The sequence below is a fragment of a genome, unplaced genomic scaffold (assembly GCF_019419815.1).
Source record: "Pyrus x bretschneideri cultivar Hongxiangsu unplaced genomic scaffold, Pyrus_bretschneideri_v1 Contig3, whole genome shotgun sequence".
Classification (NCBI taxonomy): Eukaryota; Viridiplantae; Streptophyta; class Magnoliopsida; order Rosales; family Rosaceae; genus Pyrus; species Pyrus x bretschneideri.
Genome location: NW_025999612.1, coordinates 12,763,521 through 12,815,397, shown reverse-complemented (window position 1 = coordinate 12,815,397; position 51,877 = coordinate 12,763,521). Strand labels below are relative to the sequence as shown.

General features: G+C 38.5%; 10 protein-coding genes and 1 pseudogene across 20 annotated transcripts; 8 read left to right on the top strand and 3 right to left on the bottom strand.

Annotated features, from left to right (window-relative positions):
* Positions 1 to 4,400: 4,400 nt before the first annotated feature.
* On the top strand, positions 4,401 to 6,103 carry LOC103939372 (loganic acid O-methyltransferase-like). The gene is made up of 3 exons (XM_009349457.3): positions 4,401 to 4,780; positions 4,898 to 5,569; positions 5,694 to 6,103. Exons 1-3 carry the CDS (start codon positions 4,649 to 4,651, stop codon positions 6,024 to 6,026), a joined length of 1,137 nt encoding a protein of 378 aa, XP_009347732.2. The 5' UTR covers positions 4,401 to 4,648; the 3' UTR covers positions 6,027 to 6,103.
* A 693-nt stretch (positions 6,104 to 6,796) lies between these two features.
* LOC103939383 (loganic acid O-methyltransferase-like) lies at positions 6,797 to 8,279 on the top strand. The gene is made up of 3 exons (XM_009349465.3): positions 6,797 to 6,913; positions 7,144 to 7,800; positions 7,938 to 8,279. Exons 1-3 carry the CDS (start codon positions 6,809 to 6,811, stop codon positions 8,277 to 8,279), a joined length of 1,104 nt encoding a protein of 367 aa, XP_009347740.2. The 5' UTR covers positions 6,797 to 6,808.
* A 4-nt stretch (positions 8,280 to 8,283) lies between these two features.
* LOC103939984 lies at positions 8,284 to 9,318 on the top strand (annotated as a pseudogene).
* Positions 9,319 to 13,379: 4,061 nt separating this feature from the next.
* LOC103939362 (loganic acid O-methyltransferase-like) lies at positions 13,380 to 14,868 on the top strand. The gene is made up of 3 exons (XM_009349451.3): positions 13,380 to 13,502; positions 13,588 to 14,244; positions 14,353 to 14,868. Exons 1-3 carry the CDS (start codon positions 13,410 to 13,412, stop codon positions 14,686 to 14,688), a joined length of 1,086 nt encoding a protein of 361 aa, XP_009347726.2. The 5' UTR covers positions 13,380 to 13,409; the 3' UTR covers positions 14,689 to 14,868.
* LOC103939327 (loganic acid O-methyltransferase) lies at positions 13,380 to 26,272 on the top strand. Of its 2 annotated transcripts, XM_048589622.1 has the most exons (4): positions 13,380 to 13,409; positions 23,906 to 23,982; positions 24,732 to 25,388; positions 25,749 to 26,272. In XM_048589622.1, exons 2-4 carry the CDS (start codon positions 23,908 to 23,910, stop codon positions 26,079 to 26,081), a joined length of 1,065 nt encoding a protein of 354 aa, XP_048445579.1. In that variant the 5' UTR covers positions 13,380 to 13,409; positions 23,906 to 23,907; the 3' UTR covers positions 26,082 to 26,272. The 2 variants fall into 2 exon arrangements, with proteins under 2 accessions (XP_048445579.1, XP_009347685.2); XM_009349410.3 differs by lacking the exon at positions 13,380 to 13,409 and having other exon boundaries at positions 23,836 to 23,982.
* Positions 17,399 to 20,330, top strand: LOC103939352 (loganic acid O-methyltransferase-like). The gene is made up of 3 exons (XM_048589621.1): positions 17,399 to 18,150; positions 19,010 to 19,657; positions 19,781 to 20,330. The coding sequence occupies exons 1-3, from the start codon at positions 18,055 to 18,057 to the stop codon at positions 20,111 to 20,113; spliced, it is 1,077 nt and encodes a 358-aa protein (XP_048445578.1). The 5' UTR covers positions 17,399 to 18,054; the 3' UTR covers positions 20,114 to 20,330.
* Positions 26,168 to 29,668, bottom strand: LOC103961763 (ATP synthase subunit beta, mitochondrial). 2 transcript variants are annotated; one of them, XR_007260247.1, is made up of 10 exons: positions 29,007 to 29,668; positions 28,757 to 28,832; positions 28,551 to 28,639; positions 28,153 to 28,270; positions 27,962 to 28,065; positions 27,718 to 27,876; positions 27,397 to 27,621; positions 26,982 to 27,293; positions 26,520 to 26,847; positions 26,168 to 26,428 (listed from the first exon to the last, which is right to left on the bottom strand). XR_007260247.1 is itself a non-coding variant. In XM_048589620.1 (9 exons), the coding sequence occupies exons 1-9, from the start codon at positions 29,460 to 29,462 to the stop codon at positions 26,734 to 26,736; spliced, it is 1,653 nt and encodes a 550-aa protein (XP_048445577.1). In that variant the 5' UTR covers positions 29,463 to 29,668; the 3' UTR covers positions 26,460 to 26,733. The 2 variants fall into 2 exon arrangements, 1 of the variants encoding a protein (XP_048445577.1); XM_048589620.1 differs by lacking the exon at positions 26,168 to 26,428 and having other exon boundaries at positions 26,460 to 26,847.
* A 700-nt stretch (positions 29,669 to 30,368) lies between these two features.
* Positions 30,369 to 33,142, top strand: LOC103939972. Of its 6 annotated transcripts, none has more exons than XR_007260145.1 (5): positions 30,369 to 30,863; positions 31,060 to 31,234; positions 31,327 to 31,383; positions 32,310 to 32,363; positions 33,007 to 33,142. XR_007260145.1 is itself a non-coding variant. In XM_048589208.1 (3 exons), the coding sequence occupies exons 1-2, from the start codon at positions 30,627 to 30,629 to the stop codon at positions 31,231 to 31,233; spliced, it is 411 nt and encodes a 136-aa protein (XP_048445165.1). In that variant the 5' UTR covers positions 30,369 to 30,626; the 3' UTR covers position 31,234; positions 31,324 to 31,383. The 6 variants fall into 6 exon arrangements, 1 of the variants encoding a protein (XP_048445165.1); XR_007260143.1 differs by having other exon boundaries at positions 31,602 to 32,363; XR_007260144.1 differs by having other exon boundaries at positions 31,324 to 31,383; positions 32,230 to 32,363.
* On the bottom strand, positions 32,901 to 34,103 carry LOC103939320 (probable glutathione S-transferase). The gene is made up of 2 exons (XM_009349397.3): positions 33,656 to 34,103; positions 32,901 to 33,439 (listed from the first exon to the last, which is right to left on the bottom strand). The coding sequence occupies exons 1-2, from the start codon at positions 33,962 to 33,964 to the stop codon at positions 33,074 to 33,076; spliced, it is 675 nt and encodes a 224-aa protein (XP_009347672.2). The 5' UTR covers positions 33,965 to 34,103; the 3' UTR covers positions 32,901 to 33,073.
* A 922-nt stretch (positions 34,104 to 35,025) lies between these two features.
* Positions 35,026 to 39,044, top strand: LOC103939311 (cyclin-dependent kinase D-3). 4 transcript variants are annotated; one of them, XR_007260126.1, is made up of 8 exons: positions 35,026 to 35,348; positions 35,920 to 36,218; positions 36,306 to 36,414; positions 36,938 to 37,063; positions 37,566 to 37,801; positions 37,889 to 38,194; positions 38,474 to 38,607; positions 38,697 to 38,962. XR_007260126.1 is itself a non-coding variant. In XM_048589131.1 (7 exons), the coding sequence occupies exons 1-7, from the start codon at positions 35,244 to 35,246 to the stop codon at positions 39,027 to 39,029; spliced, it is 1,212 nt and encodes a 403-aa protein (XP_048445088.1). In that variant the 5' UTR covers positions 35,026 to 35,243; the 3' UTR covers positions 39,030 to 39,044. The 4 variants fall into 4 exon arrangements, 2 of the variants coding, with proteins under 2 accessions (XP_048445088.1, XP_048445087.1); XR_007260127.1 differs by having other exon boundaries at positions 38,690 to 38,962; XM_048589131.1 differs by lacking the exons at positions 38,474 to 38,607; positions 38,697 to 38,962 and adding an exon at positions 38,999 to 39,044.
* A 5,399-nt stretch (positions 39,045 to 44,443) lies between these two features.
* Positions 44,444 to 48,707, bottom strand: LOC103939304 (protein DETOXIFICATION 16-like). Its single transcript, XM_018645438.2, has 7 exons — positions 48,411 to 48,707; positions 47,467 to 48,011; positions 45,693 to 45,779; positions 45,530 to 45,586; positions 45,043 to 45,400; positions 44,857 to 44,943; positions 44,444 to 44,744 (listed from the first exon to the last, which is right to left on the bottom strand). The coding sequence occupies exons 1-7, from the start codon at positions 48,705 to 48,707 to the stop codon at positions 44,685 to 44,687; spliced, it is 1,491 nt and encodes a 496-aa protein (XP_018500954.2). The 3' UTR covers positions 44,444 to 44,684.
* Positions 48,708 to 51,877: the final 3,170 nt, after the last annotated feature.

Genomic DNA, 51,877 nt, shown 5'->3' with positions numbered 1-51,877 from the left:
TAGGAACTAATTTTTATTTTTTTATTTTTTTATTTTTAGTTTTACATATATTAAAATAAACGGTTAAATGGGTCCCCGTTTATAACCGCGGATAATACCCATAACCGTCCATTTAAATTTCACGGGTAAACGGTTATACCCATAACCATTTATTTATCTAAACGGTTACCCATAACCCTAATCGTCAAATTTAAATGGGCGGATAACCGCGATTACCCATAACCAATGGGTATTTGCCCATCCCTAGTGAGAATCTTCTTGACCAAGCTCATCGGGCCGTTGAAATTTTATCCAATGGCTACAATTATTATAACTTTTAGAGGACCCCCTGTTTGTAGCTGTTGGATAAAATTTCAACGACTCGATAGGCTTGGTCAGGAGGATCCTCACCCTTTGCTTAGGAGAGGATCTTGATCCGTATGTTTTGATATGGGTCTAATGTATTGCACAGTCTAATAAGTAGAGCAATTAAAGTGTCCATAATTTGAAAACAAAATTGCATCAATTGTCGTTCAAAGTTTTATCATGACTCTTCCATAATTAACATGGAACTTTAAATTACAAATCAAATCTCATCATTTCATAAAAAAACTCTCATCCTTTTTAGTGTAAAATATATCGTTGTATTAAAAAAAAAGTTACTCATCAAATCTCGTCATTTCATCAAAAACTCTATCCGACTCCTGTTTTGAATTTTCCTCGCAATTCCTGCAGATTAGTATCCAAATTTGAATTCGCATGAAACTATGAGAACTACAAGTAATTTTACATGTTTTCGTTGAGTTGTTTTCGTTTTTGCTAGTATTTGTTACATCATTCTAGTCTACATGATTCGCGAGCATTATACATTGATTGTCTTATGTAAGTAATTGCTCAAGAGGCTTTTGACATTGATAGTGTTAGCTTCAGGGGCTTTTAACATTACCAAGATGAAGGACTACATCTTACTGTTAGAATCATGTAAAATTACTCATTCCACCATGATAGGTAGTTACAATACGATAAGTAGTTTAGCATGTACAAGTACTTATATAACAGGTAGTTCAGACTGTAAAAGTACTTATATAATAGGTAGTTTAGATTATAAAAGATCAGTTGAAATATAAGTTTATGCCGACTAATATTATAATATGATAGGTAGTTTAGCTTGTACAAGTAATTATATGACAAGTTGTTTAGACTGTAAAAGTACTTATATGATAGGTAGTTTAGATTGTAAAAAATCAGCTGAAATCTGGGTTTATGCCAACTAATAGGGTACCTGAGTTTAAAAAAAAATAGAAAAAAAATATAACTAATAGCAAGCCCCCCCCCCCCCCCCCCCCCCAAAAAAAAAAGATTTATAGGTGTCCGAAATTTTGGAAATGTCCTAAATTAATTTTAGGAAATATGTGATGTGAATAAAATGACTCTAACTTTGGCTTATAGTACACAGTTTTTTGTGAAAAAAAAAATTTTGAAATTTTTAGCTTTAAGAAATATTTTGCGCTGGAGTTAAGGAAAATATTGCAAAACCTTTGGATGTGATTCTACCGATTATTAGGTCTTGAAACTATTTTTTATTGATTCTTAAAGTGAGAAAATAGAAAAATATCTTTAAATTTAGGTTTTAAATCATTGATTACAAGTGTTTAAAAATGAATTATAATATATTTTGCACGGAAAAAATATATTTTGAAAAACACGAATATGATAGTTTGTTGTTATGGTAAGAGAAATAAAAGAAACATTAACAAAATAAATAATAAAAAAAATAAAAAAAACTGAAAAGGGAGGGATCGGTATGAAGATAGCGACATTTAAGGCTATTAGTCGCTAACTTTTAAGCGATTATTTTCAAAGAGAATTGCTAGCAAAGTACCGATCGTATGATTTTCTTTTTTTTTTTCTTTTTTTTTTCTTTTTCCATTGAATAGCTATAGTAGAGTAAAATAGTAATCACAATACAAAGTATCAACCTAACAGCAAAAAGTGTTGATACATGGAGTCCTATTCATGGACCTAATTAAAAAAATAACTAAAAATTGGACTAATCTAATTGTTAGGCCATAAAATTGGGAGAGGGATCATTTCCGGATGCCTTCCACCAAATCTACCCAATCAACTAATTCGGACCTTTGAAATTTAGTCCAACGGCTAAAGTTATTATAACTTTTAAAGGGACTCCCTGTTTGTAGCCGTTGGATCAAATTTCAAGGGCATGGATTGATTGATTGGGTGGATTTGGTGGAAGGGATTCGAAGAGGATCTTTTTCCATAAAATTGGATCTATTTCAAGTTAGTTTATTTACACATAACAGATTTGTAAGGAAGAAGTTAATTTAAAACACATATTAATGAAACTATTTTTTGTCAACTATAAGAGGGTGAAAAAAATATTTTTGTCTTCTATCACAAAATAAAATTATGGACAATAAAGTAATTTGCACAAACTAAATTTTACAGTTGTTTTTAAAAGTATCATCTACATGTAATCCTAATAAATCACCTACAAGAACTCCGGATTTTTACGGGTGTATTGTTTTATGAAACTTCGAATTTCTATGGCACTTATTTTCAAAATTTCAAGTTCGAGTTTAAGAACGAACTCTAGGTTCATGATACTTGCAAACAAACACAATATACATATGTAGTGAACGAGAAGAGCTTCGGGACCTATATGTGAAAAGAATGAGTGACGACCCAAAATATGGGGCTGTCGTGGCTTGCAGGGTCAAGATAGTGGTTGTTGGGTTGCTAGGCAACAAAGGAGAAGTAAATGGGTTAACAGATTATATACCCAATTATTGGGCTAAGAAGGAAAAGTGAAAAACAAGGCCTAACCCATGGGCTTGTTATATTGTGTTGAATACATAAATTGCAAAATAGAATGACATATAGATTAAAAGTATTAGAACATATTGAAAACATGGGGGAACAAGCATATAATGAGTGCTTATTCAAGTATTGAACAAATCTTGTACAATTTATTGAAAAATAAAGTACAAAATGAAAGTATTTTATTTCCTGTCTAAGTAAGAGTTGTGACCTAGGTGGGTTCCTAGGCGGACTAAGCAGCGCCTAAGCAAGTATGGATGTCATTTCTTATTTTCAAACAATTAGGGATTAATCGGAACGGTGACCGGCCGCCTAATCCAAGATAGGGTTTTTAGAACAGTGGCAATTATTCATCAACTAAATATTAATAAAAATAAAACTCAAGGGGTGGACCCTTGAGCAAAGAAAAAAATGAAGAGAGAGAAGGTTTTTTAGAAAATGAGTAGGTTGAGTTTGAATTGTTAATATAAATATTCAAAGTTTGTAAAAATAGAGAGTGATGTTGGTGATGAAAAGTTAAACATAGTTGCTAAAATAGTGCTTTTTTTTTTTTTTTTTACATTATTCACTTGCTAGTTTAACAAAAATTTTGTTAAGTTTTTTTAACACTGTTCACTTGCTAGCTTAATAAAAATTTAGAATTTCTCATGAAGATGGTGACGCAACACGAAGTGATAAAAGGGTTACCGTGTAATCCCTTATAGAACAAAGTTTGCAGTCCACCAGAAAGTTGAGAAAATTCCAAAGGATAATTTGATAAATGATTGAAAGATGAAAGATGCTTACAAATGAGAAGCCAGATTGTTTAAATAAACAAATTACAACCCCTTGGGGCATCTCAAAAGACTTAGGTAATTAAGACGAAAACTAGAAGATAGATAATAAAGCCATTGGAACCCCAAAAGACAAATAATAAAAAGCTTTATTTATTAGTAAATTGCTATTGTTGACAAGTTTATGCAAAAGATGGCTCAAGCCACTTTTGTAGGAGAATTGAACACCACTTCTATGACCGCGTCACGGTCCCAATTTTGACACCATAATATTTGTTGTTGCCTTTTATGTCGCCATATTGAATGAATCCAACATTTTCCAACTTTAATTCTTCTTTTTCAAAATTTGAAACATTTTATTTTATTTTTCTTTCTTTGTTGGAAGTGACCTATATCTGTCGTACATGAGATGGTTACTCATTGTCATATAGCAACTTTCAGTTTGGTTTTTAACTCCTAATGTTTTTCAAATTTATCATTTTTTTGTCTCATAGCTAGTATTCTCAACTTGAATGGACGAAGATAACCTAATTTCACAGAAAAATTACAATAGAGGCAAATTTTAATGTTTTAAAAGATTTGACTAGTCTCTTTCACCACGTTCCCCAAACTTCTCAAGCGCAAATATTGCTTAGAATGCGCATCGGGCAGCTGTCTGTCTCGAACTTCCCTCCGGCATGGGCAAGGCGTCGAAGTTGTGGTCGGAATCATATAACTACCATGGGTAAATTACGTAGTTTATGTTGTCTGCCTCTCCCTTGATGTTGCCCATAAGTTAAAATTCCACCTGGTAAAGTCAGACAGCACAGAATATGAAACAAAATGGATGAATTCCAATTGTGCAATGCTGGCAGTATAAAATGTAAAAATTGGTAAAAATTCTTCCTCTTTAATTCAACGAATCGAATGGATTTCTGTCCTTGTCTTTAAAAAGAAACAGCTAACTGGAAAACGACGAAAAAATTTGTCATAAACGACGATAATTAGTCTTAATTAATTTAATATCAAGCAGCTGTACTAGATATAATTATTATTTATAACAACCCCGAGGGGACAATATGTGCCATTACTCCAACCGCACGAAAACGGAGAGTAATAGAGAGATGGCTGCATCAAAGGAGCTAATTGAAGCATTTCCAATGAAAAGTGGAGATGGTCCCAACAGCTATGCCAAGAACTCCACTTACCAGGTTCTTCTGTTGTTAATTTTGTGGACTGATGAATTTTCGATGTCTTTCAATACAAATTATGGTTCCAAAACGAAGTAACTGCTATATAATCATGTCTCACAATCTCTGGTTTTGCAGAGACAACTAGTGGATGCTGGCAAAGAAATTCTAAGCAAGACAATTGCCGAAAAGCTTGACGTAGAAATCTTGTTATCTTCCAGTAGTACCTTTCGCGTTGCGGATCTTGGTTGCTCTGTCGGTCCTAATACATTTTCCGCGGTTGAAAACATACTTGAAGCTGTAGAGTTCAAGTATCAAAGCCGAGGGCTGAGCTCTCAAATCCCTGCCGGATTTCAAGTCTTCTTCAATGATCACACCTCGAATGATTTTAACATGCTATTCCGCTCCCTCCCACCAAACAGGCGGTACTGTGCAGCGGGCGTACCTGGTTCTTTCCATGGTCGCCTATTTCCTAACGCTTCGATTCACTTTTTCCACTCTTCTTTTACCATTCATTGGATGTCTAGAGTGCCGAAAGAGGTTGCAGACAAGAACTCCCCTGCTTGGAATAAAGGACGAATCCATTACCTAAATTCCACGGACGAAGTAGTAAGGGCTTACGAAGCTCAACATGCCGAGGACATGGAGTGCTTCCTCCATGCCAGGGCACAAGAGATTGTGCATGGAGGACTGATGGCACTTACCATTCCAGGCCTCCCTAGCCTCCCTCACGAAACCTCTCATCCTCGTGCAGCGCGAAACGGGACCCATCAACTAGTAGAATCTTGTCTTACGGAGATGGTTCGAAAGGTAATGAAAATAAGTTGCGACTTCAAACATTATTATCCCATATTTAATATGTGACAGATGAAAAATTGTAAGATGACATATCTTTAATTGAACTTTACTAACATTCTAGTTTTCCCTACTGCAGGGCATGGTTAGTGAAGAGAAAGTAGATTCGTTTAACGTACCGATATATTATATGTCACTGGAAGAATTGGAAGCTGCTGTAGAACGCAACGGATGCTTCAGCGTGGAGAGAATTGAAAATCTGCCATTTCCACAAGGCAGTGGCTCTATTAGCAAACTAATCATATCTCACATCAGAGCTGCCATAGAAGGGCTCATCAAGCAGCACTTTGGCCATGAGATTTTAGACGAGCTCTTCGACTTGTGTTGCAAGAAATTCGAAGAGCAACGCCTCGAGTATGAGTCAGGGAGGCTGATTATCTATCTTGCTGTGCTTAAACGCAAGGCAAATTGAGCGTTACGGTGTTCTGGTGTTTGTGAAGTTGCTACATTTAAATTTTCTTGAGTTTCTTTGTTATGCTTAGTGTTTTGTTCACGACTGAATAATTGACATGTAAAATTGTAGTTATGTATTTGTTAAAGAAATTAAATTGTCTTTTTGGCAAAATAAAAACAAAAAAATTAAAGAAATAAGACGTTGTCATGGGTGCTCTCTCTCATCCTTTTGTGTTCTTCCTTTTAATATCCCACCTCCAAGAGGAGAACCTCAAAAATCTAGGTATAAAAGTCAGACGAAAAAAACTAACGGTAGCAAAAACAAAGTGTAAATTTCTCGATACTTAGCTCAAGTGGCTTGGAAGGACGAGATGGAAATGTCGGATTCCCCTTGTATAACCGAAAATTCGCTGTAGTAGAGAGATACTCTCTAGCCTGAAAAATATATTAAATATGTAGCAAAAACAAAGTGTGAATTTCACGATACTTAGCTCCAATGGCTTGGAAGGACGAGATGGAAATGTCAGATTCCCCTTGTAACCGAAAATTCGCTGCAGGAGCGAGATACTCTCTAGCCTGCAAAATATATTAAATCTGTTTGAAAACCTTTGGATTCACATGTAATTGCATTGTATTTTATTAAGCTAGCCGTCCAATTTGTCTTACACTGCTTCATTACCATTAACTATTAAATTTGCTTTTAATTGATTTTTTTCTGTGTTTTGATTATCTCTATATATGCCCCTCAAGATACAATATTGACATAAAACCCCTCTCTCCCAGAGAAAGAAACCGAGAGAGATGGCTGCAGCTGAGGAGGAAACCAGTAACTTCTCTGAACCCGAAGCACATCCGATGAGCGGTGGAGATGGTCCCAACAGCTACGCCAACAACTCAACTTTGCAGGTAATGTGGATTCACTTTCTTGTTTAAACATCCAGTTGCGAAAACCGTTCTTTGGTAAAGCTCATTCTGTTACTTAAGATTTTGATGATCTCTTGCGAAGCAGCAATTAACAACTCCGATAACGATTTCATCTCAATGTTTACTAAGATTGACGCATTTTATGTATGGTTATATTAACATGTAGCAAATAGATTAATAAATATGTTGACGGGGTTTTTGCACTTTTGCAGAAAGGAGCCGTGGATTCTGCAAAAGAACTTATAAGTAAGGCAGTTGCCGAAAAGCTTGACACAGACGTGTTGTTATCTTCTAACACCTTTCGCGTTGCCGATTTGGGTTGCTCGGTCGGGCCAAATACTTTTTTGTCTGTTGAAAACATACTCGAAGCTGTTGAACTAAAGTATCAGAGCCAAGGGCTGAACTCACAAATCCCTGAATTTCAAGTCTTCTTTAATGATCATACTCTCAATGATTTTAACAAGCTCTTCTACTCCCTCCCGCAGAACAGGCGATACTATGTTACAGGCGTGCCTGGTTCTTTCTACGGCCGCCTATTTCCTAATGGTTCTATTAACTTTTTTCACTCATCTTATGCCCTTCAGTGGCTTTCTAGAGTACCAAAAGAGGTAGTGGACAAAAATAGTCCGGCATGGAACAAAGGACGAATCCATTACTCAGATTCCACTGATGAAGTCTTAAAGGCTTACGAAACTCAACACGCTGAGGACATGGAGTGCTTTCTAAATGCCAGGGCACAAGAGATTGCAGAAGGAGGATTGATGGTACTCATCATTCCAGGCAACCCCAATACTCTCCTTCATTCGAATTCAATGGGACATGTGACCTTTCAACTTATAGGGTCTTGCCTCATGGACATGGCTAGAAAGGTAAGCAATGATATGTGTTGTCATATGAAATAACTTCTATATAACTTAACCAGCAACAACAACAAAAAATGATACTTCAATTCTTGCGCTGCCTACAATTGTGAATGACATTTCCTTTATCGCTGCTATGTGTGCAGGGAGTAGTGAGTGAAGAGGAAGTAGATGCATATAACGTACCTCTGTACGCCATGACTCCCCAAGAACTGGAAGCTGCTGTAGAAAGAAATGAACTTTTTAATCTAGAGAAGTTGGAAACATTACCTCAAGTGCCGATTCCTCGCACTGTCCCTTTAACCCAACTCGCATCACACGTGAGAGCTGCCTTTGAGGGAGTTATCAAGCAGCATTTCGGAGAGGAAATCTTAGATGAGCTCTTTGACTTGTACCTTAAGAAACTTGAAGAACAACCCTCTATCCTTACATCGGGAACTTCAACTGCAATTAACTTTCTGGCCGTTCTTAAGCGGAAGGCAAATTGATGCGATGAAGTTTGGTATTTGTCAAGCTATAGTTAAAACTTCCTTTGCCTTAAAAATTTGTTGGATTCGCCTTGTGAACGAAGAAATCGATGCTCTTGTTTAAATGATGTTTGTAAACCTTTGCCTCCAAATACAATTGATGGTATTCTATTAATTTTCTTTAATGGTCACACTCCAAATGATTTTAACATGCTCTTCCAATCCCTCCCTCCGAGCCGGCAATACTATGCTGCAGGCGTACCCGATCTTTCTAGGTTCATATATTTCCCAATGCTTCCATTCACTTTGTTCACTCTTCTTATGCCCTTCACTGGCTTTCTAGAGTGCCGAATGAGTTAGTGGACAGAAACAGCCATGTGTGGAACAAAGGACAAGTCTTTTATTCAAATTCCACTGATGAAGTCGTAAGGGCTTATGAAGCTCAACATGCTGAGGACATGGAATGCTTCCTGCATGCCAGGGCACAAGAGATTGTGCATGGAGGATTGATGGTGCTTATTATTCCATGCTGCCCGAATGATGCCCCTCATACACTTTCTTCGTGAAACCAGGCTCATCAACTTCTCCGGTTTTGCCCCATGGACTTCGCTAGGAAGGTTAGAAAATGACCCCCTGCTCTAAGATTGATTATATAACACCATAATGTATCCGACGGAATGACTTCTATGTGTTTTTCCTTTATGCAGAGAGTAGTTAGGGAAGAAAAAGTAGATCCCCTTCTTTTAATCTACCTTTGTATTACATGTCTCCCCAAGAACTCAAAGCTGCTGTGGAGAGAAATGGTTGTTTTAGTAGAGACTCAAAGAGAATGGAAAACTTACGTCGTGTCCCATCACTTGACAATGTTACTAAAAGTAGCCAGTTACTTGCATTTCATGTTAGAGCTGCCACCAAGGGACTCGTGAAGCAACAATTTGGAGACAAAATCTTAGACGAGCTCTTTAATTTGTATCGCAAGAGAATCGAAGAGCAACCATCCATCTTTGAGTCTGGGAAGGCAATTAACCTTCCTGTTGTTCTTAAGCACACGAAAAATTGATTTGAACACGCTTTTCTGGTATTCGTCAAGCTGTTAAAATACTTTCCGATTAAAATGAATCATCTATCACATCCGCAACGCATTGATAAGCCAATCAAAAGTTATGCTTCAGTTAATGCTAGACATTGATCTCCTCTAGAACTTTCGAATTCTAACGTCCCTGTGCATTCTATGCATGAAGTTCATGTGTCACTGTTTGGGCCCAAAATAATATTGTTGGGCCGAGCAGCAGGATGTGCTCGGCCCAAGGTTATTTCATACTATGGGCCGAATGATAAATCCTGGGCCTGTTGGCAGGATCGGTCACATCCTATCCTAAGTAATCCGGATAAATAGAAAAGATCAAAGGAGTCCTGGTGCGATCAGGATTCCCGACCGACAAAGAATAAAGCCTCGAAAGGAAGAAAAATTCAGAATCCCAGTGGGAGTAGGTTTGTTCGAGTTAGAGTTGAAACGGGACAAGGACTCCCAATCTAGATCAGAATGCAAATCGGTCACAAGGAATGGGGTGCTATAAATACAAGAAATCATGCAACAGAAAAGCCCCCTTCAATCCAGCATACAATTGCCCTGCGCAAAACCTCTTAAACACCTTGAGATTTTTCCTTTTCTTTTCTATCGACATACCCTCAGTTTGGATAAACAGCACTGTGGAGGCACTCGGCGAGCACCTTCAGTTTGGATAAACAGCACTGCTTTAAAGCCAACCGATTACCTATCTAAGTCTCGGCTGAGAAGGGTATTTCGAACCCTTATTGGTAGAGGTCACCTTGCTAGCCTTCTCAGCATAGTCAGGTGTTATGAATTGTGTTGCTCGGCGTACTGGACGCTAAGTGATTTTATGATTGGATACTCGCAAGTAAGTTTCAGGGTTCGGCACTCCGACGGCCGAACTACCTTTACCATCAAGACATACATCACGTTTGAATACCTGTGCCCATACAGTTTGGTCTCGATTCGACGTGCTTATACTCTTACGAATATAATCACAGTGACTGAATCGGGCCCCAAAGATTTGTGAACTCCGCAGAATTAGTAGCCTTGTCTTCAGGCTATAGAACCCAGAGACCGAGAGTGTTCCTTCCTCGGTTGCAATCGCAAGATAGAGAAGTCAACAACGCGACATCAACAAATTTTACTCCTCGGCCGAACTCGGCCGATGAGTTGGCATATCCTGCACTCAACCGAAGGACGTAGTTAGCTTATTAGTTACTCGGCCTGCGCGCCACGTAGGTTTTGTAATTTTTAGAGTCAACAGTCACATACTTGATCTTGTACTACTCGATCGATCGAGCTAGTTCCTTATTATTCTTGCTATGTGCTTTCCTTTAACATCCCTGTGTACTTCATGTGTCCTGAAGAACTGGAAGCTGCTGTCGAACAAAACAGATGTTTTAGCCACAAGAGATTGGAAAACGTACCGAATCAAGTAATGTCACGTATTGACTTTTACAAATGAAATCGTGTTATTGATTTGGGATACAGCCATGTGACGTACGTGTTGTAGGTAAGTCCGCATGGCATGAGTATATAGAGGCAGTCCAGGGACGGAGATGCAATTCCATCTAGGACTTTTTCAATTGTTAATTATACCATAGATAAGATATTATTCGATTTTATGCATAAAATGACACGTCCCGACCCCGATATTCCCCGAATACCAGGATAGACACGTGCTGGCCGACACCCGAGGGTGGCGAAAGCCATTTATTGAGTGTAAAAACTGAAAACAAAGGATAAATAAGGTTTATAAATATAAAAGAATAATGAATATGCAAATAAGGACCGTGTTCAGAGTACACCACTAATCTAGAAAACTAAAACAAAATAATATAAAATTGAATGAAATCAACGAGTGGGTCCTACACCAAGAGGACTTGAAGATGCCGATGCGGAAGTGCCTGGATGTCGAGATTGTATGCCTCGATTCTAAGTCCCGAAGGGGGCGCAAAACAAACATGAGTGGACCAAGTTGATATATATATATATATATATATAATAAAACAGTTATCAACATACTAACCCCCAGATTTTATGAAAACACATATATATAATGATAAACATAGGTTTTCCGAAACCTAGCATGTCGTGCAATATCTCAAATCATAACATGTAAATATAATAAACACTAGTGAATGTCCGATACAATTCTCCAGGCCCCATGCCAGCTCCCCGTCTCTGAGCAGACAGTCAGAGGAAAATACACTTCAGGCCCCATGCCGGCTCCCCGTCTCTGAGCAAGCAGTCAGAGAAAAACACACTTCAGGCCCTATGCCAACACCAAACCGTCGTTCGGGACAGACCAGATCTATCCCTACGTCCCGTAGCGGAAAAGACCACTAGGTAAGTACAAAACCAGTGAACATACATATATTGAAAATTAACTTCATAGTATAAAGTCATGCATCGTCTATACTATAAAGAGGTGTTCTAAACATGTTCTAAATATTATATCGTCATCCATCAGATATTCTATAAGAACATGGGTTATAGGAAAAATAGTAATAATTCAAACTAACCTCAGTAAGCATGTTATCTCGTAAAACGTTTCATAAAACATAATCATCAAATCATGTTTTTCATGTATGCATTTATATTATCAAAACATGCATTTTCAGAAGGGGTCCACTCACAGTACTTCGCCGTTGAAACGCCACAGATAATCGCCCATGAGCACATAAAGGGTACATTTAGTCAAACTCTACTCAAACGATTGAATTTAGGGAAACAGACATCGGAAACGGATTCAGGACGTTGAAATTAGCCTAGATGGGGTCCCGCACGAAACCCAAAAAGTCAACGGTTAAAGTCAACGTTGACCGTTGACCAGTCAAAGTCAAAGTCAACGCTGACCGTTGGCCGGGTCAACTGTCTGACCGGGTCCGGGTCAACAAGCCAAACGGGTCTGGGTTTGGATCCGGATTGGGTTAAAGGGTTTGGACTTGGGTTGGATCCGGGTTTGGGCCTAAGGGTTTGGATCTAATGGGTTTTAGGGTTAATGGGCCGGAGGCTTTAAAAGAAACGGCCCAAAGGCCTTTAAATTAACAAAACAAAAATAAAATAAATAAAAAGGTTTGGTTGGGCTGTCCAGGTTTTGGGCTTGGCAGGAAAGGCCCAAAGGTTTTGGGTTTGTTGGTTCGCCGGATTCAAAGGAAGGAGAAGGCCGGACAAGAATTCCCAAGCTCCGATGGAGCTCAAAACTCAACCAAAACATGTCATTCAATATACCAAATTGAAGCCCCGAAGGTAAGGAATCGAAATATACCCTTAGTTTTCGTCATTGTGGCCGGAGTTGGCCGGAAAACAGCCTGGAAGCCACGGGTGTCCGCCGGAAACTGGGTAAGATTCAAATGAGCATAACTTCTTCAATACTCAATGAAATTAGGTGAAACAAAAAGGAAAGTTGTAGTACTCGTCGAGACGAAGATATTGATACCTTGCACGCCGGCCAACTCGCTGTGGTTTGGCTGGAAATTGCCTCGAAAGGGGCGGTGCTCGCCGGAAAACTGGGAAATGTCTCCTAGGTGGTTTCTTCATGGTTTGACGTCCAAAACACAACCACGGGGTTAGAAAAGAGCTATAGGTGTGGGCTTGGGTGTGTGTGTGTTCTTGTCCGAGAAAAGAGCAACGAGAGGGGGGGAAAGGAGAGAGCACGGAGGAAGAAAGAGAGAAGAGAGAAGAGAGACTTTTCAGAAAAAAAAGAAAAGGGAAAGGGAACCGGGGGACAAAACAGGGGGTGGCAGCTTGGGCTCACCAATTAAGACTCAAAAATAATAATAAAAAGAAAATTATTCCCCAAACTTAATGAAAATACAAAAATACTCATTTTCTTTTGTAAATTTCAGAACGGGTTGTTACGTAAAAGTCTTTAACAACAACAAAAAAAACATAGAAAAAGTTGAATAGTTGGTCTGAAATTGCATCACCACCATGGACTTTTGCAGTTGTACTTTCTTCTACATTTCTTAATTGATTTTTCTTTGTCTTTGATTGGTGTCAAGTAGCAGTGATGATGCAATACAAATATACCATCAACATCTCCCCTCCAAGAAAACAGAGAGAGAGAGAGAGAGAGAGAGAGAGAGAGAGAGATGGCAGCACTGGAAACCAGTACATTCTCAGAAGCATTTTCAATGAAAGGTGGAGATGGCCCTGACGGCTATGCGAAAAACTCTACGTTCCAGGTTCTTGTATAGTATTCTTAGATTGTGTATATGTGTGTATGTGTGTTTATTTATGTAGGTATAAAAGTAATCTTCTGTTGTGTAGAGAGGAGTTGTGGATGCTACCAAAGAACTTCTAAGCAAGGCAATTGCAGAAAACCTCGATATCGAAATCTTATCGTCGTCCAAAACCTTTACCATTGCAGATTTGGGTTGCTCTGTTGGTCCTAACACATTTTATTCTGTCCAAAACATACTTGAAGCCGTGGAGTACAAGTGCCAAACCCAAGGGCTGAATGCTCAAATCCCGGAATTTCAAGTCGTTTTTAATGACAATACTCCGAATGATTTTAATACGCTCTTCAAATCCCTCCCCCAGGACAGGCGATACTATGCAGTGGGCGTGCCTGGCTCTTTCTACGGTCGCCTATTTCCTAATGCTTCTGTTCAAGTTGTTCACTCCTCATATGCCAATCACTGGCTTTCTAGAGTGCCAAAAGAAGTAGCAGACAGAAATAGTCCGGTGTGGAACAAAGGACGAATTCATTACTCAAATTCGACCGATGAAGTACTAAAGGCTTATGAAGCTCAATACGCCGAGGACATGGAGTGCTTCTTAAATGTCAGGGCACAAGAGATTGTTTACGGAGGACTGATGGTGCTTATCATCATAGGCCGCCCTGATGGTACCCCTCATTCTCTTTCTCAGGCAAATATGACCTTCCAAATTTTAGGATCTTGCCTCGTTGACTTGGTTAGAAAGGTACACAAATATGCAATCGCATAAACAGTCTAATATGTTATAAATCAGAAACGGAAGAGAACTTTGTATCCGATTTTACAATAATTGTGCGTTTTTTGTTTAATGCAGGGAATAGTTGATGAAAAGAAAGTAGACTCTTTCAACCTACCTATGTACTCCATGTCTCCCGGAGAAGTGGAAGCTGCGGTAGGACGAAATGGATGTTTTAGCATGGAGAAAATAGAGAACTTACCTGCTTTCGCACCACCGGACAATGTCTCTAAAGCCAAACTGCTTGCGACTCACATGAGAGCTGCAATGGAAGGAGTCGTCAAGCAGCACTTCGGAGAAGAAATCTTAGACGAGGTCTTTGACTTATACCGCAAGAAAATTGAAGAGCAATCCTCGATCTTTGATGCAGGAAAGTCGATTAGCTTTCTCGTTGTGCTTAAACGCAAGACTTAGAGATTGGAACTTATATTATGTTTGGAGTCATGGGATAATCTTCCCATTAGCTTCTAAATGATGTAGTTTCCACCGTTCTGTTTTTCAATTTCCTGTTGTAATCTTCTAAGCGTTTATACCGTTCTGTCTTTTATGGGGTGATTTTGTAGGAAACACGTCTGTTCACAACCGTTTCTTCAATTTCCTAGTTTCATACAAACACGTTGAACCTTTCGCTGAAAATCTAGCTAACTGCCTTACCAAAACAGCATCTCACAAGTGCTTCTTCAGAAAGTGCTTCTTACACCAAGGAGCACTTTTAGCTTTTTCTCCGACTTATCCTAGGCATGAAGTTCATGTGTCGCATAGTTAAAGCTTTTTACCTTGAATGCATGGATTAATGTCACGTATAGCAGCTTCTCATCAGTCCCCAGTACATATTGTTGAAAACTGAAATAGAAAGGAACGAAGTTATCAGAAAAATGTAGAAGCCTTGAGTGGTGAATGATTCTTGGGATGAATCGCGGACTAAGTCGCTCTCTTTAAGACGTTTCGCGAGTCTGCCTAAAGCGTGCAAGCAGTTCTCAAACATTACGTCGTCCCCAGGATACAACAGCCTAGAACCTTCTTCTTTTGATAAAGTTCTTCCTTGCACAGTGAAAGAACCTTCAAACTCACACCCCCTCAATATGTTGCTACCCAAAACTATGTATCAGAAAAAAAAAAAAAAAAAAAAAAAAAAAAAATATATATATATATATATATATATATATTCTCCGTGTGTCTCCAATGATTCCAGGGACTACTATATATACATTTGGAATAAAGAGACGTTGAAGGTTGGAGAGAATTGAAAGCAGGACAAAATCAAAATGTAAGTCAAATAAAATGGTTTGATTATGTATCATGTCAGGATTTTCTTCTCTATTCAAAGAAGTAATGGCGTCCTTCAAACTTAAAAGGAGATAACTCCTTATCTAATTGAAAAGTCAATGGCATGTTTCAAAATTAAAAAGCTGTAACTCCTTATCTCATTGAAAAGTCAAAATCAATTGGTTGTTATGCATAGAATAATGATAATAAAACAAAACGTTATGTATATAATATTGGTAATAAAACAAAACATAAATATATAAACATATATATTATTAATAAAAACATAACTGCTCCAACATATATAAATTACAGCAGAAGAGGAAGCTAGCAAGTTCTGTGAAGGTTTTCCGATGAAAGGCGGAGATGGTCTGGACTGCTATGCCATGAACTCTACTTGCCAGGTTCCTTCTCATGAACTCTACACTTTACTCATTAGCGCGAAGAAATTAACGACACTTCTTTATCTTTTGAGTTGTTCTCCAAGATCAGGGCAATATTTTGAAGGAAGAACAAATTACAAGCAATTTTCCTTCCTTGAATGTGACTTAGATTTGCTGTACCTTGATGTCTTGATTTGAGTTTAGTTAGGTGTGGCCCTTTTTTTCTATCCCAAATTCTGGTAATACTGGGGAGACCAATTACTTAGACTAAATTTTGTATACCATATAACGTGGCCCTTGATGACTCTCGCCCTTTTCTCTCTCACTGAAAGCATAAAAACCCTAACTCCCTTTGCCGCCGACTCCTACTTTTGGGTGTGGTCGATGGCAACCCCCTTCCAGCCTTCCTTTCCAACTCCAACTTCTCCTCTGTCTCTATTTCCCTTTTAGTTTATGCATTTCCTTACTTTTGGTCTGTGCTTCGAATTTCCTCGAGCTTTATCCCAATTCACATAAGCTTGTCTTAGATATGGGCTTTCATGCCCTTCTCTTGCTTTGATGCTAATTTCCGTCATGCATCCTCAACCACCAACCTTTGCTATTCAGTCCGGGTGCTTTTCCTTGGCAATGTGCTTGGGTGTTGGGCAGATGTTAAAATGCTATTTGCATTCTTTGGTAGGATTATGGGAGCACTCATTGTGCAAGTGACTCGCTCACTCCCGTTTTTTGTTAGTGGTGGCCTTGCGCTGGAGGCACGTTTAACTTGGTGGTGGATGCTGGTTTCCTCTCTAATTTTAGGATTTTGTTGTTATTTTTCAGTTGGCTCCTTATAGGCCTTTCTTTTGCATTTTTTTTAAGGAACTTTAACGAAAAATCATATTTTTACACTAAAAAAATCAATCATAGTATTATTCATTTTACCCTTTATTTTATCATTATCGTTAAAACTCAAAGTTTTCAAATCATTTTTATTAATTTTTTTTTTAAACGTTGAGCTTGTATTAGATTGTGGGTTGTCTTTTGAACCCTCTTTTCTTTGCACTAGTATTTTTTTCATGGAAATAACTATAACTAAGTTTGATCAAAAACAAGACTCAAAAAAAAAAAAAAAAAAAACAAACAAACAAAAAAAGATGAGAAACGATTAATGTAAAAAAAAGAGAAGTATCACTGACATTAAAAAAAATTATTTTAATCTTTAAACCTTTTATAATTAGAAAAAAAATTACCAAAGGAAAAACACATTAGAAGTTGGGCTGCGTTAGTTATACTGAACTAATTCAAACTAGATTAATTTTAAAGATTAAGCTAGACTGATTTAGACTACGAATAGTTTAATCAAACGTTTGGGTAGTGTCGAATTAAGAACAAAAATAATAAAAATAATAATATTTAATTCTAGAACACCCTCTCTTTCTCTCTCTCTCAAATGCTCTTCATTTTTTTATCCTTCCCGTCAAACTGCCTCTCTGTCTTTCTCCTTTTACTTTCTCCCTCGTGACCAAATTCCATTCTTTTTCACCACGTTCTCCTTCATCTTCAAATTCCATTGTTTTTTCATTCATTCGAAAAAAAAAGCTTCTGGTTTGTCATATGCGTTTTTTTTTCTGGATTTTTCACAAGCTTCTAAATTTCATTTGGGTTTTGGCAGATTGGTATTTTTTGTCTTCTGGGCTTTGGCTGGCATCGTGGAGTTTGCCGACAATGTCCCGGCGGATGAAGGTGATGGTCGAGAGCGATATTGGGAGTTGAGGAAGCCGAGGATCTGAGCAGAGGAGAAGCACTGCCTTTCGACAGCGAGCTCGGCGATAAACTCGAGATGTGCACGGGAAAAGCAGTTATGAGGTCTCATGATTCTGGGTTCGGGGCAAGGAGAGAGGGAGAGAGTAGGAGAGAGTGAAACAGAGAGCGGAGAGAGGCAGTTTAGAGACCCGTTGGATTACATCAAATAAATCCGAACGGCTCAGATGAAGAGAAGAGGAGAGAGTAGGAGGATAGGAGGAAAGCCTTAGATCTTGCGAGATGGATCTGTCACTGTCAAAAGAACAAGAAAACGACCATCTTTTCACTTTACAAATTTGAAGCAGAGAGAGAGAGAGAGAGAGAGAGAGAGAGAGAGAGAGAGAGAGAGATGGCAGCAGCACAAGACAGCAGGGAATTTTGCAAAGCATTTCCAATGAACGGCGGAGATGGACCCAACAGCTATGCCAACAACTCCACCATCCAGGTTCTTTTTTACTATTTTTATTTTTACTTTTATTGTAAGTGAAGTGGATGGAGAGATGGAGTTGGTCAGTCCATAGTAAAAAAAATTGTAGAAATTTAATTGACTAGCCAAAGATTTAATCTTTTCGTAGAAAGTCTTAATCTTGGAATTCCATTCATGAAATATTTATATTTATATAAAAAAGAGATCTACGATATTAAGACGGCGTTTATTTTATAGTGCGGCTGAATGTATTGCTGAAGTTTATCTTATAAAGTGTAGATTTATCAGAGAGACAAGCAATACGGTTTACTTTCAACAAGATTAATATTGTTTTTAATTTGATAATTATCATCTATATAATTCGTCAAGTGTGTAATTTTATCATAAAAAGTCTCGATATTAATTGAAATGAGATTGAAATATCTAAACTCTTTTTGTTACTTTCTCTAACTGATGTGAGATTTCTAACATAAAGTTGTTTCTATATTAAAGAAAATGTGGAGGTTTGAAAAGGATTTGGATCCAAATTGTGGGGATCCTAGGGATCCTCGCATCTTAACCATTCATCGTACATCGTGCGGTCAGAAATTATTTGACTTTTCATATTTAAAATTAAATACAAATACAAATACTATCTGACGAAAACTAATGTATGATAAACAGTTAGAATGTGGGGATCTTTAGAATCCCACAAAGAGGATCCTCTTCCGTTTGAAAACTGTAAATTTTGTTGGTTGTGTGAATTGCAGTCCAAACCGAAACTAATTTAGTCCTACATCTACAAATCTATTTGTAATTAGTGACTGCTAATCAGATGGATTAGGTAAATTACGAATCCTTTAAAATAAAATTAACATGCTCGGTCTCTTTTTTGTAGGGAAAATATGTGGATTTTGCCAAACAACTTACAGTCAAGGAAATTGCAGAAAAGCTTGACATAGAAATTTTTCGATTTTCCAACACCTTTCGGATGGCGGATTTGGGTTGCTCCGTTGGGCCTAACACATTTTCTGTGGTCGAAACCATACTCGAGGCCGTGCAGCTCAAGTATCAATCTAATATGATGAATTCCCAATTCCCCGAATTTCAAGTTTTCTTCAATGATCACACTGCGAATGATTTTAACATGCTCTTCAAAGCCCTCCCTCGCAACAGGCGATACCATGCAGCCGGCGTGCCTGGTTCTTTCCATGGTCGCATATTTCCTAACGCTTCAATTCATTTTTTCCACTCTTCTTTCACAGTTCATTGGCTTTCTAGAGTGCCAAAAGATGTAGCGGACAGAAACAGTCCTGCTTGGAACAAAGGGAGAATCGAATACTCAAATTCAACCAATGAAGTAGTAAGGGCTTACGAAGCTCAACATGCTGAGGACATGGAGTGCTTTCTGAATGCCAGGGCACAAGAGATGGTGTGCGGAGGACTGATGGTACTCATCATTCCAGGCCGCCCCAATGGTACCCGTCATTTGGCAAGTGCGACCTTCCAACTTTTAGAAGCTTGCCTAATGGAAATGGTTAGAAAGGTAATACTAGGTGAAACAAAATTTGAGAATTTTATGTCACGTATTTATGTTCACGATTTTTCTTTGTTGAGTTGCGCTATATGTTCAACTGTTGCTATATGTTGATGTTCTTCCTCAATGCAGGGTGTTATTCCAGAAGAGAGAGTAGATTCTTTCAATGTACCTGTGTATTTCACGTCTGCTCAAGAACTGGAAGCCGTTGTAGAGCAAAACGGATGTTTTAGCATAGAGAGAATGGAACATTTGCCTCACATGAACGTAGATGACAGTGTCTTGACAAACTTTGCATCTCATCTGAGGGCAATCTTGGAGGGACTCATCAAGCAGCATTTTGGAGAAGGAATCCTAGACGAGCTTTTCGACTTGTACAGTAGGAAGCTTGAACAGCAACGGTTTATGATCGAGTCAGGGAGAACAATCCAGTTTTTTGTTGCGCTAAAACGCAAGGAAAATTGATTTGAATATACTTGGTGTTTCGACTCGTACGGTCAAAATCCTAGACGAGCTTTTCGACTTGTATTTTCTTTGATCATTGTTATGCTTGGCGTTTTATTACGACTACCTGACATTTTGCTTATTTAAATTTGTAGAACAAAAATTTGTATCGAATCTTCACCTGCTATTTATTTTTCCGTTGACCATTATCATATAGATAATAGTTTGATGTGTTGCATTCTAGTGTACCACATATGCTTAACCTCTCAAACAACATGGATCAAAACTAAGAATAAAAAAGTGAAGAGAGAAGTCATGCTACGGTTAGTAATATTTTTTTTCATTTGTAAGTGAGAGGTTTTAAGTTCAATTCTTATTAAAGACAAATTTGAATCACATTATTGCTAGACCATTGTGAAACTAAACTCACTCCATTTCCCTTAGTGTAGATAAATGTTCTACTTTAGAAAGAAAAGCAAGAGATAATATCGTTTATTAAAAAAATAAAATAAATACTGAAAAGAGAAATGTTCTACTCTAGAAAGAAAAGCAAGATAAAATGGTAGAGTTCCAAATGATTCTGTCAAAAAAAATGGTTATATTGTTAATTTGTTATAATATTTTGCTAAAAAAAAAAAAAGAACTCTAATCTAATTGTCGTTACAAAGTTCTTGTTTCACTAATGCATCAAAGTTGTTAAGAGTGCACTCATAAACTTACAAAATTATCTTTTTCTCAATAAAATTTAAAAAATTTAGAATTACACTTTGTCACCATTTCTCTTGTAACAGGTAAGTCGGCTCTTACCTTTTTTTACGACAAAACGTTCCTACCATGACATCCCCTCCTGGAAATGAGGATTTGCATGGGTTGGCTTCGAAAATTACCCGACCGATCCACCACCACCTCTCGCCATAAGCAACTGCAGTTGCTGCAAGATTAGGTTTTGACTGCTCTTGACTTCGTTCTTGAATTCAGCGAACATGGCTCCCAGATTTGGGACGCGAGATTCCATGGCCTTACACGAAGCGAGATGCGTCAACGAGTAAATGATTAAGAGGAATCGAACGACTGGCTGATACCAATGTTAGAACCCAACTCCACTTTTTTCTCAATTGCACAATAACTTGTATTATAGAGAAGACTATTACAACTATTATAAAATCAACAACGCCTTTCCTCTCTAAGCTGCCTATTTATACAACATATACTATTAATATGATGCTGACACATGGCATCCTAACAATTTCACTTTTTTCATTTTTTTTGGAAAACTGGACATTATATTCCAGGGCCCAATGCCAAACAAACATACAAAGAGGTCCACAAACTACATAAGTACAAAACAAAACAGTGGACCTGAACAGTACACACAAAAGAGTCCAAAACAAATTTTGGGCCCCCGAACACACACAAACAAAGTCACAGAACTTCCTAGAACCTTGCAATCCCCTCCGATGCCAACAATGTTGAAAGCCACCAACGCAAGCCGTCCAGCACGCCGACCAACCAAAACCCCAAGCGTGAAGAAAACCAGTGCTCCAACACCACAGAGCATCCACACCAGCATAAACCAACACCCCGAACTGGTAGCAAGCAGCCAAACTCCTCCAACCTGCAACAACCCACATGCCAAGAAGCCGGTGGAAAATCCACTGACAACAGTGCTAATAAAGGCAAGCAAACGGAAGGTGGTGGTGTGAACACCCGAGTAAAAACTCTACACACCTTCCAAAGAAAACACAGCCAAGTGCTGTGAAGAGAAGAGGTTGCAGATCGGGAAAGAGGAAGTAACAGGGAAAGAATCAAACTTGAAGTGAGATTGGAAGGAATTGAAAACAGAGGAAGAGAAAGAGATGAAAGACATGGAAGTGGAAGGGAATCTGAACGGAGGGAAGAGAGAAGCGGAAGAAGGGAGGAAGAAGGAAGAAGAACAAGGAAGGAAACAGAGGACTGCCACCGACCCTTGCCGGAGCTCGGGGCGGTGGCTAGGGAGAAAAACCGACAATGAAAAACTCACACAGAAAGGTGAGAAATACTCTCAGAAGAGAGAAAGATGCTCGAAAAGCCAATTTTATTTTTGCATCCCAAGAAAAGTTTAGTGTAACTTTTAACATTTAGATTGTCTAGTAGATCTCAAAAATACTTGCACAGAGTTACAACGGTTAGTTTCCTCAAATATCTTTGATAGACAAACATATACAGAGAGATATAATTTAGGTATCTGTTTGGGTTCATATAGAGAGAATTGTTTTGCAATAAGCAATAAATAAAGCACTGGAGAAGATAAATTCAAGTTATACAAAGAAAGAATGAGATAGTTGCACAAGTATTGAACGAAAAATTCGTGAACTAGTCATCAACTTTTTATGAAACTATCACATTCCTATCCAAACTATGTGTTGGGTTGTGAAAGTAGCACTAAACTGCAACATGCTACACGAGACCGGCACGTAATAATGTTGAATCCTTTCGTTCGAAAAAATTTGTTGTCTCACTGAGTTATATCTCTAGTCGTATTGCAGATTATCTTTGTCCCTTTAGAACCAACAAAAATTGCAACTCATTAATACAAAATTTAAATAGATCGAGAGCAACCAACTGGTTATAACCCTATATCTAAACTCTGAAAAACTCAAATGAAATCAAGTCTGGTGAATGAGCATTTCTCCGCAGCCTTGAACTGTTCGAGTGAAGAAAAGAAATTGTTGACGGTCACGTATCGGGTAAACAAAATCAGGAAGTTCTCCTAAAAAAAAACGTTTATTTGCACATATAAGTGACGCATTCTCACATACTTAGGTGTCAACAATACTTGCTGCAAGAGTTGCAACCACTGTTTCCTCAAACATCTAAATTTTTTTTATCGAAGAAAACATCTATATAGGATATATATATATATATATATATATATATATATATATATATAGGTATAAAGTATTGGAGAAGATAAGTCAAGTCAGACAAATTATTTTGATATAGTTTGATTAATTTAGCAAATTTCATACATAAATTAGAATTAAAGTAAGAATTAATACGTGACATTTGAATTCATGCCAAATTATTAACAACTGGACATAAGTCCTAGTTGTTATTTGTTGATTTAAGTAGGGATTCGTGTTTTGGACATGATTAAGTTTATAATAACAGAAACTTTCTACTGTTACGTGTGACACGAGTTCTACTTGAGCTAAGAACGCACAATCCTCTCCTATAGCGCCCATTCAGATCAACCTCCCTGAGCGTCAGCTTTGGAGAGTGTCCCCTTCGAACGACAAACGACGGACGAATAACGCTCCGTGCCGCCGATTCTTAAGTAACTCAGGTGGCAGCACAGTTCGTTGTAGGCAACATCTTAACAGTCCATACAAATTTGGCTTAGATTTGAAAAGTTTGAGCAACAACATCCATGACGCACGCGATGACGACATATAAAAGTTTTGTAGACTTGTCGTACCAATAGTTTATTCCCTTTGACCAAATTTGACCACGTAATGACTCCACGCATGCTTAGATTTATGATCACTTTCAAATGTTCAGATGTAATATATGGTTTTATATATATGTTGTGGTTTAGTGATTGGTTGTTTTAATTTCGGGTAAATTTTGACGACTAAATGTGATGCATGCATGTGCTCATTTTAGTCGATCAATGTCTTAATTACTTTCCATTCAAAATTAAACTTTTGTTCTTTCTTTTTACTGGTCAAAGTTTTCCGAGTGGTATAAATTAATAGGGGACTTGATCAGGAGAGGATCAACGATTAATCCACAAGATAAACACATAAGAGAGAGAGAGAGAGAGAGAGAGAGGGATGGCAGAATTGGTGGCGTGTCCGATGAACGGTGGAGATAGCCTCTACAGCTACAGCAAAAACTCAGCATTGCAGGTGTGTCAGTTGTCACAGTGTTATGCCCTATATCTTTATCGAATGATACGTGTAATGTGTTACATTATTACCAGTGCATGCCATTAAATAAGGATATAAAATTATCACTATTCAACTGGTGGGGATCGAAGTATTATTTTTTTTACTTCATCTTTGAAGGATAGAAAAACTTCAATGCATATCTTTTTCAATGAAACAAATTGTGCCACATTCCATGTCAATAATGTCATTGGGAAAGATAGTACTCACTTCAGGGAGGGAGGGACGGAGGTAGCAGAGGCTGAGAGGCCCACTGGGGGCAGTTGCCGCTACTGAAGTTTTGTGCGGACGAAGAAAAAATAAAAGACACCTGCATAATTTGAATGTATCACATTAAGTAGTATAGTTAAAGTTTTCACATAATAAGTATAATAAGCTTATCATTTGGAAAAATGTCTACAAGTTGGCTTAATGAAATTTGAGAAGAAAATAAAAGTAATGAAATTATAGAAGAATCATGATTTTTTTTTCTCAAGTTTAGAGGTTAAGGTTGCCGCACTAAAGAAGATTTCTAACTTTGTTTCTGACGTACTTAATGGATAGATAATAGAATTTTGACGTGCAAGATGCACTAAGATTTAACAATAAAAAAAATTTCGACGTATAAGATACACTAGGGGGCAGTATAATTTTCACTCACATAATGGAAGCTTGTTTCACGTTGACGAGGAGAAAATAACTCAAGCTCCTCTTCTTTATCTTTTCTGTAGAGAAAAGCCATAGAAGCTGGCAAGGAACTGATCAAGGAAGCAATTTTCGAAAAGCTCGATAGCAAAATCATCTGTTCGACGAACGCCTTTCGAGTCACGGATTTAGGCTGCTCCGTCGGGCCTAACACATTCCATGCAGTGCAAAGCGTACTTGATGCTGTGGAGCAAAAGTGTCAAGGCCAAGGACACAATTCTCAGCTCCCTGAGTTCCAAGTTTTTTTCAACGATCACGCCTCCAACGATTTCAATGAGCTCTTCAAATCTATGCCTTCGGACAGGCGGTACTACGCGGCAGGCGTGCCAGGTTCTTTTTACTCTCGGCTTTTCCCCAAGGCCTTTCTTCACTTTGCTTACTCTTCATATTCCCTCCAATTTCTTTCGAAAGTCCCGGAAGAAGTGGTGGACGTGAACTCGCCGGCTTGGAACAAAGGGCGGATTCATTACTCGAAATCGGCAAACCACGTTGTTAAGGCGTATGAAGCTCAGTATGCCAAGGACATGGACTGCTTTCTGAGTGCTCGAGCACAAGAGATTGTAAGCGGAGGGTTGATGGCGTTTGTCGTCCCCGGCCGCCCCAATGGAATCCCTCATGCAGAAGTTTTCGTCAACACGGCGAAAGAACTCTTTGGATCCTGCCTCATGGACATGGCCAAGAAGGTAAGAAATGATCAGCTCAGTGTATGTACATCATAGAACTTAATGACTTTATGTAGAGCTTTCTCTGTAACACGCTTCCTTTAGCGCCATTTGGGATTGCTTCTAACATGATTAAAAACGCTTTTTGACTCCAAAATCACTTCTGGTTACATCTAACAGAAAAAATTATAAATATTTATGGCTCATAGAAGCGTTTTCTAGAGAAACATCTGCCAGATTCTTTAGGAAGCACTTAGATTTTGTGATAAACATTTCAACCTGCTTAAGCTTATGCGCACAAGTGCTTTCTAGATAAGCGATTTGCCTTGTTATTTTAGGCTGGTGACCATTTTGACCTTGGTGTTTTTGTTTCTTGAGTAGGGTTTCATCTCCGAAGAGAAAGTGGACTCCTTTAACATACCACAATATATCGCTTCGCTCGAAGACGTGGAAGCGATTGTGAAAGCTAATGGATGTTTCAGCACAGAGACAATGGAAATCCTGAGCGGGGACAAACCACAGCCCAAGGCATTTGCCTCCGGCGTGAGATCCGGGATGGAGGGAATGATTCAGAAGCATTTCGGGGAGGAGATTGATCTGGATCATCTTTTTGACTTGTTCCGCAAGAAACTCGAAGAATCCTCCTCCATCCTCGAATCAAAGAAATTTGTTAGCCTGTTTGTTGTACTCAAACGCAGATCAGCGACTGAGTAACAACAAACAATGCAACTTGCCGTTTGAAGATTTGAAGCTCCTCCGAAAGAATTTTAATTTGTAGCTTCAATTAGGAAGATCGTGAATAAAGAAAGTACTTTTATTAGTACGTCAATGCAATGTAAAGATTAAACACCACTCGCGTGTTTAATCACGAAAGAAAAATAAAATGATTTTTTTTTCCGACTCAACTTTTCCCACATTTTCTCACCAGCCAGACAGAATTTCAGAGCTGAACACAAACCAACTCAATGAGTAAAGGTGGTAACTTACCTCCTTCGTTGAGAGCCAAGGATGAAGGATCGACCTGCATCCATTCGAGAAAGAAACCCTACAAGCAGCTGAAGCTGTGGACCGACACAGGACGAAGAAAACCTCTGGTGAGGAATTCAAATGATTATAGATAGATAAATAAATACACGCAACGCAAGTGCATACCTTATTGCACAAAGGGGAACGGAGCCTAACAGAACATGTCCCTTCCTCAATTCTCTTCCTAACACAACCCTTAACCTACCAAAAATAGTTCCCGGAATGACAAACCTATATTTCTCCGAAAAGAATTTTTTTGAAATTCCTGAGATTTTCCAAAGCCAACATTAGCTCTTTGGTAATATAGCCTTGTAGAGAAGAGCCAACTTAATGTGAGTGATTATGCAGCCGAATCCTTAGCAATCTTCTCCGCCTTAGCAATGACTTCTTCAATTCCGCCAACCATGTAAAATGATTGCTCAGGAAGGTCATCATATTTCCCATCCAAAACTCCCTGTAGAAATGAAATCCCCCAACACAACGTCAGAGAGTTGAAGGGCTAGCACATAAAGGAATCATTCTAGCAAAATCGAAGTGATGACTAATCCAAGACCAAGACAAAAAGGAAATATGGAAAATGTCCATCACCTGGAAGCTGGTAATGCTCTCCTTCAACTCAACATATTTCCCAGGAGCTCCTGTGAAGACTTCTGCTACATGGAAAGGCTGGCTCAAGAAACGTTGAATCTTACGGGCACGAGCAACAGTCAACTTGTCGTCTTCACTGAGCTCATCCATTCCCAAAATAGCAATAATATCTTGCAAGTTCTTATAATTTTGAAGAACCTTCTGAACACCACGAGCAGTGTTGTAGTGATCTTCTCCTAAAATATGAGGGGACAACATGCGAGATGTAGAATCTAAGGGATCCACCGCAGGATAGATGCCAAGCTCCGATATCTGACCATGAACCAATTGTTAGATCTAAGAACATAAGGAGCAGAAGAAAAAGTAGATGGTCATTCCTGCTTCATAATTTAATTGGAAATAGAAGACTACATACTTGTCGTGACAGCACAGTGGTGGCATCAAGATGGGCAAAAGTTGTTGCAGGAGCCGGATCTGTCAAGTCATCAGCGGGCACATAAATAGCTTGAACAGAAGTAATGGAACCCTTCTTGGTTGTAGTAATACGCTCTTGAAGGCCTCCAAGATCGGTAGCTAAGGTAGGTTGGTAACCGACAGCAGATGGGATACGGCCAAGCAAGGCAGACACTTCTGAGTTAGCCTGAAGAGAAGATAAATAAAAGGGCGGTATTTGGTTAGAAGAAGTTGAAATATATGAACTGAACAATGTGTGCGTGTGTGTGCTAAGAGAGCTTACTTGAGTAAAGCGGAATATGTTATCAATGAAGAGAAGCACATCTTGTCCTTCAGCATCTCGGAAGTGCTCAGCCACAGTCAGCCCTGTGAGCCCAACACGAGCACGGGCACCAGGAGGTTCATTCATTTGTCCATAGACAAGAGCGCATTTACTCTCACTCTGGAATCCATGGGAACAGAATTGAGAACAACATAATGCAAAGGAAATGTAGGACAGTTATTATGTCATGTTGCAGTAAGTTAACCTGCTGATCTCCAAGCTTAATGACACCACTTTCCATCATTTCTCTGTACAAATCATTACCCTCTCTTGTGCGTTCTCCCACGCCAGCAAACACTGAGAAACCACCTGCAGAAGGAGGATGAAACATTTTATAACCCGAGATATCATTACTCAAGAGAGAGGATAACTAAAAAGCATCTAAATGGAACCAACCATGAGCCTTGGCAACATTGTTGATGAGTTCCATGATAAGCACGGTTTTTCCAACACCAGCACCCCCAAAGAGCCCAATCTTTCCTCCTCTTTGGTAAGGTGCAAGAAGATCAACAACCTTGATAAAGGTTAGACACAAATGTTATTTGTTTTGGTTGATGCCGAGATCACTTAATATGCAGAAAACAAAGAGCATACTATTATACGGAAGAAAGTCTCTCTTCGAATCTGTTGCAGTCTAAAAATAGACATGACAAACAAAAAAAGACACCGAAAACCTTTCCAGAGTTTGGCAATCCGATTGTATGCATCACCAACATTTAGCTTGAATTTTCAACTTTTTTTTTCTCCCTTAGCATCTACATATCCATCATTTATTTAGTACACCGCCGCCGTACCTTAATTCCAGTGACAAGAATCTGCTGCTCAGTAGCCTGTTCAACGAAAGCCGGAGCTTCTCTATGGATGGGAAGAAAATGATCGGTCTCTGATGAATCGAAAGCAAAACAACACTCATTTACAACATTTATAACTTAATAATATTGACAAATAATACAAATGCAAACCAAATTTAAAAAGTTGGAGAGCTTCAGCTGCTGCTTACTTATATCACCCCTCTCATCGATCGGCTCTCCGATAACGTTCATAATCCGGCCAAGGGTGGCTCTGCCAACAGGCACCTAATCCACACAAATTTCAGATACACAATTCATAAATTTCCAAAACCCCATTATTCAAAAGTTTCAAAATTTAATCAATAAATTCATTTTTAATACAAAATTAAATAAATAAACTCTTAAACACGAGAAAAGATTGAATTTTGAGAAATAGAAAGCCAGAAAGGAGGATCTTACAGTGATTGGGGAGCCAGTGTTGAGGACTCTCTGACCTCTAACGAGCCCTTCGGTTCCATCCATGGCAATGGTTCTCACCATGTTCTCACCAAGGTGCTGAGCCACCTCGAGCACCAATCGGATCGAGTTATCCAGGACCTCGAGAGCCGTGAGGATCGGCGGCAACCCGTCGTCGAACCGAACATCGACGACGGCTCCGATCACCTGACAAACCTTGCCGACGGCGCCCTTTCCGGTGAAATCATCTGTGATTTTTTCACTCACTGACGGCGAAGCGGGCGTGGGAGGCGCGGTGGCTGCTGCGGCCGATGACGTCGAGTAGTGAGCGGCGCGCGAGAGGAGGTACCCCGAGGGCCGCGTGAGGGGGGGTTTGGAGGTTGCGGGTCTGGTGGCGGAGGCGGAGCGGCGGAGAGAGGTGCGGAGGAGAGTGGAGAGGAGCTTGCGGGAGGAGGACATTGTGGTGTTTTGGTAATTTTGATCGGAAATGAAGGTTGTTTTCTTTTGTTTTTGTGAAGGGTCAGCTGGCGGAGGAGATGCACAGAGCGGGAGCGTCGCTCATTGGTTGATCGCCACCTGCAGTGGTGTGGTTGGGCGGAGGAGGCGGAGCAGGAGGAGGAGATAGAGAGGCAGAGACGGTGCGAGAGCGTGAGAGTGAGAAATATATGGATTTTAACGCTGCTTCTCACCTGGAAATTTGGAGTTCGTTTTACTTTCGCGGGTTAAATCCGTTTTCTCCGATCGGGTCGCACATATATTCCATCTTTCTTTTCAATTTTCTAATTAGCCACTTCAAGAAAAATAAAATTACAATTAACCATTTGTATTTAAAACTTTTTGATAATATGCCATATACATTTTATTTGAATCTATTATTTTGTTAAGTTTAATCACGTGATTTATCAATTCAACCTTTTGAGGTCAATTTTGTTAATTTACAAGAATAATTATTCGAAGGAGACAACTATTTTTTAGTATCGACTTAGTTACAAAAAAAAAAAAATTTATGCATCAAATATATTGATAAGTCATGAGTTTTAACGATTAAACTCAACAGAAGCGGGAGGTAAATAAGCTTTACATTGAACTAATTATAATAATAATTTGATTCGAATTCACTTTTTAAGAAATCAAACTTAAAAACGCTCGTTTATAAGTAAAGAAAAATATTACTAAATCGTAATATTAAGTGTCATTTTAACTACTTAATTGTGAATGGACAAAAGTGAAAATGTTGACGTGTCATCCTTGCAATTTTTCATTCTTAAAATTTGAAAATAATTGTTTTTATTTTTTCCAAAATTGTTTTAAAATATAGAAATCTAATCCACTTGTAAAAAAAAAGTGAATGAAAGGATCAACAAATCGAATCGGGATCCTCTTAAAATCTCTATGTTCAAAAGTTAAAGATCGAAAATCTGAACTGTTGAAAATAGGGATTCGAACTTTTAATTTGAGTGAGATGAAAAAGCCGTAAAATTTAAAATAAGTTGTCCGAATTTCCAAATCCAACAGCTCCGAACCCGAAAGATCAGGAGAGAAGCTCGATTCAACAGAATGAAGGACCCAAAAGAGGGAGGAGTTGCATGGTACCCCATAGGCACATAGAGAGTGACAGCAGCAATGGCCTCAGCCTCACACAGAGTCACAGCAATCTCCTCCTCCTTGGCTCTCAATTCTTCTCAATCATTTCTCAGACCCTCAAGTCTCCCCCTCCAAATCCCACCTCAATCCAAGCCCACACATCGCAATCCCATCCTCAAATTTTCCACCACAAGAACCAGAGCAACCGTTGATGGCGGCGAACAAAGCGCCACCGCCACATCTCAGCTTGTCCAGGAACCACCACAGCCCACCAAAGTATGCTTTTCTCATTATTTTTTTCTTTCAGTTGCAAAAATTAGCTAAAAGCGTTTTGACAACCAAAAACACTTCGAACTGCATCATCCAGCAGCAAAACTTAAAATGTGCGAGTGAAGAAGCACTTCTTAGGGAGGCACATACTAATGAAAGAACTTATATTTTGATTAAGTTATGCTGTTATTGTTGTGTTAAGGAAGTGGAGGAGAGTGTGAAATTGCTCAAAAATTCCGCGAAAACAAGACGGGTTGAGAAGGAGGAGGTTCTGTCCGCTCTATCCGTCATTGAGAAGGGAAAGCTCGACCCTTCCGGGTTTCTTAACACGCTTAGAATCCCCGGGGAGAACATGGATGCTCATATTTACTGCTGAGGTTAGTATAAAGCTTTCACCTGTGCCATAACCATGTTCAATCTTTCGCCTTTTATACCAGAAATGAGCATTGTTTTGTGGTGTTTGCAGAAGGAATTGAGGGGCGGTCGCTACCTCCCTATTACCGCAGTTCAGCGATTTGATGCTGCTGTAAGTCTTTTTATCTCAATTTCGATCACTCTGTGCCTGCATTTTGTAATGAGCCATTTCTTTGTGAAGTTGCTTGGATATTATTGTTGTTCAAAACTAAATTAGGAGCTCTTAGAAGTTCTCGTCGTCAAGAATAATCGGAAAACATAGGCACGAGTAGCATTTTCCTAGTTGCATTTCAACTTTTGAGGCTAACAAATGTCTGTCGGGGTTATCAGGGAAAGAGAATTGAGAACGGGGTGTATTTCGGGCCATTTGGATGCTTAACATTTGAAGGAAGACTTTAATGGAAGGAGAGAATACTAGCCTTCGTCTTTTAGTCCATCCGAATAAACATTGGACCTTTGAAAACCCTTGAGATCGGTCTAGGCCAGAAAGACGACAGAAAGCCTAGCACGAAGGATCCATTCTTTATATGGTTTTACATTGATGAAGAACTAGCAGTTGGCCGAGGCAAACGTGGGGGAACTGCTTTCTGGTGCCGTTGTCGCCGTGTAGTGACTTAATTTTTGTTTCAGTCAAATATAGATGTTAGATTCACCTTTAAGGATCATATTATACATACACATATGTACATATATCGGGAAATATCAAGGCTGCGTGATGCTTTGTTTATTGGACAGATTAGATTCACCTTTTAGGTGTTTCTTCCTTGACATCAAAGCTCGTTAGCTTCTCTTTTTCGATATATGTATAGTTAAATGTACAAACATTCATACATGTACACACACACACACACACACACACACCTGGAGTGCAGTGTGAATGTTGTTTGTTTACCTTCTCATCGACATACTTTGCCCAATATCGCGCCATTGTTTTTTCGAATGGATCTTCTGGCAACAGTGGGTTCTCTCTCCATGTTTCATCACACATTTTGAAGTCTGCAAATTCTGAAATTGAACCAAGTTTTCAATCTTTTGAAGCATTGGTCTGAAGGCGGGATTTCGAAAAGCATCACATTTCTTGCAGAGAAAGTTGTAAGTCAATCAACTCTCATGTTTATTACTCAAAAGTACTGTTTAGTACGCTCAGATGAACTTTAATCTCACCTAATCTGTTGAACTTTCAAACTAAGGAAGTAAGGATAGAATTTGCTTCTTGCATCACGACCAATTGAACCCTCTTCTAGAAATGTAGTGATGTGTGTGACGTTTATGAGTAGTCAATACTTGAAGATTCGACTTTACCAAACTTTCCTTCTTTAATCTATCCCAAATTTGAACTCTCCACTTATTCCCTTCGTCGGTTGCTTTCTAAATTCTTTCGCTATTGTCTTTAGATTTACGCAGTTAAATTTCGATACAAGGTTAGTTGATTTTACAGCTTCTTGTTCTAATTTGCATCACTATCGGCTTCTCCTTGAATAGTGGTTTTGCTATAATATGCATTTTGTACCTGCTCCTGTGGTTCATTAAACTCGCATTAGAACCGAGCAGCGAGTTATTTCTTAATGGAAGATCATCTAAATTGTTCCCTCCACATCAGAATTTCGGAGTGGTTTCGATACAATGCGGTGCTGCAATGTGATGATTGTTTCTATTTAGTACATGATCGTTGTTCTGTCAAGTGATAACATTAACTGAAATGTTTCTTTCTTCGCTGTTTCATTTATTGTACCAGAATACATAGACAAGAGGAAGACTCATAACAGTAATCAGATCCGGAGGTGAAGAGATTAAGCACGTCCTCATGGTTTGTTGGCGGATATGGAACGAATGTAAATGATGGCATATTGGACGTAGGCGACAAACGCTTCTCTAGCCGGAATGCATTCTTCAATGAGCGGAGTGTGGATGAAGTTCTGACCCCATTGGTGGAGAGATGGAAACATCTCTGCTTCAAGTACCTTGTTGCCTCCAGCTTCTTCAACAGCACTTATCCAGTAAGATATCCATCCCAATACTAAATCTAGATACCCTATTTGTTCTCCGCCGAAAAACTTCTTCCCTTCGATCTGCTTCTCGAGAAGTGCTAGTGATTCTAACACAGACTCTTTCGCCTTCTCCTGCGCTTCGCCTTCTCCTGTGCAAGCTGTCCACACTGGAGGCACAAGCTGGAACGTGAACATACACAAGAAAATTAGTTTCGAGTCGGGAAAGATTAAGAGATTCTCTCTCTACCATATAGGATCAAACACAGGCCGTCTGCACTCAAAACTGAATGTTTTATAAGCATGCATGAGGCAAGAAAACGGAGTGTTAAATTCGCTAGCCGCGCACAAAAGGCATAGCTGTGTCACTTGCATACATATTTTGCACAAAAGGGGTACCTTTTCATCGTTGAACTTGGCCCAAAATCGAGCTGTGGCTCGGTCATATGAGTCCCGAGGCAGCAACGGGTGCTCCTTCCATGTCTCCTCGATGTACTCGAGGATCACAAGTGACTCGACAATGACGTTGTCACCGTGCACAAGCACCGGCACCTTCTTGTAGATGGGGTTGTACTTGAGGAGGAGGGGACTCTTGTTTGCCAAATCTTCTAATATGAACTCATACTCCACACCCTTGAGCTTCAATGCCCACTGAATCCTAGCACTGAAAAGGCTTTCTTTTGTTGCAAACAGCTTCACACCTCCCATTTTCTACCCCCACACCTTTCAAATTTGTGTCAATATTTGCTTGTGCCAACTTTTTGTTTTTATAAAGAGTGGAGAACACACTTTTTGACTAGTCATATCCTTAGTCGTGGATTTTGTATCTTGGATCTTGTAATTTTTTCAATACAAGGTAAAAGCGATGTTTGAACACAGAACTTCAAAATTTGGATGATTCAACATCAACTTCATGTGCAGATACAATATTACTATTTTTTGTACTGGTAACATTGGAGATGGGAAAATCAAACATAGACGTAAATACACTCTTAATCACTTGCGCTTCATTTGTCGAATATCGACAAATGATATTATTGTTTATCCACGTATTATTCATTTACACATAAAAAGATAATAAAGCTACTTGTGGGGTGAGGCTGATCGATTCCACCACATGGATATTCCTTTGAGAAATGCTAAAGTAAGACTCTATATGAACTCAAGAACATTTTTGCTCATCACCATAGTGAGAGACTACTAGTGTATGCTCATCATAATCTAATCATTTGTCATGTGTCTTTTCACTTAATTCTAGCTAAATTTCACATTAAATGTTATTTTTTCAATTTTAGAAAAAGTTATTCAAAGTTAAGTAAAATGACATGTAACAATAGATTAGGTGTATGGTGATCACACACCAAAGTGTAGGCTGTGAGCAAAAATCTCGCATAAGAACTCTGCTTACTTCATTTATTGGCACAATATTTTATGGTATTAGTGCAGGAATTGAGGGCGTAGACAATCAACTGTCAGCTGACAGGGAGTCCATGAAGAATCATACTTTTGATATCAATACAAAAATATCAATCATACCATTCATGACATCATTGCTTACGCACATACGGGCACGTCGAGCGGGTAGTCGGGTCTACTGGGCTACATATCAGTTGCCCAAAACGGTTTGGATATAATCTTAGACTTCCCTCAGCCCAAGCCCAAATTATAATATAGAACATGTCAAAAGTCTAAAATACCCCCAATAATGTTCAAAATTAAAAAGCGAACCACTTCCAGTTAAAAGCAGAATAATAAATAAACAAATAACGTTGAAATTGACGTTGCTTCTACACGCTCTGTCTCTGTCCTCTCTGGGGCTTCAACGGCTTTCTCGTCTGCGCCAAATGCTAAAACCCTAAAGAATTTTCCCGATAGAATGATTTTCCCGGAAAATTCCCAATTGTGTATAGAAAATTCACCCAGAAACTTCACTGTAAAAACGTAAATTGAATTAAACTTCAGTAAGGTGATAACTAGGAGAGTGACAATGGCAGAGGTCGATCTGACTAAGAAAGTGGCGGATAGGTATCTGAAGCGCGAGGTTCTTGGTGAAGGTACCTATGGAGTCGTCTACAAAGCCATTGATACGAAGGTAAAAGCCCTACCATTTCTCTTCAGTCGTGGAATTTTTGTCAAATTTTGAAAATTTCTTTTTGCTTTGTGTAATCTTTCGAGTTTTCTGGGTTGTGCATTTTGCGTGTTTGTGTGCGTGTGTCTGTGGAATTTGATTTTTAAGGACTTGTTTGTTTGCTGAGAAAATTGAGTTCTGAATGTGAAAAGAATTTCACTTTTTTGGATGGAATTGTATAACATTGTAGCTTAAAGTCTTTTTTTTTTTTTTGAACTTTCCGCTATACTTAGAAACTGGGTTGGGTTGCAATCGATTTTGAGTGCAGACACCGAATTCTTAGTCGCCTTTGAAATGGAGTTCTTCAACACCATGTTGCCTATACTTCTGCCGTTAGAAAATTGGAAATTGTTGTTATAATTTGAGAATGGTTTTTCACCTTTCTGAGCTACCAAATGAGCAACTAACGAGTCGGTATTCTTTTGAAGTGGTTTAAAGTTTCCTTTTCTTTTGCTTATAACTGAATGCACCGTAATAAGTTTGATGAGTAGTCTCTATCGATTCTGATTTCGGTTTCAATACATTCCTTGTGCAGACAGGACAGACAGTTGCTATTAAAAAAATTCGGCTTGGGAAGCAAAAGGAAGGGGTGAATTTCACAGCTCTCAGAGAAATTAAGCTGCTTAAAGAGCTGAAAGATCCGAACATAATTGAGTTGATTGAAGCATTCCCGCATAAAGGAAACTTGCATCTTGTATTTGAGTTCATGGAAACGGACCTTGAAGCTGTTATACGTGATCGGAATATATTCCTATCACCAGCTGACATAAAGTCATACCTTCAGATGACGTTAAAAGGACTTGCTGTTTGCCACAAGAAATGGGTTTTACACAGGTAGTCCTTTTGTCTAGAAGCCTTCTTTGTAGATAATTATTTGGTTGTTATTATTTGTCTGAGATGTGTGCTAATTGTGCTTTGCAGGGATATGAAGCCTAACAACTTGTTGATAGGACCTAATGGGCAGCTTAAACTTGCAGATTTTGGTTTAGCACGAATATTTGGGAGCCCAGATCGCAGGTTCACTCATCAGGTTTGTTTCTCCTTGTCTTGATGGTATTTTGAGTTAGATCTCTTTACATATAATTTTATGCTTTTTACTGAAAGCAAGCCTACTAAAGTGCCACTGCTTGTCCTTGGCACTGTGAGTTGGTTTGATGCCAGTCTTCACTTGTCTTAGAAACCTCCTCTCCATGGTGGTATTGGTTATTACACTATCCATGTGAGAGATGTAAAACAAATGTGGTGGGTATTTGGTAAATTGTTTAGAATGAAACACTTTCGAAATGGCCTTCAGATATTAAGACTCCTGTCTTAATAGTTTTTCGTTAGATTGTACAACAAACCAGTATATATGACCCTTTTTCCCTTAAATTATTAATAGACGACGTATTTGCTTTGGAAATTATATTCAAATATCTGCTAATTGGGCGCATTCCTTCAAAGTCTACAAAGATGGTGTTTCTTTTATATACCACTAAAAAGTGCATTTTCTTTCAGTGATTAGCATGCTTTTAGGTTCAAGCTCTTTATAACACCTTGACACATATTAATAGGTCTTTGCCCGTTGGTATAGAGCACCTGAGCTGTTATTTGGCACCAAGCAATATGGACCTGGGGTAGATGTTTGGGCTGCAGCTTGTATATTTGCTGAACTTCTCTTACGCAGACCCTTTTTGCAGGTAAATCCATATTTCATAATTGTAGTGAAACTCTTTTTATGTGGTACTCTTTTCCATTAGCCAATATGTTTTTATTGCTGTTATAGTTTTCATTTTGTCGCTTATGTGTTCATGTTTTCAAATTCTTATTACAAGTACTCGTTTCTGGCAGTGGACAAAAAACAAACATGAGTTTGTTAGATATTATTTTACACCAAAGAGAAAATCCTGTATTGGGTTGCATCTTCGTGAGCTCATTGTAATAGCCACCGCCAATTGTGTCTCACTTTTGAGATTTTACTTTACTGCACATTTCTGTCATTTCTGCGGAATGTTTATATGAAGATGGTTCTCACTAGCTAATATTTTACTGACGTCTTCAATAAATCAACTTTGATCACTTTTGCAATGTTTTGTCATGTGTAATTTTGTTATTGCTCTCCATGGGCCATGCATAAATGAAGTTTAGGCTGGGTGCACCTTTTTCTGACTACATTTTGGATTGATTTGAAATGTTTAATAGGGATCAAGTGATATTGATCAATTAGGAAAGATTTTTGCGGCTTTTGGGACTCCAACACCTTCTCAGTGGCCTGATATGGTATACCTCCGGGATTATGTGGAATACCAATATGTTCCAGCACCCCCTTTGCGTTCATTGTTTCCAGTGGCTGGTGATGATGCCCTAGATTTGTTAGCGAAGATGTTTACTTATGACCCCAAAGTTAGAATTTCCGTACAGCAGGCATTAGAGCACAGGTATCAGGCTCTAGCTATTCAACTGAGTATCTACACATTTTTGTTTTCTCTTTTTGTTCTGTGTGTGATATCTGTGGTACTCTTTAGGTACTTTACATCTGCCCCTCTTCCTACGTATCCAGACAAGCTTCCTAGACCTGCTCCAAAGCGGGAATCTAAGGCTTCAGATTTTGATCCACATGATGGTCCTACTGTGTTATCACCTCCACGAAAATCAAGGAGAGTGATGCCAAAGCGTGATGGTTTTGAAGGAAATTCACATGTTGATAAGATTGATGATCGTTTCAGTGAAGCCAGACATGCTGCTGGTGAAAATACAAGCAGGAATGAACCAGTGTCAGTTGATTTTTCTATCTTTGGAGCAAAACCTCCAACTAGACCTACAATTAATAGGTAAAACACTTTATACATGTTCTTTCTTAATGCGTTTAAATTTCTGTACTCTCTCAAATTTGCATCACAGTTGTACACTTTAGCTTGAAGTGATTTCAAAACCTCATAATACGATAACAATAAAAAGTATACGAAACCAGATTCCAAAGGATTGGATTCTAGACTTAGCATCATCTCTCTTGGAATCAAACGGTCCAAGTGTATCCCGGTTTATGTGTTAGCTGTGTTATTGAGTAGAGTGCGGATTTTGAATTGTTTTCTTTACTCTTTCTTCTGCAGTGCTGACAGAACACATCTAAAGAGGAAACTAGATCTTGAATTTCAACATCCCGAATAAGAACATTCTATGCACTGAATCATATATCTTATTTGTTTGAGAGGTGTAAGATTGCAGCGGGTCTCACATTAATGAAGTATGTTGCTAATGTATGAAGTATATCTTCATTTCTTTTTTACATCTGCTTTCAAGGTTCTCAATGGCTTTCGTTTGTTGAGATTATAGGGAGGAGAAAACATTCGGTGAAGTCGAAGATAATCACGATGCAGATAATTATGTTTGGAGGTGTAAAAATAATTTTGATGACATTAAACCGAAAATTTGTACCTAGTCCATGTAAGGCTAAAATTTGAGAGCTTGTGTTGTGTTGCTTCATTTTTTCCTGGTCTAATTGTTGAGGGTAATTACTAATTAGGTGCCAACATTCATACCGTTATCGAACTTAGAGATGAAAGTCAACGTTATGGATTCATGTTGTCTTTTTGTTTCTTTATGATGAATCCGTTTTTAGTGAATCCGTTTGGCAGAGAAAAAGTTAATGTGCTTCCAATGTTCTGAGGTTGATTAGGTTCCGTGTCCCTCGGCAGCTCCGTGAGTTTCTCAGAATCCGAAAGTAGTAGGGTGTGCCGTTTTGCAGCCTACAAATGGAACCTGGAAACTTTTGTTGAGAATCAATGTCAGCCCAAAACCATAAGTAATTCACAACCCAATCTAAAGTCCAAGTCCATATCTAGTTTGATGATGTAATTGCTTACAATTGTAAAGTTAGGCAATGTTAGGTATGGTTGCGTGGAAAAAAATTAGGTGCAATTAATGGGTTTTGTGTGGTAGTAAATAATCTTAGTTTAATTAAGTGTGTGATGTAGTTTTCATTTGGTTTGCTATAAATACCCAAGTTCCCAAGCATTGTATATCATCCAAGGAAAAACAAAGTGTGTGATGTAGTTTTCATTTGGTTTGCTATAAATACCCAAGTTCCCAAGCATTGTATATCATCCAAGGAAAAACAAAGCCTAGAGCTAAATAAGAAAAACTTTGCTAATTAATTTGTTTTGTGAGCTTTCTTTAAGAGTGTGCTCTATTTTCTTCTTCTTGGGATCATTAGAGTTATCTTGGATACTCTTCTTATTCAATAATTGGTATCAGAGCCAAGTCGGTTAGGGATCGTTCTTGGTAGAGCATTGGTTGTAAAGTCTCTTGAAATTCCAAGTATGCTCTGTGGTTGCAGTTTTGACTGATCTTCCACATCAGAAGAGATTTCTTGAGATTATTGCTGGGGTTATCACAAACCTTGAGAGGGAGCTTCTTTGTGTCGAGAGTAGTGTATTACTCTGCACGATAGTCACTCAAGCTTGTTCGATATAGTCAAAGTCTTGCTGATACGATGAGTGATCTTCAAGTTGTTGGAGGAATCAAGAAGCTCAACAACCAAAACTATAACACGTGGGCAACGTGTATAGAGTCTTACCTTCAAGGTCAAGACTTGTGGGAGGTTGTCGGTGGTAGTGAAGCTACACAACCGGCAGCGGAAGATGCTAACGGCGTCTTGCGGAAGTGGAGAATTAAAGCATGCAAATCAATGTTTGCTTTAAAGACCACAATAGAAGAAGAAATGTTGGAGCACATTCGGGATGCTAAAACGCCAAAGGAAGCATGAGACACTTTTGTTACACTCTTTTCGAAGAGGAACGATACAAAATTGCAACTTCTCGAGAATGAGCTGCTATCGATGGTACAACACGACATGACGATTGCCCAGTACTTTCACAAGGTGAAGTCGATATGCCGCGAAATTTCAGAATTAGATCCAACAGCTCCTATTGGGGAAACCAGGATGAAGAGAATAATTATCCATGGTTTAAGACCCGAATATCGAGGGTTTATTGCCGCTATACAAGGATGGCCGACACAACCATCACTTGTTGAGTTTGAAAATTTGCTTGCAGGTCAAGAAGGTATGGCCAAGCGAATGGGAAGAGTCTCACTGAAGAGTGAAGAGGAAGCGCTTTACACCAACAAAAACAAAGGCACCTTCAAGCGGTACACTGGTAGTGGATCTAAAAAGGATGGAGAAAAGGTACAAAGTCACCAAGGAAATAGAGGCTCTCATCCAGGGGGAGCTTGGAAGAATCGCGGTAATAGTAAAAAGTTTAGTAGCAAGTGTTACAACTGCGGGAAGATGGGCCACATGGCGAAAGATTGTTGGACCAAGAAAGAGCCTGTTGAAAGTAATACTGCTACTTCCAGTTCGAAGGAGAATAGTGAAGATGGCTGGGATGCTGAAGTATTATTCGTTACGGAGGAAGAAGAAGAATTAGCCCTCACGGTAACAACACCAGAACGCATTGACTACAAAAATGATTGGATCGTAGATTCGGGCTGCTCAAATCATATGACGGGTGATAAACAGAAGCTGCAAAATCTATCTGAATCCAAAGGAGGTTGTGTGGTGGTGACAGCCGACAACTCAAGGTTACCGATAGTTCACATCGGTAAGACAATAGTTAAGCCTCGATATAATTCTAACCAGGTGCCACTTCAAGATGTTTATCATGTCCCAGGAATGAAGAAAAATTTGCTATATGTGGCTCAATTGACATCATCAGGCCACCATGTCTTGTTCGGTCCACGAGATGTGAAGGTGTATCGTGACCTCAAAATCTCAGAAACACCAACAATGGAGGGGCGACGATTGGAGTCAGTCTATGTAATGTCAGCAGAATCTGCATATGTAGACAGGACAAGGAAAAATGAGACATCAGATCTATGGCACATGCGGTTAGGTCACGTTAGCTATTCCAAGCTAAGTGTGATGGTGAAAAAGTCGATGCTTAAGGGGCTTCCTCAACTGGACGTGCGAACAGACACAGTATGTGCAGGATGCCAGTATGGTAAAGCACACCAATTGCCATATGAGGAATCGAAGTTTAAAGCAAAAGAACCATTAAAGTTAGTTCACTCTGATGTGTTCGGATCAGTTAAGCAACCGTCTGTTGGTGATATATGGTACATGGTAACATTCATTGATGACTTCTCAAGGTATGTGTGGGTCTTCTTTATGAAAGAAAAATCTGACACATTCTTAAAGTTTAAAGAGTTCAGAGAGTCAGCCGAAGGAGAAGTGGGAAAGAAGATCCTTTGCCTGCGCACAGATAACGAGGGAGAATATAGCTCAAGTGAGTTCTCTCAATACCTAAGGGAATGTCGAATACGTCATCAGTACACTTGTGCCAACACACCACAACAAAATGGTGTAGCTGAGAGAAAGAACCGGTATCTTGCAGAAGTCTGTCGAAGTATGCTACATGCAAAGAACGTACCGGGAAGGTTTTGGGCTGAAGCAATGAGGACTGCAGCCTTTGTGATCAACAGACTTCCTCAACCAAGGTTAGGATTTGTTTCTCCCTTTGAGAATCTGTGGAACATGAAACCTACAGTTAGCTATTTTCGAGTATTTGGCTGTGTATGTTATGTATTTGTTCCTGATCATTTACGAAGCAAATTTGACAAGAAAGCTGTTAGATGTATCTTTGTGGGATACGACAGCCAGAGAAAGGGATGGAAATGTTGTGATCCAACAAGTGGAAGGTGCTACACTTCACGAGATGTGGTGTTTGATGAAGCGTTTTCTTGGTGGTCATCAGAGAATGAGGTGCTACCAGACTCTAGAGAATTTGGAGAAAAGCTGCAATAGAAGATGGGGGAGCATACTATCCAACTCCAACCAAGTTCAGATGAATCAGGAGATCCAAATGACGATGATGTCGAACAGAGAGTGACTCAGAATCCTTGGCAAACTGGCATGTATCAACAACCAGACGAAGAAGGTGGGCCTAGTGTACCGGAAAAATCAACTCCACAATCTCAACTCCGAAAGTCAACAAGAGCACGGAGACCAAATCCCAAATACGCCTATGCAGCCATAATTGAAGAAGCAACAGAACTTGAGATGTTCGAAGAAGCATCACAGAGTTTTGAGTGGATGACAGTTATGAAAGAAAAGGTTGATGCACTTGAGCAAAATAAAGTCAAGAGATGTCAAACTCATATCCTGTAAGTGGGTTTACAAGATAAAGCGTCGTCCAGATGGGTCAATCGAGAGGTACAAGGCACGACTAGTAGCTCGTGGTTTTTCTCAACAGTACGGACTAGACTATGATGAAACGTTTAATCCAGTGGCAAAACTTACAACAGTACGAGTCCTACTTGCACTTGCAGCTAACAAAGATTGGAATCTATACCAAATGGATGTGAAGAATGCTTTCTTACATGGAGAGTTAGATCGGGAGATCTACATGATGCAGCTAATGGGCTTTAAAAGCGAAACTCATCCTGAGTACGTGTGCAAGTTAAGGAAAGCACTTTACGGATTGAAACAAGCACCAAGAGCGTGGTACGGTAAGATTGCAGAGTTTCTAACATAAAGTGGTTATTCAGTAACACCTGCAGATTCCAGCTTGTTTGTCAAAGCCAATGAAGGAAAGCTAGCTATCGTGCTAGTGTATGTGGATGACTTGATCATAACCGGTGATGATGAGGCAGAAATTCTTCGGACGAAGGAGAATTTATCAATCCGTTTCCATATGAAGGAACTTGGCCAACTCAAGCACTTCCTTGGTCTAGAGATTGATCGCACACAAGAAGGAATATTTCTCTGTCAGCAAAAATATTCCAAAGATTTATTGAAGAAGTTTGGAATGCTCAAATGCAAGCCAATTTTGACACCGATGGAACCAAACGCCAAAATGTGTGCACATGAAGGAAAAGATTTAGAAGATGCGACAATCTATCGACAATTGGTAGGTAGTCTGATCTACTTAACCTTGACTCGACCTGACATTTCTTATGCAGTTGGTGTGATGAGTCGGTACATGCAAAATCCAAAGAAGCCTCATTTGGAAGCAGTTCGACGAATACTGAGATATGTGAAGAGTACAATTGACTATGATCTTTTGTACAAGAAAGGTGAAGATTGGAAGTTAGTTGGTTACTGTGATGCTGACTATGCGGGAGATCATGACACCAGGAGATCAACAATTGGGTATGTGTTTAAGCTTGGTTCTGGAACCATCTCTTGGTGTAGCAAGAGACAGCCAACGGTATCTTTGTCAACCACAGAAGCAGAGTATAGAGCAGCAGCAATGGCAGCTCAAGAGAATGCATGGCTGGTACAGTTGATGAGTGATCTACATCAACCAGTAGATTATCCAGTACCATTGTACTGTGATAACCAATCGGCCATTCGCTTGGCGGAAAATCCAGTCTTTCATGCAAGAACTAAACATGTGGAAGTGCACTACCACTTTATCAGAGAAAAGGTTCTACAAGAAGAGATTGAGATGAGACAGGTCAAGACGAATGATCAAGTTGCGGACTTGTTCACAAAAAGTTTAAGTACAGGCAAGCTCGAAAATTTTCGCTGTCTGCTCAGCACAGTGCAAAGAATGAGAGCTGACATTGAGGGGGAGTGTTGAGAATCAATGTCAGCCCAAAACCATAAGTAATCCACAACCCAATCTAAAGTCCAAGTCCATATCTAGTTTGATGATGTAATTGCTTACAATTGCAAAGTTAGGCAATGTTAGGTATGGTTGAGTGGAAAAAAATTAGGTGCAATTAATGGGTTTTGTGTGGTAGTAAATAATCTTAGTTTAATTAAGTGTGTGGTGTAGCTTTCATTTGGTTTGCTATAAATACCCAATTCCTCAAGCATTGTATATCATCCAAGGAAAAACAAAGTCTAGAGCTAAATAAGAAAAGCTTTGCTAATTAGTTTGTTTTGTGAGCTTTCTTTAAGAGTGTGTTCTATTTTCTTCTTCTTGGGATCATTAGAGTTATCTTGGATACTTTTCTTATTCAACAACTTTTGCATGCTAGGATTTTTGGACAAGTAAGTCATCCTCCAACATTGACATGTGCTGAACCCTCATTCTTGTTCTTTGCTAATTCCATCCTAGTTTATTCTTTTGCGAAAACCGAAAAGAAAACGCATATTTTGAATCATTTTAGCAAAAATGAATTCCTTGTAGGATAGGAATATATTCTTGAATTTCTTCATAAACAACAAAGGTTTATTAATCAGTTGCATATTGTAAATCATATCGAGTTGCACCACCATTGACACTGGCAAGATTTTTCCGGAGGTTTATTCATTACGCGTATGCACCTAGTGTACGTGGAATCTGTTGTCCGTCATAGTTCAGCTTCATGACACTATGTGACTACGTCCACACAAACTGTCGACTCGTACACTCTTTCTGTAGCTTTATTTGCCTAACCAAATCCAACAACATATCAGTAATAAGAAAACATGATGAAGAGGAAAAGTATAATTTGTGCTTCGATCGATAGATTGATTGATTGATTGATAGAGAAAGAATGTAACCTCCTTCTGCCAGTTCGTGCGTATGGTTACGGTAAGAAGCAACAAGACTTGCACAATCAGTGCACAGATGATCCCCAGCCAGAGCCCCTACTCAAAACAGTTTGACAGACAAAGTTATATGGAAGGGAAGGAAAAGAAGAAAACCGAAAAACCCTTTTCGCTTCGTCATTTTTTTGTTCTCCTTACCTTTCCACCAACATGAAGGACGAAAGCCATCAAAATAGCCAAAGGAATTCCAACCAAGTAGTACGCCCCGAGATTCACATATGCTCCAATCTTCTGCCACCCACATCCTCTAGCAGTGCCCGAAAGAACACACTGGAGGCCGTCTAGAAAGTTGGATGTTGCAAGTATAGGCATCATGGTTGCAAGGTAATCGATAACTTCTCTTTCGTTGCTATAAGCGTAGCCCCAGAAGTTGCGTATCAGTATCAGGACCGATCCCACCAATATACCCTCGGTAATGGCCATGACTAACACAACGCACACTGCTAAGCGCGCTGTTTCTGGACGCCCTGCTCCTAATTCATTGGAGACACGAGTGCTGCACGTCACAGAAACAGAACAGATACGTAAAGCCACGGTTTAATCTCAATGCTGGTCTTAACTTTCGAGTGCTAAGTTGTAAGAGCTTATTGACTTTATAGTTTAGATGTGTCATAACATAGCTCACCTCACGGCAGAACTGAGTCCGAAAGGGATCATCCAAACCATTGCCGCTGTATTCAAACTGGAAATCGATGTATTTGGTAAGTAACAACGTTAAAAGTGCAAGATATATGATAATCTAGAACACGTAAACTATGGAAGAATGATCATCACAGTTCGGAACTAACCTGATAGAAAGCACTGAGGTTTCCAACTCCGGGTTTGGAAGAAGACCGGATAGAAGAACAATCATTTCAAACGACCACATTTCCAAGCTGTTAAATTTCATTTCCAACAGCATTAGGATCTTAGACTCTCACAAAACAGATATTAGTAGTACACTTGTTGGGTTTTTTCCGGCCCATGATAAATTGTCCAAAGTCTCTAAGGAATTATAGTCTTAGAGGATTAAATTGTTTTCCCAATCGGAGTCGTTTTCCCAATTGGAGTTGTTTTCCCAATTGGAGTTAGTTTCTCAATTGGAGAAGGATTCATAACTAGATTCCAATTAGGATTAGTAATCCTTATTGAAGAATACCTTTATTACGTCTATATAAAGGGGCTATTGTACTAATTTTGAATTGGACGGAGCAAAACAATAAATTGTATACCACTCTAGGGATTAGAGTGAGAGAATATTGTAAAGTGTGTGTGAGAGAAAAGAAAAGAGATAGTGTATTTCTTGTTCTTGTTCTTTCAGGTTTTTCGTCAATTCCTAGTTCTAGAGATTTGGCAAGTTTATTGATTGTACTCATTATTGATATAGTGAAAAATTGTTATTGCTATCCCGTGGACGTAGACACATAGTGCTGAACCACATAAATTCTTGGTGTTATTTATCTTGGTTATTTGTTTTTGGATTTCTGGAGTTTGTTCTTGTTTTTCCCATTCTTAAACGTGATATTCTCAACAAGTGGTATCAGAGCCTGGTTTGGCTGATATTCGTTTAGAATGGAGGGTGCAACCCGCTTTAATTGGGTTACGTGGAAATCAAGAGGAGGACATGCTTTACTGCAGGTGTTAAGAGCAAGCCATCAAGTATGTCTGATGCTGATTGGACCAAGATGAAGATAAAAGATGCTTTCTGGCAAAGAAGTCTATAATTGCCTTTGCCAATGAAGATGAGATTTTCGATCACATGGAGTCTGGTCATGGGTATTGCGATCAGGGGAGCCTGGTTAAGAGAAGTCTAATCAAAAGGGTCTTGGTTAATGAGTAGTTCGATCAAGGGGAGCTTGGTTATGGGTAGTTCGATCAAGGGGAGTCTGGTCATGAAAAGTTCGATCAATGGGAGTTTGGTCAAGAGGAGCAATCCTATTATGTTCTACCTTCCTCATGGTCTGGAGGGGGAGATTGTTGGGTTTTTTCTAGCCCATGATAAGTTGTCTTAAGTCTATAAGGAATTATAGTCTTAGAGGATTAAATTGTTTTCCCAATTGGAGTTCTTTTCCCAATTGGAGTTAGTTTCTCAATTGAAGAAGGATTCATAACTAGATTCCAATTAGGATTAGTAATCCTTATTGAAGAAGACCTTTATTATGTCTATATAAAGGAGCTATTGTACTAGTTTTGAATTGGACGGAGCAAAACAATAAATTGTATACCACCCTAGGGATTAGAGGGAGAGATTATTGTAAAGTGTGTGTGAGAGAAAAGAAAAGAGATAGTGTATTTCTTGTTCTTGTTCTTTCAGGTTTTTCGTCAATTCCTGGTTCTAGAGATTTGACAAGATTATTGGTTGTACTCATTATTGATATAGTGAAAGATTGTTGTTGCTATCCCATAGACGTAGGCACATATTGCTGAACCACGTAAATTCTTGGTGTTATTTATCTTGGTTATCTGTTTTTTGATTTCCGGAGTTTGTTCTTGTTTTCCCATTCTTAAACGTGATATTCTCAACAAAAATAACGTATGTAGGAACATTGTGAAACGTCGAAAAAATATATACGAGAAACTTACCAAACCATGACAGCTGAAGGAACAGCAAGCCTAATGAATGTAGTAACGTTGTGAAAAGCCTCCTTCGAAAAGCCTGTCCAAGTTTTCGCACATGATGAAGAGAACTTGACATAAAGCGCCAATAATAACACATTGATCCAAAAGGAGATTGAAATTGCCAGGGCAGCTCCCCTGCCACCAAGACCGGATTTAAACACAAGAACCCAACAGAGAGGGATGTGAAGCAAAGCTGTAACCGCAGAGCTCAGCATCATCGGGAACACGACGTTTTGAGTTTGTAAGAATCTGACGAGGCACTGGAGGAGTCCGTATGCAAAAAGGGAAGGGATCGTGAAGCGCGCAAATTCCCCAGCTTCTGCTGCAATGGCAGCATTTTGGCCTAGAGCTGTTAGGATTGTTTTTGTGTTTGCGGAAATGATGGCGAGAGGTATGCAAACAAGTGAAAGAACAAGCATTGCTCTCTGCAAGTGTATGCCCATCAGACGGTACTGCTTTGCACCATAGCACTGGCCTGATAATGTGTCCAATGCGCTCGACATTCCCACCTGTTTGAATCGAAAACCGAAAAGATTATCAGAAACTTATAGAAAGATCAACTGTTTCAACTTGGAAGAGGGTTCTAACTTCAACACAAACCCTAGCATCCATAAAGCTAAATGGGGTGTAAGTTTAACACAATTGTATCCTAGTATCTAAAGTATGAAACTCTTAAGTCACATAAACTACAAAATTAAACACTTTTCCATTTGAGTGAACTTCTTTAGAGTTAATCTTTCAGTGATGACCTAAAAAGTACGAGCGGATTGGATAATCATGCATATTACAGTACTGTGTTAAGTGGGTCTAAAGAGTGATTACCGATTAGCGCAGTATTAACTTACTATCTGGTAAACGCTTAAGCGATACTGAACCAATAATCATAGATGTAGAGGAGGCAAACGTACCAACAAGCTGAAACCGGTGACGGAAGTGAAAGAAAGGGCCATGGTAGCACCGGAGAGAGATAATTCACCAAGGTGACCTACAAACATAACAGCTATTATCTGTATAGAGTACTGCAATAAGCTCACACAAATAAGAGGTCCTGCCAGCCATATCTGCTTCTTCACTTCTTTAACTATTTCCTCTCTCTTAAATCCCTTTATTCCATGGTTATTTCTCCCAGTCTCCTTAGTTACATCTTCTTCGCAAGCTTGAATCAATGGCGAGCTTAGAGATGGTCTGTCGTCTTCTCTCTCCATTTTCTGCTTAGCTTCTTGAGAGAGAGAGAGAGAGAGAGAGAGAGAGAGAGAGAGATTGTGAGTGGCGGAGGGGAAGAAAGACAGATGGTAGTTTGGATTATGTTATAAAGGAGTTGAGGATCTTGTTTTTTTGTTCGTTTTTAGTACATTACATATTATAGCAAGGTGTTCGTCACGTAGTTGGTTGATTACAGTCGAAGTTTTGAGTTCAAACGATTCTTCTTTCTATATATTTATATAAAATGTTCGTTTATAATCCAAAAATATCAATCATAAACAAAAACACTTGTAACTACAAATATGTTGTCTAATTACATTCACAAAAAATAATCCGAAAAAAAAAAAAGAAACGAGAAAGCATCTTTTTTATAAAATAGTTGAATCTTCTTATAATCAACCCAATGAAAAGGTGCGCGTGATGCTGCTATTTTATTTTTTTATTTTTTATTTTTGTAACAAATGATATTATGAGAAAGTGTGCTGAATCTTATAATGAGCTAATAATAAAGTAGTTCAAATTCGTATTTGTTAAGAATCAAACTTAAAATCTCTCATTTATAAATGAAGAGAAATACTATTAAACTGTAGTGCTAAAAAAACTATGTAACTCTCCCTCAAGAGTTAAGACCTAGCTTGGTGATTGCAGTGAGTAAATTGATATAAACAAAAAAGATCTTGTGATAAAATAAGAAATCATGATAGTAAAGGGGTGGATTTGTAATTAGGATAAAAATAATAATTGACGTGAAAACAAAACGACAACATTCGGCGGCTATCATTCGTATGGCAATTATTTCAACAAGACGAAGAGCAATGCAAAAGGCTCCTCCCCACTAGACTATAATTGTCTTCTTTTAATCGAGTCTTCTTTTTCATAATATGAATGGAATATACTGTCTTTTTTTCCACAAATGAATGCAATATAATGTTAACAATACAAAAAAGTTGATAATTGGATCCCACAATGTGGAAGATACACATTTTTTTTCGTTTGTAAATAATATATCTTGACTAAATAAAATCAACGATCATAATTATTCAGTTTATTAATCTTTATTTAGAGATCAATCTTATAAAAAAATCTTTCAAATTGGAAATCGTTTAATAATCCAAGCGTATCAAATAAATAGACAGTTAATCATGAATACGTTACTTGTATCTAGACCGTCAATTTATTCTATATATTTAATGACTAAATAATTTTCAATTGAAATAGCTTTTGCAATGATAATTTTAAAATGAAGATTAAAAATTTGAATAATTACGATTATAAATTTTTTATAATCAAGATATGTTATTCATCAAATAAAATAGTATAATTCTCATATCACATCTGATAAATCTATTTGGCAGTAGTAGTCAAAATTACTACGACATCTTCGGTTCAATATCTTCAATTGGATTATCAGAGTCCGGACAAAATCATATACAAAACAATTTGTGTGTCTGAATTTGTCACTGTCCATTACACAAAGATTCTTTTATATCGATCTCGTCCGCACCAAAACGTAAACACCACCTAGAAGACCCAAGACATGGTCAAAAAAATAAAAAATTAAAAAAAAAAAAAAAAAAAAAAAAACCTAATTTACATCTACATATTTTGTTTTTTCCAACTGTCTAATTCATTATGTACATCTCAAAATATTCTCAGCAAAGTTGATCGAATATATTTCAAACACAATCGGCGGTTTGATTCTTTGCATGTCAGATGCACGCAAGTACTGTATATCCACATGGCTGACTTGACACCACCACAGAAAAGACAAACCACTTGTGCCAAATTGGAATTTGCAACTAGTTTATCTTTATGGCTTTCCACCCTACACTTGACATTTTGAGAATTCAATTCCCAGATTTGAATTCTAGATCATTTCACGTCACATGTCCGACCATTTCATAGATAGGAACTCCATGCATTTGAGTTTTCCCAATCACACGATGACACCTTGGAGTATGGTACCCTATACGACCGACGCACACAAGAACTCCTCCTAACATCCCCTCCTTGAAGTGAAATCGAGTTATAGAGGCCTAAGACACATCAAATGTCCAGCTTCATTTGCCCAAATGTAAATGGTATGGGCTAGTTGTGTTCTTTCACAAGGCTGATTGTTGGGTTGTCACTTGAGATTTAATGGTTGGACTTAGTTTAACTCATACCAGTGTCCTAAACCATACATTTTTGTTCTGCTTGGCCCATAAAAATGGCCTTGGGTACTAAACGTTGATGGTCTCAAGAAACAAAGAAGCCCAACTACCAAAAGTTTACAAGAATTTGGAATAAAATTCAATTTAGATAAAAATTGATAGAAGTGGTCACTGAGATGACTTTTCACATAACTCATTATTTTGGTTTTTGAGATTTAAAATCTATAAAAGTGGTTTCCGAGTTTGTTCACTTTTTTTGGTCATTTCGTGGAAAGTCTCTATTAAATAAGGATCAAAATGACAAAGATACCCTTAATTTTTTCAAAACATTTTGGAGTATTGTTTATTAAATTTGAGGGCATTTTGTCATTTTGGTCCTTATTCAACATAGATTTTTCACGGAATGACCAAAATGGTTGACGGTGGATAAACTTAGGGATCACTTCTATCAATTTCAAATTTCATATATCAAGATGAGAATTTATGTCATTCTCAAAGACCAATTTTATTAAAATCCCAAAAAAAAATTGACCAACATTAACAATCCGAATCAAGCATATGGGTGTATGTAGCCCAAATGTAACCTCTTAGGTGTTACAATAACATCAAGTCACAATCGGAATGCGATCATGGATTTTGAGCGGATTCGGCCTTTTAAATTGTCAAGTATATTTAGCAGATTAATCTCAATTAGTATAATCATGTAACTAAGGTGAATTTGACGCTTACAAACTCTTAATTTTTGTTTATTAGGTACTTAGATGAGCATGACATAGATTATGATTGATTAGCCCTTAAACTTAATTAGTAACAATTTTGTTTCATTAATTAATTAATGCAATATTATTTGAAACAAACTTAAGCCATTGCTTATATTTCTCTTGCTAGAAATTAGACTTGGTAAACGGGCCATGATTGTCGTATTGTGTCATACTTGTTACCTTAACAAATTGTGTTGTGTCAAATTCATTATCTTAATGAATTTTTAACAGGTGATCCAATAATCATCCAACTCATTA

Excerpts from the sequence above, each read along its gene's own strand:
- LOC103939311 (XM_048589130.1), top strand. The coding sequence starts at position 35,244 with ATGGCAGAGGTCGATCTGACTAAGAAAGTGGCGGATAGGTATCTGAAG. Across the intron at positions 37,064-37,565 it reads TACGCAGACCCTTTTTGCAG|GGATCAAGTGATATTGATCA; the intron begins GTAAATCCATAT and ends AATGTTTAATAG. Across the intron at positions 38,195-38,473 it reads ACTAGACCTACAATTAATAG|TGCTGACAGAACACATCTAA; the intron begins GTAAAACACTTT and ends TTTCTTCTGCAG.
- LOC103939304 (XM_018645438.2), bottom strand. The coding sequence starts at position 48,707 with ATGGAGAGAGAAGACGACAGACCATCTCTAAGCTCGCCATTGATTCAA. Across the intron at positions 45,587-45,692 it reads ACCTCAGTGCTTTCTATCAG|TTTGAATACAGCGGCAATGG; the intron begins GTTAGTTCCGAA and ends ATCGATTTCCAG. Across the intron at positions 44,745-44,856 it reads GCACGAACTGGCAGAAGGAG|GCAAATAAAGCTACAGAAAG; the intron begins GTTACATTCTTT and ends GGATTTGGTTAG.
- LOC103939320 (XM_009349397.3), bottom strand. The coding sequence starts at position 33,964 with ATGGGAGGTGTGAAGCTGTTTGCAACAAAAGAAAGCCTTTTCAGTGCT. Across the intron at positions 33,440-33,655 it reads CCAAGTTCAACGATGAAAAG|CTTGTGCCTCCAGTGTGGAC; the intron begins GTACCCCTTTTG and ends TTCACGTTCCAG.
- LOC103939372 (XM_009349457.3), top strand. The coding sequence starts at position 4,649 with ATGTGCCATTACTCCAACCGCACGAAAACGGAGAGTAATAGAGAGATG. Across the intron at positions 4,781-4,897 it reads CCAAGAACTCCACTTACCAG|AGACAACTAGTGGATGCTGG; the intron begins GTTCTTCTGTTG and ends CTGGTTTTGCAG. Across the intron at positions 5,570-5,693 it reads TTACGGAGATGGTTCGAAAG|GGCATGGTTAGTGAAGAGAA; the intron begins GTAATGAAAATA and ends TCCCTACTGCAG.
- LOC103939327 (XM_048589622.1), top strand. The coding sequence starts at position 23,908 with ATGGCAGAATTGGTGGCGTGTCCGATGAACGGTGGAGATAGCCTCTAC. Across the intron at positions 23,983-24,731 it reads GCAAAAACTCAGCATTGCAG|AGAAAAGCCATAGAAGCTGG; the intron begins GTGTGTCAGTTG and ends TCTTTTCTGTAG. Across the intron at positions 25,389-25,748 it reads TCATGGACATGGCCAAGAAG|GGTTTCATCTCCGAAGAGAA; the intron begins GTAAGAAATGAT and ends TTTCTTGAGTAG.
- LOC103939352 (XM_048589621.1), top strand. The coding sequence starts at position 18,055 with ATGGCAGCAGCACAAGACAGCAGGGAATTTTGCAAAGCATTTCCAATG. Across the intron at positions 18,151-19,009 it reads CCAACAACTCCACCATCCAG|GGAAAATATGTGGATTTTGC; the intron begins GTTCTTTTTTAC and ends TCTTTTTTGTAG. Across the intron at positions 19,658-19,780 it reads TAATGGAAATGGTTAGAAAG|GGTGTTATTCCAGAAGAGAG; the intron begins GTAATACTAGGT and ends TCCTCAATGCAG.
- LOC103939383 (XM_009349465.3), top strand. The coding sequence starts at position 6,809 with ATGGCTGCAGCTGAGGAGGAAACCAGTAACTTCTCTGAACCCGAAGCA. Across the intron at positions 6,914-7,143 it reads CCAACAACTCAACTTTGCAG|AAAGGAGCCGTGGATTCTGC; the intron begins GTAATGTGGATT and ends GCACTTTTGCAG. Across the intron at positions 7,801-7,937 it reads TCATGGACATGGCTAGAAAG|GGAGTAGTGAGTGAAGAGGA; the intron begins GTAAGCAATGAT and ends CTATGTGTGCAG.
- LOC103939972 (XM_048589208.1), top strand. The coding sequence starts at position 30,627 with ATGGCCTCAGCCTCACACAGAGTCACAGCAATCTCCTCCTCCTTGGCT. Across the intron at positions 30,864-31,059 it reads AACCACCACAGCCCACCAAA|GAAGTGGAGGAGAGTGTGAA; the intron begins GTATGCTTTTCT and ends TGTTGTGTTAAG.
- LOC103939362 (XM_009349451.3), top strand. The coding sequence starts at position 13,410 with ATGGCAGCACTGGAAACCAGTACATTCTCAGAAGCATTTTCAATGAAA. Across the intron at positions 13,503-13,587 it reads CGAAAAACTCTACGTTCCAG|AGAGGAGTTGTGGATGCTAC; the intron begins GTTCTTGTATAG and ends TCTGTTGTGTAG. Across the intron at positions 14,245-14,352 it reads TCGTTGACTTGGTTAGAAAG|GGAATAGTTGATGAAAAGAA; the intron begins GTACACAAATAT and ends TGTTTAATGCAG.
- LOC103961763 (XM_048589620.1), bottom strand. The coding sequence starts at position 29,462 with ATGTCCTCCTCCCGCAAGCTCCTCTCCACTCTCCTCCGCACCTCTCTC. Across the intron at positions 28,066-28,152 it reads CAATGTTGCCAAGGCTCATG|GTGGTTTCTCAGTGTTTGCT; the intron begins GTTGGTTCCATT and ends CTCCTTCTGCAG. Across the intron at positions 27,877-27,961 it reads TTAAGCTTGGAGATCAGCAG|AGTGAGAGTAAATGCGCTCT; the intron begins GTTAACTTACTG and ends CATGGATTCCAG.